The 72089-nt window shown below is 37.8% G+C and overlaps 1 protein-coding gene across 1 annotated transcript; it reads right to left on the reverse strand.

Annotated features, from left to right (window-relative positions):
- Positions 1-769: 769 nt before the first annotated feature.
- Positions 770-54265, reverse strand: LOC121431579. The gene is made up of 7 exons (XM_041629123.1): positions 54101-54265; positions 39036-39261; positions 10626-10682; positions 9831-10022; positions 9248-9403; positions 3421-3457; positions 770-1732 (listed from the first exon to the last, which is right to left on the reverse strand). The coding sequence occupies exons 2-7, from the start codon at positions 39234-39236 to the stop codon at positions 1641-1643; spliced, it is 735 nt and encodes a 244-aa protein (XP_041485057.1). The 5' UTR covers positions 39237-39261; positions 54101-54265; the 3' UTR covers positions 770-1640.
- Positions 54266-72089: the final 17824 nt, after the last annotated feature.

The raw sequence follows: 72089 nt of genomic DNA on the forward strand, positions 1-72089 counted from the left end.
TGTACATAACAGTAAATTAATGATAATTCAATTCAATTCAATTCTTTTATTTCATTTCCATTCAAAACATAATACAAAGTAATATAAAACAATACAAATCAAATACAATTTTACAGAAGGGCATTCTTACTTCGTAAAAAAAACAACAACAGTATAATATAGAGCATAAATGGAAATGGAAATGGAAATAATAACATTAATAAGCGGATACAACCACTTCATCATTTAATGGCAGAAATGATTTTAGGAAGGGTTTCCAAAATTGGCCAAGGAAGTATGATGAGTTTTCATCAAATTGATGTAATAGTATATGGAGAATAAAATATATAGAAAATTTGTATATCTACCAACATTTTCAAATCCAATGTTTTTTATATAAATTTTGTATCCATTTCAAAAAGGTCACTTTCCATAAAATATTCTAGTTTTCTCATTCGTTGGCACTTCTCAAAATATCTGACCCTTTGTCAAGAATTTATGTGGATTCCAGGGCCACGTCTTCCAAAGAGTTACGATTGATCATCGTAACACTGGAAATCCATCAGTGTCATAATTTTTTTACAGGGAATTTGCAAAATGTCCCTTGTAAACAAAGGAGAACACACCAAATTGTCAAGAAATCAATGAATTTATGGTTATACAATCATATCTACAATTTTTTAAAAAACAAACATGCATTTTATTATGTTGACTTTGCTGGCTTTCCATAGTTGCGATTGATCGGATCAGTCGCGACTCTTTGTAAGACGATCCTAACAAATACATCCGTGGTGGCAGGTCTATGGGGGGGGGGATGGAGAAAATTTTGATTTTATTGTTATAAGTAAGACAATAAAATGTATGTGTAATTTGTTTGGTCCCGTCAGTGGTGTTGAGGGGAGGGGGTGTTGGAATGACGACTTTTCTTTTTTTTTTGGTGGTGGTGGTTTCCCTTTTGCCCTATACCCCCGGGCAATCCTGGATCCAGCGCTGTATCCACAATATTATTATTGATCTCAATACTTTCGAACTCTTGTCCATTTAACTCGAGTTTCTGGCTTTGAACTACATTTGAAATATTATCCAACTGGTGAAACACCAAAAAACACATTTTTAATGCAAACACCACAACAAATAAAACCCCTAAAAAATATCGGAGATAACGGTGCTCCTTTTCAGGATCATGCCAAAGAAAGATGCATGGTGTACCGTTAAGCTCCTACGTTGATTCATTCTTTGCCCTTTGAAACCTTCGGAAGTTATCGAAACACCGGAGAATGTATGTTTTTAACGTACCGGCAACGTGTTCCGGGAGTCGTGTTAAAGTATCTCAAAAATTTTGGAGATTTCGGTCATCTTATTACCAAACATGCCCCCTAATTCACAGTCTCATCCTCTGTTTTTGATACACAAACTCCAAGCATAAGCCAGGTACATAATTATTTTCTTCATATTCCTTGGTCTATTTAACTAGTCATGGCAACAACAGAGTTAGAAGTAGCTTGTTAGTTGTGAATCAATGCAATTTTGACCGAGGACAAATTTATCCCACAGATGAGCACAAATTTGATTTTTTGAGATCGACACCGGCGAATGATTAGCGTTCCTAAGTTGCTCCGACAGCGAATTCGATGATGTTGAAGAGCGACCTCTACTGTTTATCAGGGGAGACCTTTACAGCTAAAGCTGACGACTTTCTTCTTTGCGTCGCCGCTGTACGAAGGAGGATTCAGCAACCGTTTCTGGTCATGACCTGCAACGGGAAGATAATGAAGTATACTGAATGATGAGATGCATGTGATAAGAAAGAAGGGGGGGGGGGTATGCTTATGAGCAGGGTGATTAGAGGGGTTAGGGCGGAAAAGGACAAAACACACCCCAAAAAAGAAAGGCGAGGGGCGAAAGGTACGGAGGTAACTTTAAAGGTGTTGTAACATCGTATTACTCAATGGGGAAGAAGGGAAGGATTGAGTGTCGTCAAGGAAGAGGCAAAGGAAAATACCAATACGGAGTGGAAAACAAGAGCATATGAGGCAGAACGAGAGAGAGAGAGAGATAGAGAGAGTGGGATAGGGGAATGGGACTCGAACAGGGAGAATAGGATGACGGAAAATTAAAAAAAAGTATTGGATGGAGTGAAGGGGGCGAGAAATCATGAAGATGGTGAGATTCATTCAACTGTTCGAATATCATGAATATATTGAATATTTGAATACGTGAACGACCCAAGTCCAGGACAGTGTATTTTCAGCAAATCGGGAAAAATAAATGACTTTTGTGTTTGCCCTCTGAGGATTCATCGATATGAGTCCCACACAAGAATGGCTCATAACACAAGCAACAATCTCCCAATATGGACTTGTGTCCACTAGGAAGGAAAAAGCCACACAACAATAAACATAAACATGCTCTTCTCTTGTGAAGCAACCCCCAGCCCCCCCCCCACTTTTTCCAAAACCATGTACAAAAGCGTAAACATGACAATTTGATTGTGATTTTTTTTAATTGTCAGCCCTCCCCTCCCTTTTCCAAAACCGTTCCACGGCCCCTGTTAATGGGGAATGAGGGAGGAAAGGTGGTTTCGTTAAGGAAGAGGCGAATGTAAATATCAATAAAGGGTGGGGAATAAGAGAGATGGGTGTAAGACAGAGGGAGAGAGAGAGAGGGAGAGAGAGAGGGGGGGGGGGTATGCGACTAGGAAGGGAAAACGTCACAAAACAATGAATATAAACGTGCTCATAATTATCCATGTCCCCCCCCCCCGCCCCTTTAGCCGACATATCTAATTTTTCATTAGATGGGGGAGGTACAGGGTTGATCTAACTACCAGACACTTAAAAATCATGGTGAAGCCAGACATCAGAATCGCTTATGCATGTTATGCATGTTATGGGAAGGGCTTTAGTCGAGTTCAAGAAGTACGTTCGTGAAGACACTAGCACAAACCCCCTCCAGTTCATCCCGGTGTCAAATTCCGTAAACACTCGAAAGATTTTCATCTCTTCGAAATGAGAAAATGGAATTATATATAGCTCTTGACTTGGTTCGAAAATGCTGTCTTAGTAGTGGATATTCTTGGTTGCTATGGTCATGATGGTTGGTTTGAATTGGGTTCTTGCATTTAGTCATAATTATGTGAGATCTTTTTTTTTTGCAATATTTTTTTTCTTCGCATTTCGGGGAACAACCCCATGAAGTGCTGATGTAAATGTTGACATTTTGACAACATAAATACATACTGTACTCGTATAGCAGAACATCCATTATTGATTGTATGGCATTCCGTTTTCAAAAAAAGTAGGACTTTTATGAAACTAAATTATGTATTTTGAAAACTATAGCAAAACTATAAAAATGTCTGTTTTTAGATAAAACTAAAGATGAAAAACGCAATTGTTTGAAATATTGCATACTACGAATAACTTAAATGTGAAACATTACCTCTGTTTGCTGAAGACTGATTCCTGATTGGCACGCTCTGTAGTAATGATAAGGAGAAATAAGAGTTTAGTTGCGAAAGGGGTTAGGCCACTTTTTACCATTCGAGAAAAAACACGTTTTTTTATTCTCACTTACTGCAAACTCTTATGAGATACTAAATTGTCATGATGTACTACTCTATCGTGTGAATTTAAAACTGGGTATAAAAGAAATCTACCTGTCTTCATTTTTTTTCTATACATGTCTATATATTCTTTTAGAAATTATCACTGTGGACCTAACCCCTTTTGCAACTAAACTGAAATGGACCTAACCCCTTTAAAAAAAATGGATTTATCTTTGCCATTTTAGATCGTTTTTTAATGGGAATTTCAACTTTTCTTTAGTATCATCTTATAGAGCTACTAAAAATCTATACATTGAGACCGAAAAATCAAATTTGATGAAAAATGGACCTAACCCCTTTTGCAAGTGAGCTCATCAAATAGAGAGGGAGAGAGAAATAAAGAGAGAATGGAAAGGCGAGGGTGGGAAGAGAGAGGGAAATAGGTGATAATGATAGTAAACAAGGTGAAACTCATGGACATAATTTATATTTTGATGCTAGGCGCCACACGTAAAGAGCTTCCAATCCGAGCGGCGCCAAAATGTCACATGGTTAGCAAGTCACGTGCACTCCTAGCACATCCAATCAAATTCAATCAATATTTCGAACCGCGAGTTTGCGACATACGGGGTGCATGCATGCAATGAGTCACCAAAGATTTGAGAAAGAAATCCAGGATTCTGAATTTATTCGCCTTTGTTGATAATGCAAAGTATGTTGTCAAAGCATAACATTCGATGAAATTAGTATAAGTACTTCTTTCTCAAAGCATTGATGGGACTCATTTTCATCTTTAAATACGAGTCGTGAAGGAGGATGTAACACCGAATCACGACTTTAATATCAGTTGTACTGATGAATACCCCAGTGACTGCTTAAAAATATTTATGATATGACAATCTCGGAGGGGTGGATGGTTTAAGTCGAAAGCCTTGGAATATATCGCATGATAGTTATCGGGATGCTCATGTATGGAAAAAAATGCCTTCGAGTCTTTTGATTTTAAAACGATTTATATGCGCACAACTCAGGGGCAGTTTTCTAAGGAGGATATTGAATTTCTCTCCTCCCCATACACCCGTCATTCTCAATAAAATCTAAATCATTTACATATTTCCAGGTTACACAAGTCTCCTTGGAATCTTGTTCGAACGTGTCGAAGGAAGTGTTCAGATGATTTCTAAATGAAACACCCTGGTATTAGCCCTATACTTATATTTAGTAAATATCTGTATCGTAATTCATTTACATTTAACTCTCTTCTCAAACATGTCACGTTGGGGTTTAACTTTAGAGCTAAAGTGGCAGATTACGGTTCAACTTTAATTTTACTGACTGTTGGTGTACTTGGGTATTACTTCAGTACTTTATTTGTATTTATGATTATTTGATCATAGAAACATGTTTAAAATTTTCCAGTATTTTGTGTCTCTTGTTTGAAATAATTTACATCTTTTATAACAAAGCAAAATAAATTAAAGATTTATAATTCATATCGTCTCTGTTTTTGGTAAACATTTCATGTAAGCTTTCTGTTTGTCCTTTTTATCCAATATTTGAAAAATTACTTTTTTAAAGTAAAATAGTTGGAATAGTAATTTCATATTTCGTGTGTACATTTCCTCATTGATATCATTTTTACTTTCGTTGCCTGTATCTTTTAACAATTAAACAATTATAATTTAATTTCCTAAATATTCCCAAAATAAGAAATAAATATTGCTTTATATGATCTGAAGTGCTTAAAAATTATGTTATCGTTTAGCTTCCCGCCAGTTATTGTTATCATGCTATAAACCTATTTCATCTATTTTCATCATCAGTTTAATATGCCATAGTTAAACTTTAAGTCAAGCAGTGATTGTACATGTTAATCGCGGACAAAGACAGTAACTCCAAGCAATCATGAAAATCATTAGCATTTCAAGCGATGTAGCATATGTCATTCAGCATGGTCATTCGAACATTGTGGTGTAAAACAAAATGTCCACCACCACAGGGCGATCCATATTGTTTTGGTATGCTCAGTGTGTTATTATTATTGGATTGATCTAACGGGGAGAAGTCTTAGCAGCAATATGTCGTCTAGGATTTCAGTCCAGCTTGCCTAAGAGTTCGCCACCCTCCGGGTCAAGAGCGTGGGTTTGCATTCATTAACTACCATTCTCAATTGAACATTCACACTAAAGGCTGTGCTGCAGTTTATCTCCGATATGAACGCTACCACCATGGCCGTAGGCATATTTTTTCCGTGGGGGTGGGGGCAAGACACATATTTTTCTTTTTTTTAGAAACTCGGACGGGGAGAAGTGATCGAGCTTGTCATGGCTTGTCATGGGGACGCATTTCTTAATTAAAATGGAAGGATTGCGTGCTGATTCCTTTTGGTGAATTTTAAGAAAATTATCAGAAAAAATGTAATTGTTCAAAATTTGTGGATGGGGGACGGGGGGCATCTACCCACTGCCCCCACCTTGTGTACGGGCACAGCACAGTAAATACATGCATATCATAAGTCTTACCCCATTCCCAACGAAAAAATGGAGTTGAAACGCTGCAGTCAATGAAGTAAAATCCCCAAAATAATAAATCAAACGCAGACATAGTTAATTAATTTAACATTAGCATTGTTAAAAAATACCAAGGGATAATTTTAGTCACATTTGAATTTGTTGCTCGTGTTCATTGTCTTATACAAGTTCACTTCAAGCTCACATTCGTTAGAATAGAAGCCTAAAATATTTTGAAATGAACAAAATTACTAAATCTATTTCAATCTTACATATTTTATACATCATCTATATTGCAAAACATTTATTAAGTTTGTTTTTTACATTCAAATAAACACAAGTAGTAGGTATTTTAGTTTCCATTAATAAGTTAGTAACTAGCAACTAAAATTTGAATGAGTTTGATCACTAATCAGTAATGAATCTTCCAATACTTTATCTATAATTAGATTTTTGCTCACCTTCTGAATATGATTTTCTCTTGTTTGACCATTTGATTTCATTTGACATTCTTCTGTCAATTTATGCAATATTTGATTCAATGCTATTTATGATTTCACTCACACTTAGAACTCCTTTATGTAATTAGATCCGTAATAATGAAAATCTTTGTGTAATTTAATCTACTATGTTTTGAATGATTTTTTTAAAATTCATGTACTCTTTGTAAAATATCTTTTTGTGTTCTTATATTTTGTAAACATGTATATTTCAGCCACCGGCTGCCAATTATGTATTGTTAATGAATCATTAGTATCTATCTATTTGATCCAAGGGATTTGTCCACTCGGAGTATTTCCTGGAATATAAATGGTGATTCTCATCGACAATGATCATGATGATATAAAATGGACAACAAAATTAATAACACCAACAAAGAAACAGGTAACCATTTGACATTTGTGTTGATCATTGTGGTTGACTTCATCCACACAATATAGACAGGGAAGAGGTCGAAGAAGAAAGTGATTTATATTCTGTTGTGACCAACAAGGTGTCAGTTCCAAGTGTTAACCAAGCCACAACCTGAATGGACAGTACATGTAACTAAAAACTGCATGTAACTAAGATGTGGCTGGGTAAAGGATATATCCCACCATGATCAACAGAGTTTGGATCGCGACAGTGACAATGACTGTGTATGTAAAATGACGGATTTCGAGAACCCCCCCCCGCAGTTAGCGCCGGGGACAGAGAGTGAAAAGACGCCCATCCTAATTTTGAGGCATATGTCTTCTTTTGCTGTTCCTCCAATAACCCCATTCCCCTTCGTTTTTCCTTCTTAAAGAATTGTTGGAATGGAGATATCCTTTAATGTTACGTACAAGATGAAGTTGAGAAATACATCTTGAAAGTAGCTCCTTTTCATTGCTTAAATCGTCTATAGCTGGCGGCATTACTGTCCGGTTTCATTAGTATAAAAATTACATTCTTTTTCGTGAATTCCCTAAAGACCATGCGAATGCATGTTTGCTGTTAATTCTAAAAGCCGGTTCTAAAATAAAACAACCTGATAGCCACATCCATGGTAGCAAAAAAAAGGATCGCATAGAGGGTTTGCTTTAATACTCGAGTCACATCCAAGAAAGGGCACAAGCATTACATGAATGAAGGAACTGATAACATGTAACATGGGTGATGGGAATTAATAAACACAAAATAATAATATCTTTATGTAATCTTAATATCAATCTAACTACGAAATCATGTAGGGAAAAAAATCAATCTCATGAACCAGAGGCCTTCTCTTGCTGCATGATCAAATGAGAATTGATTGAATCCTTTGAATGATAATTGACTGCAGGTTGAGGATCGGCAAACTAAACGATCTTGATTTGAGGCAATTAATTGTAACCTAGTTTATGAGACTGCACTAAATTCATTTCATATATTGGGATGAATATTCCCATGATTCTAATGAAATTAATTATCTGTGCTCTCACCGACGCCGCCAAAAAACATCTTTACCATCTTCCTGTCTCGTTAGAAATTAATTTATTACAATTATTGAACCCTTTATAACTTTCAATACTCGAGTCAAACATGATGCAAACGTACATGTTTATTGGTGCATGACATACATGTACATGATGAAGTCGAAAATCTATCCCCATGTTTCTAACCGACTATCCGACGAGAACAACGCCCAAGTCATACCAACGATGCAGACCCCAAAGCGACCGATAGTATGTCATTGGTGATAACGGGAGAACTTTGATCGATCGGCGCCGTGGAGGTGGTCGAGTGGTCTAAAGACGACCGCACACCTTACGATTCGGTCTGCGACTTAATTTTGGAATAAAACGTGGTAGAATTTGATGCTAATATTGAGACTTGGAATATCTTACTGTGTAATGTTCTAAATCATCGTACGAATACCTATAGTCAAATCTGTGACTATGCATTCATCCTTCTTAGAATACAAGCAAACTTAATATCTAGTCGTAATGACGTCATAACAGTCGTACGGTTGGCTACGATTTGAAACCAATTTTTGGCCTTTACTCCAAAATAAAGGCTTACAATCTCACAAAATGGTTCTTTCAATTAATTTTAACCTGAAATAAAATGATATGTTCCATTCACATTTTCAGAAAATGAGCAAAATGCGATTTGTTCCAAAATTGGATCGCGAACAGTCGTAAGGTGTGCGGTAGCCTTAATGCACCTGACTATACATGGAAAGTCCGGGGTTCGATTCCCGGCCGCGGCACCTATGACCGTGAGCAAGGCGTTTACAATGTAATCTACACTGCTCTTTTATCCTGTTTTCAAATAAATGAAAAGCGTGCACTTGTTTAATACCTTGGTCACATTTGTTCTACGGCGGCCGTACGGCGAGTCGAAAACAGCCGTTTTAACATTTTTTGGACCAGCTACACATAAATGGTTTGAATAAAAATGAACAAAACGACTGTTTTCGACTCGCCGTACGGCCGCCGTAGAGCAAATGTGACCAAGGTATTAACAGCAACAAAAAATGCCAGGGTTCCGTAACACAAAGATAAGCGATCAATCACTAAATAGACCGACCAATCACGATCAATTTTACATGCGGATTTGGTTCAAAATACCGACCAGGAACCAATCGGAAGTCTTCTTTCGCATTATTTTGATATTCATCGCTAAGCTTGTGTTACGGAGACAAAGCAGTCGTTATCACTGGTATGAATGTCGCAAAAACAGTGAAAGTCAATATAGCAAAGCTTACTTCGTGTTCTGTGAGAAGAATCGATTTGGGAACGAACACTTGTGGTTTGTTGCAGCAAATTCCACCACAACACGCCACCACCGACCCCGAGATTGCAGCAACGAAGTGGCAGAAAAAGACAGCTGAGATGATGCTGTTGACAATTATTGATGTTGTCTGTAAACATATAAATATGATATATTTACTTTCTGTTATATGGCGATTCCATGCGAGAAAAATCAGCCATTTTCGCAACATTTTTAACCCTACTGTCCAAACAAATGAAGAACTTCACAAAAGGGACAAAATGTTTTGTGGTATAGGCCTTGTCAAACTATGGGGAGGGGGGGGGGGGTAGCCAACAACGTTGTGAAGAAAGTTGACGATCAAGTGATCTTGAATTGAATTAACATGATTAATTCACCCCTCGGCTATAGAAACATATCAGGAAGTAAAATGTGATTTTATCTGTGTAGCATGATGATATTAGTAATTAAAAAATGAAAAAACATTTTATAATGCACCATCTATGTAATTTGATTATTCAAATGCCCACAGGGATAAGTCTAAAAAAAAAAGTTAAGGAGTAAGGAGTTCTACTCACACAATTTTTGGTGAAGCCGTAAGGGTCTCCTTTAATCATGGTCACAAGGAATGGATCATCGACGGGTCTTGATGTGAAGACACGAGGGTGGTGACACGCCCAGCTCTGGCAGATTGCGTAACTCATTCGATACATGAACCCAAAGCCTGCAACCACGGTACTCAGAATACACATCGACATGTATGTCAATATCTGTAAGCATGAAAAACATGATTATCCACGAACCATTTATAAGTTACTGATTATGTAATTAATAAATATGATTACTATTTTGATATGATTTAATCATTGACCATGAATACTCGAAAATATGAGTAATTGTCAATAATTGTAATGAACATGATGCAAAATTATCGAAAAAGAGTAAATAAAAGTATTTATATTGATGTAAATATTGAATAAGATTACACGGAAGAGCATATTATGGTACGTACAGCGCATAATGGTAAATAATATCTCAATATTGAGCCAAAACAATTCAAACTAGAATACTTAACTGGTGCGTTTATCATATGTCATGTAATAAACGCACTTTCTGTGCCAAACAAAGTGATTCACAAAGTGTAAACAATGCTAACCGTGCACCCAGCTAATTATCATATTTTAGAAAATACATCTTTACCTTCGGGTTGCTTTTAAATGTTCGAACTGTAAGATTTTGATGGAATAATGAATAAAGATAATTATATCAACGATAAATGAAGATGAATAGGATAAATAATAAAAAATCGCAGGCTAGTTCTGCGATTAGTTGAAAATATCAAGACTATAAAAAGATCCGAATTCATGACTTACAACTTTCTTTCTCTGTTTGGCTGACTTGATGCCGAGAATTCCAGTTACAAGAAAGATCTGTGGAGAAAAAATATGATAAAATATCATTTAAAATATATTTGATAATGGGAAATACATTGAAAGTGGGGAAAACGTAATCAAAATCTTTTGATTGGGACTTAAACAATGTAAAAACAAACAAGTTGAAAAAATAGGTTTTAATGAGCTACAAAAAGAAAAGAAAAAACGCTTATCAGGAGAACAACAACCAGAAAAGCTTAATAATATTTATCAATTGTCACGTCTAGGAGGGGGGGGGGGGGCAATCTAAGATTATTACTAATCGGAGGGTACTTGTATACTTTGTGCAAGGGATGTATAAATGACAATGCCCCTCCTGGTATAAGGTTGCCTTCTTTAGATTGATGCTGAGATGAGGCACAATTGAGGTAAAACGAAATTATCTTGAAATTTAAAAGGCATGGTTAAATCAAAGAGAATCATGAAGACATACATGGCTTGATACAACAATGTGGATGAAGTCTTCGTCAATAGAGTTTTACCATGGTCACATTTGTTCTACGACGGCCGCACGGCGAGTCGAAAACAGCTCTTTTAACATTTTGTACCAGCTAAATATAGGTGGTTTGAATAAAAATGAATAACACGGCTGTTTTTGACTCGCCGTACGGCCGCCGTAGAGCAAATGTGACCAAGGTATTACTGACGAAGAGACCCTTTTATAGTCAAACGTGTCACCATTCTTTTTGAGTATAGAGTAGCTGCAAATATAGATCGTTGCATTGGCCGAGACTCTTACTGTCCATTCGGGCAAAGTACAAAACCATTACATTGCAAGTCAAGTCCTTCACATTCCACTGACAATAACTGATAGGAGACCAGGGAAAACGTTATCCATCTTCCAATATATGTTCATTAATGTATTGTATCTATCGATGCGTCTTTGTTAACTATTGCGTTTCTGTGTTTCCCCAGTTTCCTCATCGGTCACCATGAGTCACTGGCGGTTTCAGGGGGAGGGGGGGGGGGGCACGTGCCCCTTTTTGAGAGTCATTTCCGGGTTTAAAATGCGAATATGCCGTTCTTACACATGTGTGTCCCCTTTGAACGTCACAGCATATATTTTTTTAATGGGAATATGCCGTTCATACATAAGTGAGGGCTTTTTTTTTTTTTTGGGGGGGGGGCTTGTCAAATTTTCCTCGGAAAAATATGCTCCCCCTCCTTTTGGAAAATCCTGAATCCGCCCCTGCCGTGAGTACATCGGTAACACTAGCCTATATAGAATTCAACCCATGACATACTGTTATACCCACCATTCTTGAAAAAAATGATGTACAATTTTGAAAAATTATTCAAGTTTGCACCCAAACAAAAAAAAAATTGTTCAAAATGCGAGTTTCGTCGTTGTTGTATTTTGCGCCGGCAATGCCCATCGGCACACTTACAGCGGTTTTAGTCAAGAAGCCTCAGCCACAGAGTGCAAGAATGCATCATCATCATCAACACATGTACAGCCATTTGTTGACCCCCCCCCCCCCCATTTTGGAGGGTAATGTCTAACAACTGTGTTAACTTGCATTTTAGTCTCCAATTCCATCATCAGATTACACCTGTTTTTATTGTTATGTTACTTTGTATTATATGTATATCTTATGATTTTATGATTGAACTATATTTGAATTTGACTAAACTGAAAAATAGTACAGGGACGATTTACTGCAAATCGTAACACGTGGTGCTATGCCAACCTACACTTATAGCGACAGCATAACTTCTTAGGATGTAAAGTTGCCATTATAAATGAGCGTCCAGTGTTGTGCAAATTTGCGCACTCTACACAGCAAAAACTGTGGTGTTAACCGGTGTACATAGAGGACCACACCAGTTATTTTACACCAGTGTTAAATTGGTGGTGTTAGTTTTACACCTATAGGTGTTATTGCAACAACTTTTGTTGTTACATTTACACTCTATAGTGTTATGTTTAATCTCTAGGGTGTAATTTTAACACCTCAGGGTGTGGTCCTCTATTATAACACCAGTTGGTGTCAGTTTTAACACCACAGTTTTTACAGTGTATTAATGGTAACAATGTTGCATTGTCTGTGCCTTTCTTCCCCCTCATAACGAGAATAGACAAGATGAACCAATGTCTGTTAAATTATTCATGGACACCTTTGAGCTCTCCGAGATGCATATACATTCGATTAATATAATTCTGTCAATCAACATTATCGAACTATTTTCTTTTGTGGCGTTCACTCCATCTTGCCTATCTCATAGAAAAATAAAATTATTCCCCTTCTCTCACATCCCCACTCAATCTCCATGGAATAAAATCAGCTTGAAGGGGCTTTCCCATTTCATTAGCTTCATAAACAAACACACACACAAAATGCCATCCCACACATTTGAGATTAAGTAGATTCTCCCGTCTTAACTTCTACAAATCAACAGCCTAACGCAATTCCGGACCCCAAATCCCCTTAAGTCGAAACGCCACTCGATTAGCCTGCCGCGCGCTGCGTGTACACGCAATCGAAAATGTGCCGATATGAATGCATCCCCGTGGAAATATTGGCCCGCTTTTGGTTGAAAATGAGAAGGGAGGAGATCTCCCGTTTATATTGCGCTAGGTTTCATGATTAAACTTAACGACGGCCTTAATTCCCTTTATTTTCTTTCATAATACTCCCAAGACATCCCAAGAGTTGTGGTCCACTTTCTTGCCTCTCGTGAAACGTGATAGGTTTTGTGTAAAGCGTGGAGAAGAACAGTATAATGCGGATAGTCCCGTATGGAATACAGCGGCGTAATCTAATTTTATCTTGTTTAGGGGCTCTTATTATCTTCTTATCCGTCTGTGGGGGAAAGGGAAGGCAAGTTTTTTTTTTCTTTGCAGGATAACAGAACCGTCGACAGTTTTTAGTTTTGCTTTGTAAAGGATGATACACAATCAGATGGCGCGCGATTGAGCCAATTTAGCGGCTTTCATCTGCTTGGGTAGGATGGAGACAAAACAAAGAAAGAAAGAAAATAAATGAATGTTTGAATGCCCCTCCTACATAGTTCCAAATTTTCCCTCGATGATAATGATAGCTGATGTACTTAAGAACACCCAAAGCTATATATTTTTTTCAAAATGGGAGATTGAAAGATATTTGCCAAACGCAGTATTCAATAGGGTAATATGAAACTAGATTAAAAAATTGCGAAATATTAGAAAATATTTAAACTTCTTTAACATGTTTAAGAGAAGGGAAGCGAGGGCAAGAATAATAATGAGAGAGAGATGGAGATAGAGAGACATAGGGGGGGGGGGGTAAACAGGTGACAAGGGGGGTGTACCCCACGATGTACCCGATTGTTTGACCTATCCCTCGAATGTTGCCTGCAAACTTCCTCGAATACCTGGGGAGCGTTTCATGAAAGGGCTTGTAAGACGTTTTATCCGACAAGTTCCATTTTATCCGACAGTTGCCATAGCAACAGTGCTTCTCAGCCAATCAACATCAAGGAAAGTTGTCAGGTCTGACAACTTGTCGGACAAAAATGTTGATGAAACACTCCCCTGGAGTCCTTTGCACCTCCCAAGCGTGACAGTCTCACGGACGGACGCTCGGTGCATGATGATTACCAATTTAACTCAAGGGCCCTCCTCTGCCCCATTACACCTCTTAACCTACTTGCAAAGATCATGACCGGGTTCCCAGGGGTAATAGAGGAGGTTGGTTTCAAGTTCAAGGGTAGATGCTTCTGCATCCGTGTGGTGCTGATATTGGAATGATTACCTAAAAATACACAATTTGAGATGAACTGTCCAGTTTTGTAGGTTATGGAAATGGAAGCAAAAGTGACCAGGGGCCCGTTTCACATAGGACTTGCAACTGTTGTAACTTTGCCATAATGGAAAATACCATGGTAACTGCACTGTAAAAAAATAAGTGCTAATTTAGCACTTACACTGTAAAATCTGTGGTGTTAAAACTGACACCAATTGGTGTTAATAGAGGACCATACCCTGAGGTGATAAAATTGCACCCTAAAGATTGAACATAACACCAAAGAGTGTAAATGTAACAACCAAAGGTGTTGTAATAACACCTATAGGTGTAAAACTAGCACCACCAATTTAACACCGGTGTAAAATAAAAGGTGTGGTCCTGTATGTACACCGGTTAACACCACAGTTTTTGCTGTGTACAGTGCTCGTATAGTGACTGCACTACGAGTGCTGATTTTCTAGTTTAAATTTGAACTAGAAAATCAGCACTGGTAATGCAGCCACTATACAAGCACTGTGAGTGTTGAATTAGCACTTCATTTCTTTTTTTTTACAGTGTTCTATATTCTAATGTTGAGGATATCAATAAAAGAGACAAAACGTTGGAATAATGCGAGTGCAGAAATATGATATTCTCAAAAGCACACTAACGCAAACTGTGTGTGTTAAATTTATTCAAAGCATTTAACATTTTGTCCTTTTCAAAATATGCGTATCATTTAAAATTGGTCCACTTTCCATGACACAATTCTGTTATTTTTATGGAAATGAATAGTAAAAGATTTTCCAAATTTGTTTTATACGACGTCAAACTATCTCGTTGCATTATCCATTTGTACATGTAAAAGAAAATGCTATTCTGGCATTACAAAACACGTTGTTCACGTCATGAGTTATAGTGTTTCTTCTGAGGTATATGGATAATATTGTGTTTTTTCAATGAGATAAGTCCGACTCATTTATTTCTGTGCTCGGACTAAATGTTGTTTTGGCTAAAATGCCAATGTGCACATCATACGTGTTTTTACGAGTAACTTGCATGGGGAGCGTTTCATCAACATTTTAATTTTGTTTCTTTCCTGGATTATGATTGGCTGAGAGCAGGGGCGGAAATCTCTCCCCAAAGGTAGGGGGACAAGGGGCTGGAAATTTGACAAGTAAAAAGAAAAAAAGGGTTATCATCCCAAAAGTAAGGTCATATCTCGTCCTAAAATACATGTTTTATTTCGATTTGGAACGATGCATTTCTTACCATCATTAAAGACCACACATAGTAGGGGGGACATCTGATATTGTGTCCCCCCTACTATTTTTAGAAGGGGGGCACGTCCCCCTGTCCCCCCCCGGGATTTCCGCTCATGCCATGGCCTGACGAATGCAGTGATGTTTTATACACCACAAGCATCCCGTGCATTTATTACACTCTAAAAAAGGTTTACCCAATATTGGGTAAAATGGGAACAAACATGTTGGTTGGGTAAAAAGATACCAAATATTTTGTAAATTTTACGCAATGTTGCGTTGAAAGTTACCCTTTAAACATGCAAATTGCCCAATACAGAGTAAAAATTACCCAGCAAACATGCTTGTTCCCTTTCTACCCAATATTGGGTAAAAGTTTACTCAAGTGTTTTTAGAATGTACGACGTCGATTCAAAAGCCATCAAAGCCAATCTCCAAATTTTTGTAATTGTCTCGTATGGCTTTCGAATAACGAACGTCTAAATTTAGTCTAAATCTCATCGGCGCAATGACGGGGATTTAGGCATTCATTATTAATCAGGAACGGGGGACGTTCCCAGGGTATAGTCATTATATCTCGTTAATCCCACCCCGACTAGTCGTGACCTAATTTAGCGGGAGAATCTGGGCCAACCCCTCGAATGATGACAGACTACAGAAGCTGTCGAGCCGAGTATCGAGCCACAACTATACGGGGAGAAAGAAACAGTGCATTATCATACAGGGATGATTTACTGCAAATCGTAATCTGTAATGATATGCATAATGCATGGGACTTGGAGCATTTAGAAGCGGTGCGTTTTAAGTTGGACATTTTGTGCGAAAATATGTTTCAACCTTCATTTTGATTACCACAAATACAACGACTAAAGGAGAAAAATAAAGAAAAGAAACGAAAAAGAAAGGAAAGAAATTGATTGGAAAGGAAAGTAAATGAAATAAATTGATATGAAAGTAAAGTAAAGAAAGAAAATGAAATGAAAGAAAAGACCAGAGAAAACAGAAAAGGAATTGATAAGAAAGGAATGAAAATGGAAGGAAAACATAGAAAAGAAAAGTGAAAAATACAAAAACACTTTGAATTCTGTACGAAAACCTATCAAAAAATTAGATATTTATTTTCTAAAAGTCTAAATTTTCGCTTGCTTGGGAACTTTCAAATGAACATTAGCTCAAATACGCCGTGATGTTCTCCATTGATTTCACATTGGTTCCCTATGCGAGCGGTGGCATGTATTTGTGTCATCGTTTCGTATTTTTCGGTTATGTACTTAACTTTCGATCTTTAATCCTTGCCCTAGCAGATGTTGAGTCTCTATGTGCATGCATTTTCGTTGATAATCAAGGTTTATTTTCATATAATTTCCAAGGTGACAGATGAGACGGCGGTAGTCATAGCCCGGTCACCCTATATGTCTTGGGCATATTTTTGATCGACCCTTTTTTCCGAGAAACTGGCAGTAAATCTGTAACTGTGCGTATCAACAGAACTATTTTTGACTCGGCATTAAAAATCATGAACTATAAAAACAGTAGTAAAGAATAGCAAAGAGGGGAAGACGGTTTCATCAAGCTATATTCTACATTGTCATGCCGCTTATATTGCTTGTACAATGAATGGCATGTAGGGTAAAGAAAGAAAATCAATTAAGTGGTTATAACTTTGGGGCACTGATTCTAAAAAAATGCTAGTGATCAAAGCGAGATGCGGAAAAAAAACCTACATTTTACGATTAGTGATAATTGCGATATAAGTTTCAAATTAAAATTTATTTATTTGCACATCTCGAAAAAAAAATAAATAAAAAATATAATACATCGAGATCAAATCAATCAAAATAAAATTCCATGATAAAAAAAACATAAAAGGGGTCTTAACATGAAAGACCCGACCCTTTTATCTTATCACAGAAATGAGTGGGTTCATATCTGTGGAAGATAGCACCAGAGAAAACACAGTGCTAAGTACACCCGATCCTTTTGTATTATCACAGAAATGAGTGGGTTCATATCTGTGATAGATAGCACCAGAGAAAACACAGTGTTAATATATTACATCCGACCCCCTTTGTCTTATCATTGAAATGAGTGGAGTAGATAGCACCGAAGAAAACATAGTGCTAGGTACACCCGATCCTTTTATCTTATAAAAATGAGTGGGTTCATATCTGTGGAAGATCGCACCATAGAAAACACACTGTTAAGTACACCCAATCATTTTGTATTATCATTGAAATGAGTGGGTTTATATCTGTCATAGATAGCACCAGAGAAAATACAGTGCAAAGTACAACCGATTCTTTTATCTTATTAAAAAAAATGAGTGGGTTCATATCTGTGGAAGATAGCACCAGAGAAAACATAGTGTTAATATATTACATCCGATCCCCTTTGTCTTATCATAGAAATGAGTGGAGTAGATATATCTTATCCACATTGTGCTGCACTCGGCCCAGGTGAGGTGAATTGGTACCCGGTAGGATTTATTCCTTGAAAGCTTGAGCGCCTATTGATATGGCGGCTTAGCTACATCCGGGGTAATAAGTATCAAGTATCAAAGCGCAGTTGAGTATATGCACATAGTAACTGCGCTATATAAATGGACATATTATCATTATTATTATTATCTTATCCTATTGTCTAATTATAGAAATAAGTTGGTTTGCATCTTTGGTAGATAGCACTGATAAAATGTGGTGTTAATATGGTACACCCGATCCTATTTTCTAATATGGAAATGAGTGAGTTTACATCTTTGGTAGATAGCACCGATAAAATGTGGTGTTAATATGGTACACCCGATCCTATTGTCTAATATGGAAATGAGTGAGTTTACACCTGTGGTTGATAGCACCTAAGAAAACAGTGCTGACACACCAAATCATTTGTATTGTTATAGAATTGAATGGGTTTATTCATGGCGGGTTTTTCATAAAGCTTTTCGTAAGATACGAATGACTTTACGCACGACTGGTGATCCTTTCTTATGCTAGATATCTCTACGTAATTAAGTTATTACATAAGAACATGTTCCAGTCGTGCGTAAAGTCGTTCGTAACTTTACGAACAGCCTTATGTAACACCCACCTGGGATGAATAACACACACAAAAGTAATAATAATTGAACAGCATTTCAGTATCCTGATAAACCATGTAGTGAGTTTATATATGTTGTAGATACTGTAGGACCAGGTAAGAGGTAATAATTTAACACCATCCTAGATATCGACGTGCAGGTTCACGAGGAACGGAACTTCCATGCCCGATGCCCGAAATAGTCGAGAACGTCGTAACGAGATACTTTCTTACAATCCATTTGATTGCTTTTAATCACGCTGAAAATATTTATTCTGTGTCTTTTTAAGTCAACCATCAATCCTAAAGTTCCAGTATCCTTTAATTTCCTTCAACCTGTTTTACTTAAAAAGAGGACACCTACCGCGTGAGGAGGTTAAGAGAACTGAATCCTTGACGAAACTCTAGTAGCTGATTCGCCTCCGAACTTCAATCGCCCAGAACGGCTATTGATCTCATTCGACAACCGTTACTCTATATACAAACGTCAGTACGAAAAGATGATCCTATATAGAATTGTCGGAAAACGAGAAAAATAAACCCTCGAACAAACTAACGAAATTGAACTCAGACATCTAATGACTACATTGCTAGTATCTCGTTACGGAATTCTCATCTATTTCGGACATTCGATTCACGTTATTTTTCCAAAGGGCAAATTGGCAACGTTGTTCTTTTGGACTGTAACAATTTCTTTATTTGAATCCTCGAAATAAACCTCAGTGGCTTTCCATCTTAAAGGGGAATGAAACCTTTGGAGCAAATATGTTGTGTCGAAACAGAAAAATCAAAGAATAAGAACAAAGAAAATTTGAGAAAAATCGGACAAATAATGAGAAATTTATGAGCATTTGAATATTACAATCACTAATGCTATGGGGATCCTCCCTTTGGCAATGCAATACCCCCCAAATGTCTCCTTTTGCTTTTTCTTAAGGTGATACAAACTCTTCATCTATGATATTGTTTCTTATCTGTATTACATACCCTCCTATAGAAAGAACACATGATCTACTGATCAATGGGATAAAAGAGGCAGTTTAAGTAATATATATTAAAGTAATGGGGAGAATTGTTCAAAGGTGACATCACACATCTTTGTCGCAATGTCAATGTGAGGATCTCCATAGTAATAATGATCGCAATATTCAAATGCTCATCACTTTCTCATTATTTGTCCGATTTTTCTCAAATTTTCGTTGATCCGTTTCTTTGATTTTTCTGTTTTCACACTAGAAATCTTGTCCAAAAAGTTTCATTGTCCTTTAAGAACATTATCGATTTAATTGGACCAAAGATTCATACATTTTTTTCTATGGTCTGTCTTTAAAAAGAAGAGAAGATGAATTAACGCTACCGTGACTAAGAACGGCTTTCTTCGACAGAATCGGTTGAAGTAGAAGACATTTTGCCCCTGTGACATACAAGTATTTGGTAGCCTAAGGCTAGTTCGATCTTGAGATTTCAAGTTTGATTAGTTTTGCTAAACTCTAGACAGCACTTAGCCCATAATCCTCTCTCGCCTGAAGCTGCGTCTCTAAACAAGAATCAATCAATGCATTCACGTTGCCGATTTAAAGAGATTGTTCCAAAATTAGTACTGATTATTATCGGAAAAGCTTTTTTGGGAAAAAATGTTCGGCGGCTGTTTTATTTTTTGGAAAAAAATATTACATTTTGCATTTCGGTTGTTTTAATATAAAAAAGAAAAAAAAATAAGTGCCAGCCAATAATTCTATCAATTTTCTTGACAAAAACATTACTGTATATACCTTTACAATCACTCAACCGCCAACTTCACCATTCTTTTATGCATTGCATTTAAGAATTTTAAAGTATTCTGTGTATTTTTTTAATAAAAGCAAACTTAACTCATTTGCACTATTGGATATCATTGGTCCATTTTAACAACGTTATATAAAATAAATCTTACGTAATACATGCACATATTATTGAAGTAAACTCGTATCTTAATTATATAGGTCACCCGATGTACAATAAGGTCAGCAAAGGGCATGCCCAACTCTAAATCCGATCTAACAAAATTAAATGAGTCTGTATTTAATGGGTTTAACCTTAAATCGAAAAATGGGTTACAGAATTACCTCTGCAATAATTGCCGCGCGGGTAGCACGGATCCGTTTGTATGTGAATGGAACCTGTTTCGTTTGCGCTTGGTGATACTTAAAATGATGGTGTTTGGGTGGATGGAGACGTGGTTCGTGGGGGCACTTTGGAGAATGGCATTCTTGGACGAGGAAAAGGGTGTGAGAATAATATGGACATCCCATTTCAATATTCATTCGCTTAAGTCCGGGAAAGGGTCCTTAAGTATATATTTCATTCTTTTATCATTAAATGACATACTTACACTGTAAACAATATTGGGTTATTTTTTTTACCACCACGAGGGTAATTATGTGTCCAACCAATTTGGGGCAGTATTTTACCCAATGCGGGAAGCAAATTGTCCAGTAAGGTTTAAGACATAAGCAGCAATTACTTCAGAATGGGCCAAGTTTTCATCACATTGGATAATAAAATGCCAACAAGAAATGCCCAATGTTAGCTGAACACTTAATTACCCTCATGGAGTAATTTTATCCAATATTTTGTAGAGTGTAGGGACATGTTTGAATGTGACGTCACAAAGTCAGAATTCAAGGAAGTCCCCATTAAACTCTTGTTATCATTTATGAGACACAAACAAACATGACATTACACAAACCAAGACAGTCAATGCAACACAATCTTGCCTTTGTGACATTTTCTTCACCTTCCCCTCGTTTTCTCCTCTTTCTTGCCAATGGGGGCGGTCGATACGGAGCTCAAGTTTGATATCCACGCTAAACTCGGTGACCACTTAGCGCGGGATCGATTTTATTTCGTTGATTAGGCACGGTGGTCGTCTGTCTTCACTCAAGCAAACAGGTAACATACTTTCACTTCTGACAAACATCAGTCATTCGAGAACAAATGGCGGGGAATGGGAGCGGGGGGGGGGGGGTAAGTTGGTTTACTTAATCTATAAAACCTCTTTCGACACACACCATCGGACGACTCATGAAAACGATGAATTAACCACGTTTCGAGATACAGCCTTTTATCATAGATCGCCCGTGTTGCGATATGATGCGGACACATTTTTTTGTCTTTTTTTTTGGGGGGGGGGGGTGCTTTGGGCAGATGCCGCCCAAAAGTTCCATGGGCGATAAAAAAACTATAAAACAAATATTATTTGTTTTATAGTTTGAACTTTTAAGTAAATGAATAAATAAAGAGAGGAGTGAGAAATGAAAAAAAAGAGGAAAATATAATTAATTTCACATGTTTGTTCAAATATGTCACGGAATTAAGAGTTATTTGACTTCATTCATTGATCGTCGAAGCGCTATAGAGTTTCAAAAAAGGTAATAGGAAGTGAAAATAGTCACTGAACTTGAATTTGAAAAGAAAGCTTCAATCATCCCCAAAAGTCTGCCCGTAAGATCAGTAAATGATTTGATTTCATCATGTGCAAGACAAAACACAAATGTATTCGGCCGTTTTCGCAGCACTATCAAAATTTGACACTGCCATGACTGCACTTATTCTATCTAAAAAAAAAAAATCATCCGCGATTTTTCTTTGAAATCATCCCATGGATTTGGGCACTAAAGTAATGTCAATCCCCAAATACCCCTCAGGTTCCATCCCGAGATGTGACATTCAATCTCGATAACGATCATTTTGTCCCGTGACACAAATATTTGCGAATCTAGCCGTGACATTTGTCGCGCATGTACTTATGATGTGTATCTTCGTGTAACGCGATGAGAAAATTGCCACTCAATAGCCCAAGCGCGGGCTCAAGATGCAAGCTTGGCACGTGATCAGAGGGATGATAACTATGTTTCACCGACGCCTAGCGTGGTCATAAATCCTTTGGTGCGACGAACGGAAAAGCCAGAAAAGGAAACAAGAGACAGACGTTATTCTTTCACGAGTGTTTATCATTCTAGCATGATATTCAATATTTGTCAGCACGTTGTGTCAAGTACGAGCAGAATGACAAAATAATAAAGTGAGGGCATTATGTTATGTCTGTCCTAGATCATCTAAACCTGTTCATTCTTCATGGTAAGATGTAATGACAAAACGTTTAACAGATTAATTCATCAAAGGAATCTTTTTCTAGTTGTGAAATTCAGAAATATGCGTCGCTTTAATCTAAACCGTGAAAGTCTAGCTTCTAGAACGACGAACATCCTATTTTATAATGTCTCCATCATGGCTCGACCGATGAACGAACAGGAGATTTCCCAGTGATGAGACAGGCGCCCAACCGCTGAACCAAGTATGCTGAGTTGATTTTCCCCTGAATAGAAATAGTGTATTCACATCTACTCTAGATATTATACAGATATTGCCTTCCTAGAGTTTGAATATAACATTTCCTCTCCCTGACGGAGTTATATTTTTCCCAAGGGATTATATTTTGCCCGAAGCGCTGAGGGAAAATATTATCCCGAGGGAAAAATATAGCTTCGGAGGGGAGTTGAAATGTTATTTATTAAAACGATAGACCAGGCAATATCTGTTATATTATATAGTATATGTGGATTCGCCATCAGAAATTGCATTCATCATCTGGCTCAAACCCGAAATTCTTGCTACAGCTCTGATCCATCTACGTCATAATCGTTTTTTTTTTTTAATACATCAAGCGCGTTCTTCATGCAATCGACGGGTTAAAATTAGCGCGTACATCAAATAAACTGCGTTGTTACGCAACTTGTATGCAGCGAGTAACGTCACCTTAGTGAATATAACGCCGCAATTGAAATTACAACGCAGAATATTCCCTGAGGTGACGTCAAAACCTAGAATATAACAAATGCGATCCTCGCAGCTATATGGTCACGTGATGGCATATTGACCTATCAATGATTCGAATCTACATAACCTATATAATTGTCTCTGCTTCAAAACTCATTTAACGACTGCAAATACGACGACGAGCCCTGAGCGACGTCAAAGTCGATCACAAGCTGAACTATTCTACAAATTCAAGACACGTCATAGCCCCAATACTCTTTACGTTCTGTCACTGGCGTTGTCATCGACACCTTCAACATCGAGAGCGAACGGCAGCTAGCCTCTGCCAGCACCGCCCTCGTAATTTATTGGCGGTATTAGGCTACAGTTACACTAAATGAACGGATTTACTTTCAGCACGCTTTACATTTGATTAAATATCTACTAGTTGTGAAATCGCTTTGTGGCATTGTCCCTTTGCGGTTTAAAATCACAAATGTTCGTAAAACTCGTCATCATCATCATCATCATTACCACCACCACCATCATCATCATCATCATCACCACCACCACCACCATCATGATCCTCATCATCATCATCACCACCACTGTCCACCACCACCATCATGATCATCATCATTACCACCACCATCATCATCATCGTCACCACCACCACCACCACCACCATCATCACCATCATCATCATCACTGTCTTGAAGAATGACACTTTGTTCTGATTCTTGAAAGAAGGTGCCTATTCTCAGATGTGAAGTCCAAATTAAAATTTTAAAATGGGAAATTCCATAATTCATAGATATAAAAATGGTATGTGTATATATTTGTACATGATTCTTTTAATTCATTTGAAAATGCAGGATTCATTAGGTTCTATTAGCAGCAATCGTTGTAATTGATATGAAAATGAAAATCCATAATTTATTGTTCGAAATAGACATGAAATGAAATACTCCGAAAATTTGCTTTGCCCAATTGATTGTGGGCCCGGCAGCCACTGTGCAGCGCCAGATCGACGAGGCTCTATCCCTTTAGTCGTTGAACTCCATACAGGGTAGCAGCAAATCTTTTAACGTCTTTTGGTCTGACGCGGCCGGGGTTTGAACCCCCGACCTCCCGGTTGTGAGACGGACGCTCTACCAACTGAGCCAACACACCGGTCAATTCGAAAACATATCGTTTTCGATTATTGACTTTTAAACACAAAATTATTCAACATAAGTTCTCATGGGACTTTCAGATTGGACATACCTCAAGACTATGTTTATTGCATTTTCAAGAATCAGAATGAACTTTTTGTTCATTGCAAATGTGAACCAATAACTTTAAAGGGGAATGAAACCTTTGGAACAATTAGGCTTGTGTTGAAACAGAAATATCAAAGAATAGGAACAGAGAAAATTTGAGAAAAAATCTGACAAATAATGAGAAAGTTTAAGCAGTTGAATATTGCAATTACTAATGCTCTGGAGATCCTCCTATCATGCCTATTGGCAATGCGACAAGCATGTGCGATGTCACATGGGAACAACTGTCCCTTTGATGGACTATAAATACCCCCAAAATGTCTCTTTTTGCTTTTTCTGAAGGTGATGAAAACTCTTTATCCATGATGTAATTTTTATAAATCTGTATTACTTGCCCTCCTTTAGAAAGAACATTATACATTTTTACTTTTGTGTGTATGGACCCCTAGGAAAAACAGCACTTGCTGATAGGGTGTTTCATCCCACGAGTGGTAAATAAATGAAAAGAAAAAAATGTCATTCAAGAAAATAATGCATTCTCTCTTTAAAAAGATGCATTGGTAAAATCTGTACGGGAGTGTGTGTCCGACCAGCAAAAAGAATGGTCAATATCAATCTAAATACTTGTTACAAGATACCCTATTAAATTTGTCTTGATTTTGACCACTATTCTTGGGCCGGACAGACATTTATTAATATTGGGTATTTAACGAATAATTATTTTATAAAGGTATCTGAGAGTGCTCGTCGTATATATTTTTAAGTGGACAGTTATGAGTTCATTCTTCCTTTTAACTTCGATATTTTTATGCATCATCTTCTTTACCCACTCCCGGCCACAATCATTACATTAATCCACATTGTTTTTTGGTGTGACCTGATCTCTATAGTTCGATATCTTCCAATGTTGTTAAGTCGAGTAATCTCCTTGCATCCAATTAACCTGGAATTGTCTGTCTCCATTACGCGTGCATGTGCGTGTACTAACATGGAGTTATCTCGTTTACGGGGACAGGCCAGAGCAGACGATCGCCCCTGTCCCACCCGCGGCAACCTGCAACGAATCTTTTAAGAAAGAGAGATAAATTAAGGCAGCTTGTCGTTGTCGCTGGCTGCCTGTCGTTGGCCTCGTGAACTCTAATGCTACCGAATCCAAACCGAATGATGATATAGTATCTACTTTATGTGTTGATACAATAGTTAATGCATACGACTGAAATATTATAATATTGCTACCAGGGGCGGAAATTTCTCCAAAAAGGTAGGAGTACAAGGGTCTGGAAAATTTGACAAGCAAAAAAAGGAAAAAACAAAAGGCTATTACCAAAAATTTAAGGTAGACGAAAATATATTTGACAAGCAAAAAAAAAAAAAGGTCATCTCGTCCCCAAACGCACGTTTTTTCCCCATTTTAAGTGATATACTTCTATAGCATCACCAAAGATCCAAAATAGTAGGGGGACATTTGATATTGTGTCCCCCTAGTATTTTGAGTAGGGGGGACACGTCCCCCCTGCCCCCCCTGGGATTTCCGCCCATGATTGCTACACAATTTGGCTTTCTGTTTATAACTACCATGGGTCCGTTGTGGAAAGAGTTACATTTAAACGCAAGTCAACAAATCAATCGCAAGTCCCAAATGTGCGCTGTTGATTGGTTGAAAATCAAGTTGTGCATTATTTTTAAGAGTTGCGATTGATTGCAACCTCGAATCTATCCATTTTCCCCTTAGAAACATATTACTTTGAAATGCGATCACTCCATTTGCATCACCCTTTATTATGTCTTGGTTAAATGTCATACGCTTAAACTCAAAATTTTATATTCTCAGATTTCGACATGAATATGAATTATATCCAGGATCTTAATATTGCCATTTTGATATAGACGCGACGAAGAGGACTTGAGTCTACGTCAGACGCTGATTACGGGGAAGAAGGGTATTTATGGAAACAAAAATGACACTTTTCATAAGCTCCAGTATATGAGAGTGAGTAGAGTAATGATTGCAAATGAAAATCATGCCGATATTGGGAGTGTTCCCGGTGACAGAATATTTCACGCACTGTTTCATTTCCTTTTTTTTCTAATTTACCTGCGAAAATTTGGCAAATTATTTTATCTTTGTACACATGGAAGCCAGCTTTCGCCGAATTCAATATAGAGCAATGTTATCCCGGCTTTTAGCCAGGAGATGTAAAGATTTTTTTTTTGAGAAACGTCATCGCACAACACTTCGGGTGATATGACATCTGCTCCGGCGACAAGTGCTCCGGATTTACTTCGTATACGGTATAGGGTTAGGGTTGCAATAGGGATTTAGGTTATGTTTAAGGTTGGGTTTAGGCAAGGAAAAGTGTTAGTTCCAGGGATAAAATTTGTCATTCCTTAGTGTACGGAATTAACAACGGCGTATTGTCGGTGGGGCAAATGTCATTGAACCAGATTTGGATCCAAATTTAAGTCCCTCTTTCGGGCATTCATGCTTTTGGATAGGACACGACGCTCCATTTGTCATGGTCCGGGAAAGCGGGGGTCACCCCCCCAAAAAAAATGGCATTGTAGACTAAATGCCTTACTCACGGGCATAGGTGCCGCGGCCGGAGATCGAACCCAGGACTTTCCTTGTATAGCCAGGCGCCTTAGACCACTCGGCTAGGGAACAATTCCACTGTTTGATGCATGATTTGCGAACACCGATAACAACACCAACACCGTTGTCAACACCAACACTATCATTGTTGCTGTCTTGACTGGGAGATAATTTTAGCAATCACTTCGTAGACGCTTCCTATAACGGAGAGAATCTTTTGTCAAAAGCCTTTTACAACAGAGAAGTCTTTGTTGAAAATCAGTGAATTAAAACAGCAGTGTCGTGCCGGGCTCTGGACAAATTAACGACATATGCAATTTTTCGTCCGTTAATTCCGAATCATAAGACGATGTGCTGTCCCTGACCATCAACTACACAGCAAAAACTTTGGTGTTAACCGGTGTACATAGAGGACCACACAAGTTATTTTACACCGGTGTTAAATTGGTGGTGTTAGTTTTACACCTATAGGTGTTATTACAACACCCATGGTTGTTATATTTACACTCTTTGGAGTTATGTTCAATCTCTAGGGTGTTATTTTAAAACCTCAGGGTGTGGTCCTTCATTACCACCAATTGGTGTCAGTTTTAACACCACAGTTTTTACAGTGTACCATCGACCTGACCTCTAGTCTACCCACCGTGATTTGACGGGCATTTTCAATAGATTCTGAACTTTGCAAAAAGCGACTGCAAAGTGGATGCTACACTGTAAAAACTGCGGTGTTAAAACTGACACCAATTGGTGTTAATAGAGGACCACACCCTGAGGTGTTAAAATTACACCCTAGAGATTAAACATAACACCAAATAGTGTAAATGTAACAACAAAAGGTGTTGTAATAACACCAATAGGTGTAAAACTAACACCACCAATTTGACGCCGGTGTAAAATAACTGGTGTGGTCCTCTATGTACACCGGTTAACACCACAGTTTTTGCTGTGTAAAATATGGCACTACCACGACAATGACTTCTTGCACCAACCGCCATATCACGAGGGATTGAGGTACATAATTATGTAGCGTATAGAAAATGCATCTGGGCGATATTAATGTGTATAGAGTAATGATATGGTAATCACTTTTCTAAATTTAGTCAGGTATATTATTATGTCTGTCGTTTATTGCGTTGGCACTAGAGGACTGTCTTGATAGGAGAGGGCACAGGTGTTGGGCGAGTAATCGACTTTATATGAGGAAAGGGAATTATTTCAGAGTAGTTGTGGATTAAAACAGTGGCTATTATAACGGGTAGTAGAATGTATATCGACAGCGGTATACATCACAATTTTCAGAAGTGGCAGCGGGTAGGGGGGAGGGGGGAGCTACTCGAATTATATCATGATACCTTTGTGCCGCACCAAAGTCGAAAATAGGGGGCTCTGGAACTAAATAATGGTCTTAAAATGAGGGTCTCCGGAACGGCTCTAGGACCAACGGTTGCCAAAAAGCAATGCTCTGGAACAGACCATGTCAAAAATTGGGTGTCTCCGGAGCGACCCGTTCGGTGCCGACAGATTGAGCAGTTAACGGAACAAAAAAGGGTCTCCGGAACGGAACGAAGCAAGCCCCCCCCCCCGTAACACTGTATAATCGAGAGGAAACGAGGTGAAAGGAGTGGGGGGGGGGTGTAAGAGAAAGAGAGAAAGAGAGATAGATAGATAGACAGACAGACAGACAGACAGACAGACAGACAGACAGACAGACAGACAGACAGACAGACAGACAGACAGACAGACAGACAGACAGATAGATAGATAGATAGATAGATAGATAGAAAGAGAAAGCGAGAGGCAGGGGGGTAGGGTTATCCCTCACATAACATTAAAAAATAAGGACAACGAGAGAAGGAAAAGCGTGAAAGAAAAAACAGGATTAACGAAACTTTACCATAAAGGTAAAATTATTTTAATTGCCAATCGATGTCATGAATATTACGGAAAATAACATAAATAAAGAATAAAATAAGAAATAATGTATATTGTAATGTAATAATAATTTCACTTCTGCATCGTCGACACTGCTCAAATCTCTCACTTATTTCCCATTATAACCACTACTTAAAAAAGAAAAGCTATCCTTGAAATGATCAACAGGATGGAATATGATGAAGGGCGGTTGCGTAGCAACCACTGTAATGGCATCACGCCCTGCTATCTGATTATGGTATAATTTATTTGTTCAAGGCTAGAACTGACCTTAATGAGTTCCATGCTTCGTTTTTAATGTCATTTACACGACATTTTGCGCTACGCGGAATGTGATTTTGTACATGGTCTATGGATCGTGGATAGTTGAGTAGCATCATAATTTCACTGTTTTTTTTTCCGAAATACTCCTCGGAAAGAAGAAAGACAGCAGACCCTGTTTATTGATGAAGTATCTGCAAAATTTATGAGTAATATTTCCAGTAAGAGTATAGGGAATGACGTGTTACAGTAATAAATGACTTGGTATACGAAATGGATATCGTGCCTTATTAATTGAAAGAAAGAATGAATGGATGAATGGATGAATTAATCATAAATTCCTTAATGCATACATGAAAGAGAGAATTGTTCATCTAGTTCTAAAAGCAAATTTCGATTAAAAAACAATAATACCAATTATGTTATTTACAACACCGAGTAATATCATTTCCAGTGTCGGTACATTTTCAAGATTGTGTCGTTTCCGTGGTCAAAATTATAGCTTCTCACCAAAACTAACAGTTACACCGACATCAACACCATTACCGTCATAACACCAACGCTAGCACCAAACACCATCACCAACACAACTACGATCACCATCACAATAAGAACTCCAATAAAAACACAATATCCGACATTGAAACTTGGAATCAATCACTTAATATATAATTGACTCTGCTGTAATTGTTGGATTTGGTGTTAACAATGAAATGTCTAGGCATCCATATCAGGTCTGTGATCGAGTGCCCCTTCCCCACCCCACCCCGTGAACAAAGAAAAGAAAAGAATTCTCGATCTGGTTTTGATCCCTTATTGACTATTTCCTCATTGATTATTTCCAGTTCATTTCGATAGGTTGGTGAGTCAGAAGAGAATTTTATCCTACATGAAACACATCATTCTTGTTATCATTTCGTCTCGTCCGTGTTATTCCAATGTAAATTTAGCATTGGGTGGGTGTAGATGCACATAAATGTTTTTTCTGCCTCTCTTGTTGAGCAACTGCTGTTGATAACATTGATAATAATTCAGGGTTTATATATTATCTTTCCTATTATTTTATTTCTTAACCTTTTCACTAGGCTCATTGCAGACTATGTAGGCAGACAATTATCACAACCTCTGATAGGGCTATCCATCCGTATATCATGTATCGAAGTTAGTCGTATATAATGATTTTTTGAAAGGTTTCGTTTTACTTTTGTTTGTATTTTTATATGGAGAATAAAGTTAATACAATGCAACACACCATTTCACTTGGGTTGCAGCATTATAAAGAATTGCAAAATATGTTTATTCCTAACTTTGTCGGATTAATTTCAGACACATTCTTAAAGCGGAAAGGGCAGAGAGTGTGGAAAGGGCCAAGGAATGGCAGTATTTTTTTTTTGAAAGTTTAAACAAAATTACGCTTGAATTAGCTCAATGAAAAAAAAATCATATCACTTTGTCAATCTTAATCACTCTTTTCTTCTCTCTTCCTGTAATTTTTTCTCTTATTTTGTTTTTCTACGTGAAAAATAACGGGGGCGGCCACCCCCGTCAAAATGAGTGCCGCCCTTACGTGCCTGTGACATGGGCATTGTAATTTGAATCGCATTTCTTCTACAGCGATCAACGACCCTCTCACTGAAAGGCGAAAGTCAGAACTATTACACCTCGAGGTATCAGGACTTTTGGGAGTTTGAAAATTTGAGAGGGGGTCGATTCCTTACCCCTCACAGACGAAACACTTGGAATCTAATCGCAACGGCGCAGGGAGCAACCAGCTTTTCGATTCTTTCTGAGAATTATTCTCTACTCCATTGAGTCTGCCACTGCAAAGAGGACTTTGAAAGTTTGAAAGGGGGACGATTCCTTACCCCTCATGCTCAAATACAAAACATTTGGAATCTTATCGCAATGGGACAGGGAGCAACCACCTTTTTGAACCTCACTGAGAATCAGTCACTACTCCATTGAGACTGCCACTGCCAGGAGAGGCCACTTGATATTGGACTGACCCTCAAGGCATCCCGTTCCATAGTACATGTTTAATGAATTCCCCGACCCTTCAATAATATACCAGTGGGTGGGGTTCTGTTCTGAGGAGAGGGGGGTGGTGGAGTTGAATGTTCGCAGGTCAGCAACAGGAATCAATATTCCGATAGAGATTCATATGTGTTCTTTGTATTGACGGCGGCAATATGTTACGAGGTAAAAGTAAAGGTCAAAGTAACCATTTGGTTGGTGAATGTGTATCTGAAAAATGAAATGCTCGATATCAACCACCCAAAATTGGTAGATTCTAACCAATAAATTGGCTGATTTTGACTATTATTTTTGGTCGGACATATTATTACCCAACACATTGGTCATTTTTACCAATCATTTTGTAAGATTGTACAGATCAGGGAGACGTTTCATGAAAAGACTCCGTGATTCTCATTGCCTAATTCGCTCTCAGCCAACCAGATGCAAGTATTTCAGTAGCTTATAACATGTCCGTGAAAATTCACTGACAAATTTCTTCATGAAACGGTCCCCCTTTCGGAGGAGAGAGAATGGGATAAAGTGGAGCTGAATGTTATCCAACACTCATGGATCGCGCACTTCAAATACATCTATCACATTGAAGTTTTTCTCGTTTTTAAGAAAACTCTTATTACCACTAATCTAAGAGATAATTTACTTTATTAAAATCTTAGTTTTAAGATTCACCCGCCCGTTAAACAGGTTGAACAGGTTAGCTCATTTAAAAACGATAAATGTATAGTTGTTGGTGTCATTTTCAGTGTGTCCATAAAGCCATCAGTAGTTTACCTCATCAATTATGACATTTATCAATTTTCTTGGCAACAAAATAATGTAGGGGTATTAAGCATTAGCCACTTTTCGAAAACGGAGATACGCATAGTCCCACCCTGGGGGATTTGCGTCCGTGATTCGCCATCGAAAAATTAATTTCGTCCTCTTATTTTCCGACTTCATATTCCTTTCTGCACATATCGGTAGGAAATGGAATGAATTGGTCATGCACTTTTGTTGAGTCCAGCAGGGATTCGGACAGCAAAGATCACAGAAAATACCGCAAATGTGTTTTCACCAGCCATTTCATTTTATGCCCCATGCGGCTCCAAGTCACCTGTATATACAGCCTTTGGGCTACTCATAAAATATTCTTATTATAAAAACTATTTTATGAAGGATTTTTTTTTACTGTAATATCTATTATGGTAATCTTTATTCAACATGTTATGGAGATTAAATCGCATGTAAATAAACAAATGGGAAGAGGGAAGGGGGTGATATGGCTAATGGTCGAATTGGCAACATGTATGAATTCAAATGTTTCTTTTTGTCTTTTTCCTGTACAATTGATAATGGAGTATTGGCTCAGAGTAGACAGTAATATTCTTTACCACTTTAAAGGTATTGTTTAACTTTGTGAGCAGCTGATTTAAAAAATTCTCAAACCAAGATGAAACATGTGTACAAGTGCATGTATTAGAACTAATAAACCCTGAAAACAACCATTATTGAGAATGAAAAGCTAAAACTACGAGGCAAACCCCGATTTTGTAAATAGGCGTCTTATAGACACCTAAATAGTACACATAAGTGTATGGGATGAAATTAAGATGGTGTTTCCGGTCACTCTATATTTTGAAGCACTAAATAATTTTTTTCGAACGCAATTTTTTCATGGGCTTCATTTTTTGTAACATATCACAGACACAGGTGACAAAATTGACTTTCTAGCTCAGATTTTTTAAAATTCAAACCAATGTTAACCAATCACTTTAAGACATATTTTTCTTAATTTGGGGTATTGCTTCACACGAAAAAAGGGTAATTACAGACTGCTCTTCAGGGTGCTGGGGACAACCACCCTTTGAGTCAAGGGGAAAAAGAAGAAGCATAGAAACAAAGACCAAAGGAGGCACTGAGTATAATAATAATTTCGCAGAGTGGCCCAAAGCGCGTTACAGCATATTATTACCCCGGTCATTGGATTCATTTCAATCAAGCACGAAACGTGCACAATTTCCACTCCCTGGGGAGCATTCCTTGCATTCATCGCAGCCACATTATGGCGCTGGCAAAATAAAACATACAATATCTTTCGCATCCTACCGGGTACCCATTTAGCACCTGGGTCGAGAGTGGCAAAGTGTGGATTAACGCCTTGCCAAAGGACGCTAGACCGCGGTGGGATTCGAACACACGACCCTCTGTTTACAAGGCGAGAGTCAGAACCACTACACCACGGCTCTTCTGAGTATATATATATATAAAATGATTAAAGGCGACCCCACACCTTACGATTGGTCTGCGACCCAATTTCAGAATAAAATATAGTAGAATTTGATGCTAATATTGAGACATGGAATATCTTATTGTGTAATGTTCTAAATCATCGTACGAATACATGTGTTCAAATCTGTGACTATGCTATCATCCTTAGAATAAAACCGAATTTAATATCTAGTCGTAATGACGTCATAGCAGTCGTACGATTGGCTACGATTTGAAACTAATTTGGCCTTTACTGCAAAATAAAAGCTTGAAATCTTCCAAAATGGTAATATTAGTATTCTTTCAATTAATTTTAACCTCAAATAAAATGGTATGTTCCATTCACATTTTCAGAAAATCAGCAAAATCCGATTTGTTCCAAAATCGGATGGCGAGCGGTCGTAAGGTGTGCGGTGGCTTTAAGTCTTTCAAGAACAGTGGCGTAACTACAGGGGGGCATGGGGGGGCACGTGCCCCCCCAATCGGCTGGCAAAAAAAAAAAAAAAACGGGGAAAAGGAGAAAAAGAGGGAAAAAGGAAGAGAAACGTAGTGGGGGAAAGAAGAAATTGTTGTTTATCGTGTTATATTATATTATATAACATAAGAAACATTTTTCACAACTTTATGAAACATTATTTGCTTAATTGTGTCTTCATTGTTCCTGGTGCTCGCATAGACTTTTTAACGGGATATATAACCTGCTGTACTAAAGCCTCCCGTTTTCAAATCAATATACAACAAAATAATATATTTCCTCGCAATTAGAGTTATTATTGTTTTAAGTAGTGATATATTCTTCTTTTTCATGACTACTGAAAGTTATTGCCCTATTTTAATAATAATAATATAGGGTATTTATATTGCGCACATATCCACCTTGTTAGGTGCTCAAGGCGCTCCTATATTACCCGGCTAAGCTAGGCGTTCATAGCACACACAGCTTTTTGATGAATTACTTCCTACCGGTACCCATTTACCTCACCTGGGTTGAGTGCAGCACATTGTGGATGAGTTTCTTGCTGAAGGAAATTAAGGTCTTAATATAAAACATTTCCTATCCGTGCTAACGTTCGCATTAGTGGATTGGTGAGATTTCTGCACTTCATGAACTCCTAAAATCAGTCCTTAAAATGTCTATTTTTCTGATCTGAATATCAAAAAATTTTAGCTCGCGCTTCGCGCTCGCATAATTTGGTTAGTGAAATACGTTGGGTCTTAGTGAATTCCTACAAACAAGCCTTGGAATGCCCCTCTTCATGTCTGAATTTCCTAGATTTTCAGCTCGCGCTTCGCGCTCGCAGTATTTACGCATTAGTGAGATGCGTATAATAATCATAATTACAATATGACTTCAAAAAGTGCTCCATGTGTTTAGATGTAATTCTAACAAAATCAGCAAGCGTTTGGCACTCGCATTAGATGACTATGGTGAGATATGTATACTCTGACTTAATTATTTCGTTACTATAGTCCTTAAAATATCCATGTTTGTGGTCAATATATACAAAAATTTCAGCTCGCGCTTCGCGCTCGCATCATTTGGTTAGTCAAATACGTAGGGTCTTAGAGAATTCCTACAAACAACCCTTAGAATGCCCCTCTTCAGGTCTATATTTCCTAAATTTTCAGCTCACGCTTTTGCGCTTGCAGTATTTGATTAGTAAGATGCGTATGATAATCATGATTATATGACTCCAAAAGGTGTTTCATGACTGTGTTTAGATGTAATTCTAAACAAAATCAGCAAAGGATGGCAATAGCATTAGATGACTATGGTGAAATATTTATACTCTTAATGGATTCTAAAATATAATCCTTAAAATTTCCTTGTTTAGGGTCAATATACAAAAATTTTAGCTCGCGCTTCGCGCTCGCATTGTTTGTTTAGCGAGACAGTTAAGTATCATGATTACAAAACAATTCGCTTACAATGTCAATTTTTAGCCCTCAATATCAAAAATTTTCAGCTCGCGCTTCGCGCTCGCATTATTTAATCAGTGAGATACATATCCGTTTGATGGCACTGCATGTCCTCAAAATATCTCTATTAGGTCATTACCTGACAACTGAGCGCGCTTCGCGCGCTCCCTAAGTGACCCGAAATTTTTGCTGGTGCCTCCCCCAATGCCGTGACCCACGGTACGCCACTGTTCAAGAATCTATAATTATAATCACTTTTTTGGGGGGAAAAAAGAATCAGCTCAGTTGTAGGTCAGTTTGTAACCCCTCCTTTTAAAGATACCGGGAACTGGCTCTCTTCTAACTAACTGCACAACACCACAGAAAATTAGAGGGAATGGAATGATGACATGAGGCTCTAATCATGGTAAACAAATTATTTATTTAGAAGGAGAAAATAATTATTGTTCAATAGGGAACGGATCCGAAGGAGATATGATAACTATTTAATGAAAATCATCATCATTGGAGAACCGGTGCTGAAATCCCGCACAGCTATACTTTTAAATATTTAATGACATGAAATGAATAACGTCACTTAACGTTTACTAAGAGTCTGTAAGTGTATGGTAAACAAATCAATGCCATGAATGTCATTTCAATACGTACTACACAAGCACGATGGGGAAAAGATTTAACAGTTCTTTGCATGTCATGGCCCTTTAATTAGTCACTGGTAATTCATTTCCCATCATGATCCCTCGTGTGCTTTTTCTTATCATTACCAAACAAAAAAGTTTATAATGTAGCTTTTAAATTTGTGACGTTTACTGCAGATGATATAATGTAGTAGTTGTATTTATGATTTATGGTATATCATGATTTAAAACTCAAACTATTAAATTTGATATTTGTCTCTTCCCAAAAGGCAGGTAAATGTAGAGGAACCGTGGTGTAGTGGTTCTGACTCTCGCCTTGTAAACAGAGGGTCGTGGGTCGAATCCCACCGCCGTCTGGCGTCCTTTGGCAAGGCGTTAATCCACACTTTGCCACTCTCGACCCATGTGCTAAATGGGTACCCGGTAGGATGTGAAAGTCATTAAAGCTTGTCCAGTACTGTGTGCGCCTTATCGGCGACTGCATGGAATACTCCTCTGGAGTGGAGGATGTGCACACATTGTGTCGGGAATGACTGATTGAATCCGATGACCGGGGTAATAATATATCTGTCAAGTGCTAAGACACAGCGTTCCGATGCATTGTGCACTATATCAAAGCGGATTATTATTAAAAGGAATACGCACAAACACACAAACTTAACGAGCACCGGATTCTTTCATAGAGGCTTTTAGAGACACCTCACAGAAGGCAAGATGGTCATTTCATTTACCAGAACTAAGTATTGAGACAGAAACAAAGTTAAAGAAATCAAATTAAATAAAAATTAAAGAAGTATTTATCATCCAGTAAGCCTATGCCACGAAGTTTGGTAAACTTTCCCTTTTCAGCCTTCTAATCGTCACGAACCCACATTGCCTACAGACATTAATGACCGACAAATATAGGTCACAATCTCTTTCAGCCCATAACTAGATTTAGCTCCGGCTCCAAGAGATTTTAAAATTAATAAAAGCATATTCCTTTATTAATTTGTTTTTCTGATCGAGCGAGAGAAGCATTTTACTGTCTTAATTTCGATCTTGTCTTTCATCGATGGGTTCCATCGCAGAGCTTGAGGCTAATCGGTCACGTAGTCCCATCCGTTTACCGACAAGGAATGTTTATTGGAAATATTCAATTTGAATTCATCCCGTTATCTTTTACAATGAATTAGCATGTACTCTGTCGGGAATTGACATTTATAGGTCATGTCCCCTCGCGAACAATTTAATGAAATATCATGGTAAGTATGTCCTATATATATATTTTTTATGCTACACTTTTAGAATTTATTAATGTCATACTCTTTTCTTGTTTTCCTCTTAAGTTTCCCTTTCTACCTAATGCTTTTCCATTTAATATCCCTTTTCCTCCTCTTCCTTTTTCTTTTTTTTTTCTTCTTCTTGTATTTCCACAGCTTCATTTTCTTCTTCTTCTTTTTTTTTCTTTTATTTTTCTCCTTATTCAACTACTACTACTACTACTACTACTACTACTACTACTACTACTACTACTACTACTACCACTACTACTACTATTACTACTACTACTACTATTTTTTACTACTACTACTACTACTTCATCTTCTTTTTCTTCGTCTTCGTAGAAGTAGTAGTGGTAGTATTGGCAGTAGTATAGTGGTGGTAAAAGTAGTAGTAGTAGTAGTAGTAGTAGTAGTAGTAGTAGTAGTAGTAGTAGTAGTAGTAGTAGTAGTAGTAGTAGTAGTAGTAGTAGTAGTAGTAGTAGTAGTAGTATAGTAGTAGTAGTAGTAGTAGTAGTAGTAGTAGTAGTAGTAGTAGTAGTAGTAGTAGTAGTAGTAGTATAGTAGTATAGTAGTATAGTAGTAGTAGTAGTAGTAGTAGTAGAAGTATCATCATGATTATTATAGAATTGTATCCCTAATCATTCTTAATTCATGAAGTTCACTACAGTGTACACTATGCTTGAGATTAAAGGTGCATTACCATCACTATTCGACATTTCCGCTTGTCTTGTGAAGATATGAAACTGTTAAAAGATAATAAAAAACCAAGACACAAAAGAATAAAAAATAAAAGTATACAGGCGAGAAAAGAGGAAAAACACCATCTAAAATAGATGAATAAATAGATAGATAAATAAATAAATAAACAAATTGTAGACGTGAACAATTGCGAATGAATGCGCTGATCGGAGGGTGGCGAGAGGGAGAATGGAGTTGCGGTTTTGGCGCCGATGGTAAGGATGGGCATGGATAATAATATTAATAATCCGCTTTTATATAGCGCTTAATCCATCGGAACGACGTTTATAAGCGCTTTACAGATATATTATTACCCCGGTCATCGGATTCAATTAGTCATCCCCGCACACAATGTGTGCACATCCTCCACTCCCTGGGGAGTATTCCAGTCAGTCGCCTGTGAGGCGCACACAATACTGGACAAGCTACAATGACTTTCACATCCTACCGGGTACCCATTTAGCACCTGGGTCGAGAGTGGCAAAGTGTGGATTAACGCCTTGCCAAAGGACGCCAGACCGCGGTGGGATTCGAACACACGACCCTCTGTTTACAAGGCGAGAGTCAGAACCACTACACCACGGCTCCTCCACATAACGAACAATAATTGTGAACTTACCCCTAGTCCAGCCCACACTGGTTCCAAGTAGAAGTAGAAAAGTGTCTTCAAAGCTATCGAAACGATACCAAGGATGATCGCTACGACGGCTCCGACGATTTGCAGGCTGCCAAGCACATAGGCTGCAGTAGACGAGTAGTGGGGATAGATACCTTTGCGTTCCGATAGCACCGAGTACTGATCGTCTGCTGCTGTTGTCATGGTAATCGGTGTTTTGGAATGTGTCCTGAAGAGCAACGAAAGGAAGGATGAACTGATAAATCAGACGACGTTGTTTGCCATTAATGTGCGAAGAAGAATTTATGAAACTGATACATATATCATGATAATCTTAGGCACGGGAAAGGGCTCTTTTATCGAGTGTCTTGACAAAGGACGGATCCTTATGTCGAAAAGGGCCCCGTTTCATAAAGAATAATAAGTACACATTTTTTCGATGACAAGCTTACTCCCAGCCAATCAAATGAAAGGATTTCAGTAGCTTTAAACGGCTGTTGCAAATTTGTTATATAAAGTATTATGAAACGGGCCCTGATGAACTTCATCAAGCTCGAAGAAGATAATCTCTGTGATCGGATTAAATCTATCCAAGTACCTCGATTGGAATGATCGAGGCACAAACGCAACGATAAATAATGTTTACATCTAATGCTTTTTCGTCGATTTGTAATTAATCTTGCCAATTCTTCTTCTTCCATGTCTACATAACTAAAAGAACAGGTAGGTAGATGAAGAGAGGGAGAAAGAGAGAGAGAGAGATGGGCAGGGGCTTAAATCTCTCCCAAAATTTCAGGTAATTTCGACGAAAATAAATTTGACTAGCAAAAAAAGAAAAAGAAAAAAAGGTTATCATCCCAAAAGTTAGGTCATCTCGTCCTAATTTACATGTTTTATTACGATTTTGAATGATTAATTTCTTATCATCATAAAAGACCAGAAATAGTAGGGGGAACATTTGATATTGTGTCCCCCTACTATTTTGAGTGGGACACGCCCCCCCCTTGGATTTCCGCCCATGGAGATGGGGGAGGGATGGCCAGTGGATACGAAGGATTCAACATTTAAGAGAGTCATGCGAGGAGTGGTAGGGGAGAGATAAAGTGAACGATGAAGGAGGGAGAATGCTGAATAAGCCTTAAAGGGGAAGTTCACCCTGAAGAAAAGTTTGTTGTAAAAATAGCAGAAAAAAATAATAAAAAATATTGGTGAAGGTTTGAGGAAAATCGGTCAATGATTAAGAAAGTTATTAGAATTCAAAGTTTTGAATTTGTGACGTCATATGCGAGCAGCATTCCTACAAAGCGAATGGTAAAAAATATATGAAATGTCATTTTCTCAGAAAATTGAAAATGGTTTTTACTGTGCCTTTTGTATATCAATAGACAAATCATTTCACACCCGATCATAAATAGAAAACAAAATAAAGTTATCAGGAACCGTACAAAATTTGAAATTCATTGATTTTTTACCATTCGCTATGTAGGAATGCTGCTCGCATATGACGTCACAAATCCAAAACTTTGAATTCTAATAACTTTCTTAATCTTTAACGGATTTTCCTCAAACCTTCACCAATATTTTTTATTATTTTTTCTGCTATTTTTACAACAAACTTTTCTTCAGGGTGAACTTCCCCTTTAACTAGATAAGCAAAACTAATGCTGCAGGATATGAAAATCAATCCATTAATGTGAGTTGATTTAGCTTCAAAGTTGTCTGAACATTTCGACCATTATTCACCTTAGAGGAGAGCTAGCACACCGGATGACAGGATGGATGGAGTGCTGTTGAAGAGAATGAATAAATGATGAGAAAGGGATAATTGTAAGCATGGAACACGACGGGTTCGAACGGGAAGTAACAGGCGCCAATCCGCAGGTGTTCAACGCCTTCTTGGCCTTACGACACCGTCACACCGCCGAAACCGACACCAGACCGATCAACGTCATTACGTTATTACTCATTGACATACCATCGATCGCTTTGGAGATGGTTACGTGGGTGTGACTGCGGTCAAGCATACACCCACTCTCAATGCAGATGCATGTACATGCTGATTGGAGTCTGATGGTCATTGCGTATACAGAATCTACCCCGTATTCACTATAGATTAAGGACACTTAGAGGCTGATTGTCACAACATACTGGATTTTCTCTGTAGTAAATTCAAGAAGACGTCTGTTTGATAGATATTCGTCATTGGCGTACAGATTGGGGAGCTCCCCCCCAAAAAAAAAAAATGAAGTGAAAAGAAGGAAAATAATGGAAAAATATGTACAAGATTAGATGGATATTAATGTTGAATTCTTTTTTTTTAATAAGAGTTTTATTTCATCAGTCATTTGTTTGCTCGCTCGCTTTGCCTTCTCGTGACTAGATAAACATTTTCTCCCGTGCGCCACCTTCTGTCCTCTCATAATTTGACTCATTATGCCATTGATCTTCTTACTTCAATAAAATGCTCAAACATGTTGAATGTATACTTTTTCAGCGAAATGACAGGTCTGTTTACACGATCTCAAATTCTATGAGAACTTTCGCTGGTTAGAATAACATTTAGATATAACTATTTTTGAAATTAAGCGAAACTTGAAAATGTCATAACTTTCTTATTTTCCATCCGCTTTTGATGAAATTTTTAGTGTTGTGCTTGTTGGATTTTTCGCTCTTTATTCAAATCCACTTTTGGTTTGGGTGAACTTGTCCTTTAATGTTGTAGCCATTATTTACCTTCGGGTGCCGTGGACCCCTGAAACCCGAACACAATGCAACTCGCGCTATTGAATAATCGTTATATCATTTTCGACACATGTACTTTATCCGTCTGCACATAATCTTGTGATAGCTAAGACAGCACGATGAACTACGTAACTTATACTGGACAGGTGGGAAGAATGATAACATTGACCGACACGAGTGGGTTGTATCTAGAACATTGCTTCCATAATATCATTATTTCCGAATAATCCAATGTCATCGAAAAATATACTCTTTTTTACAATTAATTTTCGGGAGATTGAATAGAATACAGACATGGTAACTTAAAAGGCATAAAAAATATATAGCAATTTTTTAATGGAATAAGCTTAGCTACTCATCATGATCATGATATTAATACAATTACTCTCCTCGTGCATACACTGCAAAAATTCTTGTGTTGATTTAACACCAGCCCGGAATCTATATATGTCCACATCAGAGAAGTGTTATAAAACACCAGTTTCGTTTTGGTCTAACACCAGATAGGTGTTTATACAACACCAATGAGTATTAAAACAGCATCGGTTTGATACGAAACTGGTGTTGTTTCAATACTTCTCTGGTGTGGACATATAGATTCCGGGCTGGTGTTAAATCAACACCGGAGTTTTTGCAGTGTACACATTGCCGGTGTAAATCAACCCAGTGGGTGTTTCGTAAAGAAGTTCGTAAGTTACGATCGACTTTCTTGTGGTAACTGATACCTGATTTTTCATTGATGTTGGTGTAGTTCCTAGGAAAGTATCACCATTCGTCGTAAAGTCGCTCGTCACTAATGAACAGCTTTATGAAACACCCACCAACAAACGGGCATGATCGGGTCTTGATCAAGGTGACGGATATGCCAATGAGAACATGACAATATGTTATTTCTTTGGCCAATCTGGTTAACCCCATTTCTTGCTTTCAGTAAACTATGAGCAGGATGAAACCGTCTTTATAAGCACCCTATCATAATCAAATCCCACCACTACGTGTACATACTAAATACCATTCTCCGACCACCACTAACCGTGCTAACACCCACTCCCAATCTCGCGGCGGAGGAGAGCATTATCTCCGTTCTATAGTCCTGCGGTCACACCATCGAAACCGACTCCAAAATCGATGTATCACTTAGGGAAAAGACGTAATAACTTTGATCGGTGTGGAGCCGCTTTCACAACGGTGTGACCGTCGCATTCACAAGACACAATGAGCGCGTGATCATAAACCTATTTCTGCCCTCATCAGGCGAAGAGCATCGTGACAGCGCCGTGTTTGCATCCGATTGTCACACTTTGAAAAAAAGAGCGCGGTAAGGAGGTCGAGATGAAAGAAACAGTTCGAAAAGAAAGATAGGGAACGGGAAGAATCCGTGAACATGGTGAAGGTAGTCCGCGAGGGCGTGCATGAAAGAAGAAAGGAGAAAGATGGGGAGACGGGTTTGGCAAACTTGCCCTGTTAATTTCTTTTTGTTTCGAGCGGTCTCATCTCACTAACTCCCAAACTGATCATATTAGTTGGTAGAGAAATTATACAGGAAAGAAGAAGGACAGTGGAATGGGAGGGATCGACGGATAATGAAAAAAAAATCAAGAGGGCGGGGGGGGGGAGAGGAGGAGGGGCGTCGGAAACATAGTGAGTCCTTAAATTTCTGTTCTATAGGTAACGTGGGTGAGGGAGGAAAATGAACGGAGAGGGGGTACTGCAAAATCGTATGTACGTACCGCAGGTGATATCAAAGGACGTGATGGAACACATATTTCATGTTGGTTCCAGAACTCTCTACAATTTAAAATGACCCCCCCAAAAAAAAAATAATAATAAATAAATGAAATTAAAAAAATAAATAAATAAAAATAAATAATAAAAAATAAAAAAAATAGAAAATAAAGGATAAAAGAAAATAAATGAATAAAATAAAATGAAATAAATGAATAAAAAAGAATCATATTTTCATTATCATAGCGTAATGTCCATTCACCCGTACATTCGGTTCCTCCTAGATAGAGTGCTTTGCCTCGTTCTTGCGTTCTGCAGAAATAGCGAGACAGAATTATTGACAGGTGGTCCCATTCGTGGCCCCTCGAGCAAGGAGATGACACTACTATAGACATGATAGATGAATGACGGTTTTTAAGTAATGAAAGATTCCCAGAACAGGATTGTCCGAACGAGGATGAAATCATACCCAATTCATCAAGTAAAACAAGTTCTCAAATGTCTTCTGACTTATGTCCACACTCACGAACTCGCCCATCCAACCACACAATAGCCAAACTAGACAATAAATGAGGATTGCTAAATCTCGCAAAAATAACGGAAGAGAAGATTTTTGCCATCAAAATCAGGCATTGGGGGTGTAATGTTTAGGTAAGTGATCTGAACTTGGCATCCTATCTAAAATAGATAAAGATATAAAGATATTGAGGTGAATGGGGATGACCCCCCCAAAAAAAATGTAAGTGGGGCTAGCCTACCCCCCCCCCCCCCCCCCCCCCCCCCGTTCTCCGGGATCTTCACCTGTGTCTGCATCGACCCCTATACAGGTGTAAAGACTAATGAACAGTTCGACCAGACACTGTATGGTCTTCATGAGTATCACGTCCATCCATTGATTAGACGTAGAGGCATGCAAACTCGGGGATCCAATGGAATGGCATGAAATCAGGTGTTTGATCGTCCCATTCTCCTTTAACGACACTCTGTCAATACCTTGCAAAATGAAAGGGAGATTGAAAAGGGGTACCCGGTGTGGTCAAGGATCTAGGTGTCACGATACTACTCAGCAAACACGTTGGTATTAGTTGGAGAAAATATCGGACCACACCTGTCTATTTTGACTCCGGTGTTAATTGTTTGGTGTTAGTGTAACAGAAATAGGTGTAATTACATCACCTGTGTCATTTTTCCACACCCTTGATTGTGATTTTAAACTCTAGGGTGTAATTTAAACACCTAAGGATGTGGCTCTCAAACGAAAACAACAGGTGTCAATTCAAACACCTTATGTTTTACAGTGTAGCCTCACATTACCTCACGATCTAGGCACGCAATTATCTATCCTGGCCAGTATAAAACCATTCGGAAAGCTGATCGCAGAACGTTCATTAACCACTTTGATACTGGTATATTACAACGGCTGTCTTCTTAACTGTTCAGCAAGATTGCAGATTGTGATGATTGTTGGATAATGATAATGAAAATAATCCGCTTTTATATAGCGCTTAATGCATCGGAAGGACGTGTCTAAGTGCTTACAGATATATTATTACCCCGTTCATCGGATTCGATCAGTCATTCCCGCACACAATGTGTGCACATCCTCCACTCCCTGGGGCGTATTCCAGTCAGTCGCCGATGAGGCGCACACAGTACTGGACAAGCTTTAATAACTTTCACATCCTACCGGGTAACCAGTTAGCACCTGGGTCGAGAGTGACAAAGGGGGATTAACGCCTTGCCAAAGGAAGCCAGACCGCGGTGGAATTCGAACACACGACCCTCTGTTTACAAGGCGAGAGTCAGAACCACTACACCACGGCTCCTCCACGGATATTGTGTGATAAAAAATGTTCAAGCTATTCCAAATTTTGGCCATGAAAATACCCAACGAAATTACCACAAACTGTAAAGGTTACGTTGGAGCAGTTGAAATGTAAATTCAGGTAGGTTATTATCAAAGATCAGGTGTGATTCCTTATCCGCTGTACATTCAATTCTTGACCCACCTACTATATACATCACCACCCTACACAAAGTCTGAACATGTAATATATTGGAAGGCTTAAACCACATTCAATCCAGTCACCAGAAAGGGCCTCCCTTTGAGGGTGGTGCAATTTTCATTTCGCTGCCGTTCGATGTTAAGATTTGATCAATATACAATCTTGTCTTTGAACGATTTCAGAGGCATAAGTCGACGCAATGTCTTCCCCCAAATAAACGGTAACATTGAAAAGGGACACTCTCATAATGTAACTTGCCGGCGTTGATGTAAGCTAAAGGGATTTCCCCTGAAGCCCCACCACGTGGCGCCGAAATGCAAAAGTGCATTACACGTAACGAGTATTTGTGCCAGTATTTATCGCCTAACTGTTTCACAAGCGTGACAAGCATTTCCCTACACCCGACTCGGATCGAAACGCGACGGCGCATAACATTATTGAAGAGAGGGCGAAAATAAGTAGGACAAGAGAGAGAGAGGGTGGGGGGGGGCGGAAATATAAATTGAGAGAGATGAGGGAGTGGGCTGGGTGGTACTAGAAAGATGGAGAAAGGGTGGAAGAAAGCCAGATAAGGGTTCAGCCGCTGCCGCTGGAGAAGCAGAACAGCTTTAATGAGATTTTTATTGAGTAGTGAGGGATTTCAAAGAAAGAATAACTATGAATGGTTTGATGACCGCTATGTATTTATTCATCGGAATAATGAACATTACGATACATGTCATATCACGAAATGTCTACTCTCCATCAACTTCGAAATCAAGTTCAAACGTAAACCATTTTCAACCAGTGAAAACCACGCATTTAGAGACTTGCGTTGATTTTTTTTTGACTTGCCATTTAATTGCTAAGTTCTTTGCAGCCTGGACAATATGGAAAACATCGCATCACACCCTTCGACATTTCACTTGTCCAAGTGATTATTTTCATGGTGTATTATTTCCACTGGCGTAAATCCGTGTTGATGGGTGGGGGAATGACTGAATTTTTTTGGCATTTCTTTTTTGCAATCATGTTATTAGATATGCAAGGAATTGTCATTGATATGTCCACAGTGGCGTACCGTGGGTCACGGCATTGTGGGGGCACCAGCATATTTTTTTAATCACTGAGTTAGCGCGCGAAGCACGCTCAGTTGCCAGTTATACTGACCTAATAGAGACATTTTAAGGACAATGTCATTAAACGGATATGTATCTCACTGATCAAATAATGCGAGCGCGAAGCGCAAGCTGAACTTTTTTCATATTCACACCTTAAAAGGGACATTATAATCAAATTCGTGTAATCATAATCGGTACCTGTCTTGCTAAACAATGCGAGCGCCAAGCGCGAGCTCAAATTTTCGTATATTTTGACCCCAAACAGCGAGATTTAAGGAATGTATTTTAGGAATCCATTAAGAGTATGCATATCTCACCATAGTCATCTAATGCGAGAGCCAAGTGCTTGCTGATTTTATTAGAATTACATCTGAACACATGAAACACTTTTTGTAGTCATTGCAATCATGATTATCATACGCATCTCAATATTTAAATATTGCGAGCGCGAAGCGCGAGCTGAAAATTAAGATAATTCATACCTGAAGTGGGGCATTTTAAGGTTTCTTTGTAGGAATTAACTAGGACCATACGTATTTCATTGACCAAATGATGCGAGCGCAAAGCGCGAGCTGAAATTTTTTTATATTCAGATCAGAAGAAGGGACATTTTAAGGACCGATTTTAGGAATTCATGAAGAGCAGACATATCTCACCAATCCACTAATGCGAACGTAATCACGGACAGGACATGTTTCATATATAAAAGAAGACCTGAACATGGGACAATCACCGTTTGAGTCATGTAAAAGAAGCACATGTCACTACATAAAAAAATGATAACTCAAGTGCTAGGAAATATATTTGGCTTATACTGACTTGAAACGGGATGTTTTAGTACAACAGGATTATATATCTCGTTAAACAGACAATGCGAGCACCAGGAACAATGAAGACGTAGGCCCAGGCAAATTATGTTTCATAAAGTTATGATAAAATGTTTCTTATGTAATGTAACATAACATAATCATAATATAAAATAACATGATAATGAATAATATTTTCTTCTTTTCCACTACGTTTCCTTTCTCCCTCTTTTCTCCTTTTCCCGTTTTTTATTTGGTCAGGGGGTATGTGCCCCCATGTCAACCCATATTTACGCCACTGTATGTCCATATGGCAAATACGCCTTCAATATTATTATCTTTTTTACCCCATGATGGTGTAATGGTTTTATTAGAGATTACATTCAATTTGTATGATATTCCATCTTAATCCCTTCCCAAAGACCCTAACATTGATGAATTGGAAGAAACGGGGGTTTCTCTTCAATGCTATAATAAGGACATAAATATTTCGTTCGGAAATAGTGAACTGGCTCTTTTTATGCATTTTATGATTCAATAATATTGTTTTATTTGTTAAGCGGTATTTTAGGAAGAATTTTCACCAATAAATCAATTATCTCTTGAGATTTTTTTCATTTCTTTCGTAAAAAGTGGGGGGATGTTTGTACAGGCCATCCCCCCCCCTCGAAAAGTGGGGGGGGGGTATATCCCCCATCCCCCGGGATTCACACCAGTGCTATTTCGTAATGAATTCATTAAACGTGATGAGTAAGGGTTAAAATGGCGCCATAAAATTTGTTTTCTAACTTAGGTAATACATTGGTACTATCTTCAGTAGATTTGAAATCATTCTCACCCTTGCGAGTCTTGTGTTATTAATTGAGGGAATGGTTCATCGAACCCACAAGCGCTGTCACTCGGGGAAAAAATGAAAGGTAATACAAAAAATTTTGATATGAATAGTTTATTTTGCATTATTCTTCATTTCATATGAATCTGACTTCCTATGTTCAGACCCGGCGTACATTTTTTTTTAATTTCTCAAACTGGCATTTAATGACCAATTTTCGTGGTTTCATGAAATATGGAATCTATTAAAGCAAATAAAAATGAACACACTAGATTTATGTTATTAATCAAAACAGGTAATTACGTCAGCAGATACCCATAGTTAATGTTATGTTTTCCATCGTACTTGGTTTGACTTAAGCACGGTTCAAACATTATTGATGGGAATGCATTACCCTTAGCCAACTATATACCACATCATATGACGTGCATCAAAATGTTGTGTAAGCTGTTGATATGTCGTGAACATGCATGACTTTAAACTCATTAATAAATTTGATCGTTGTTTTGCGTCGGAGCAAAAGATACTAATTACTAATGTGCTAGGCGGGAAACCTTCGATAGAATATTATTAGTATATTAATAATATTGGTGCATCTGCACATCACGAATTCAAACACTAAGCGTGTTGAATTTTACCATTATTTATTGCGCAAATCGAATCTTCTTAAAAATCATATAGGTTTTCGCTTAATAAATTGTGGGCATTTTTCAAGGGTGACGAGGGAGGAGGAGGAGAAGAAGGGGAGAGGGGGTCAGGGAGGGGGTAGAAAGAACGAATATCTGTAAAAAAATAATCTCCAGAATTTTGAATCTGGGATTTATTCTAACCTTTTCTTTGAGTCTCAACTTTTTAATTTGATTTTAAATCTCTCCCATTTTTCTACGAAGAAGTGTGTCAGACCAAAAGTAGGCCTATTTGATAATTGCCCATCGTACCAGCCGGGAAACGCAATGCGTTGCTACCCCTATACTCGAAAAATTGCCCCTTCCTCTCCACCATCTCCTTGTAAGATCACCCCCGCAATACCCTCCATCGATCCTCATCCCGACATTCAAGAGCTGATTACCCTCGCCGCCTTATTTTGGCAGTCCCGGTAGTTATGGATGGAACGTGTATGTTAGCCTGAGCGAAAAGTAGAGCGAGAATAACTGTTAATTACACCCGGGCTCTCAGGGGATAATGTAATTGCCTGCCTCGCTTGCGATCGCCAGAAAAAAAGCCATATGTCCACTCGCTCTTTCCCTTTCTCTATATGAAATAGTCCCTGATGAATTAAGGACTAGGAGTAATGCATCGACCGAACGCAACTTCTTTGCCAGTGTCCATATTTACTTCTCAAACATCGTCTTATTTCACCCATCCTTCAAAGAACGTCGCTTCTTGGGCCTAGTTCCCCCTTTCCGTGACAGGTTGATAATAAAACTAGTTCCCTTTTATATATACTTTCCTTGCTCGTACGTCTTAAAATGATCTCCTTAGATATCCTAGATACGGCGATAAAAAACTGTTGTGTTTTGATGTGGGGGAAAATTCTGTATTATTCAGAAATAGCTTCCATCGACAAAATTGAGCATGAGTATTGATTGAGTAATGATTAGATTTAGAAACGCTGTCATTTAAGACTCGGCAAGCAGACAGACTGAAAGGGCTTTAAGGCTGGTTCCACTGGCTGACGGACACAAACACGTACTCATAACGGACATAGCTGACAAGCAAAGTTTCTAGGTGGCTCCATCCGTTTTCATCCGCTCCGGACAATGGACACAATGGGCGAACAATGAAATCACAGTGGAGCATATGAAACGCGTATGCAAGGAGTACACAACGGATACATAACGTTTTTCCAACGGATGGCAAGATTCTTTTCAGTTTTACATCCTCTCTGCATCCGTAAGTGCAAAGAGTGAAATATGTTTCGGTTAACTCCATTCAAGCGTTACCATTGGTTCAAAGTTTTGGTCGTAACCTGAGAAAAACATTAAATTCCTCGACAAGCATTCACTATGTCACTGGAATACAGACTCAAGAGTTGTTTTTAGCCACCAAAGCAAGCTATTCGTCTGCTCATTGAAATGTAATGTAAAATTATGACACTCTTGAAACGGTATTCATGTAGTCATTGGATCCATCGTGTTGACTCCTCTTTTTTTAAACCTTTGATATCTTTAAATTAAAAATAGCTAGCATGCCATACACGTCTCAAAAGTACGATGACCATTTATAGGGGGGAGTATTTATCGAGGCGTACATTGCTATATGAAAACCATACGCGAGATAAATGACGTGATACCCATCCTAAATAACATCACCAGCTAGGGACTGGCTATCCAACGTTCATGGGATAATTTTTGTCAGATTTCTCCCCCACACCCAAATAACCAAACCGCTTATTTCGCAGAATTGTACGCACAAAACATCGTTTAATCCCTTCCTCTCATTCTCCATGTACCAAACTTATGCAACTTTAGTGCATGCTAGGGCTGGCGCCACGGGGATAGGCTATACGGGTGACAACCGCCTATGCATTTTTTTTTTCAGTTATCAGAATGAGGACGGGAGAAAAAAAAGAGTGGGTAAGTTAGAAAAAAATATATAATAACACTTAGGCGATAGAGAAAAACTTGGTTATACATGGAGAACTATAAAACACCCCCTTTTTTCATTGAGAAATAGTGATGTTACGTTTTGACCCTCTTTCCCTCAATATCGAAATGCCTTGCACCGCCCCTAAATCAATGCTCTCGGAGCCATCCAGTCACATCGTTTAATATCTGATACCCCCGTACTCTTCCCGCAAATATATGACCATCTCGGCACGAATATCAATACAATCATCTCCTTTCTCTATGGCTATTTACCTCTCAAATATGATATATCCTTTTCTGACTCGGGGAGACAGCCAATTGCAAGTAGTTGAAGAGCACCGGTGGAAATTTCAATGGGTTGATTTGCGACTTGGCAATATCTTCTTGATCAGCGTTACGATTAATCAAATTCTTTTGCACGACGGTGATGTTTTTTTCGGGATATTACTTTTTAGTTGGAAGGGGGGGGGGCATGTCGAGGAGACCACGTGTGACATGTAAAGGTTAAAGGGGTTTATACACGCACACTGTTAGAAAATTTATCCTTAAAATAAAAGAAGATCATGCAGCAGAGTCTCGAGAACACCTGTAATCTTACCAGATTGCGTAATCTTACAGGAAATTGGTATTTGGTGCATGGAATCTTACAAATTTCCTTGAATAAAACACCCTTTTCCCCTTTTTAAACAGACCTGTTCTATAAAATTGCAGAAAATCCATGTTTTGTGAACTTACAGAATGATTCTGTTATTGCTTTCTGCAAAATCTTCTCTTTTTTCTTAAAATTAGTTTTTTTAACAGTGCATTATGTGCCACTCTCTGTAGTTAAAAAGGGTTGAAATTAAACTTAAATCAAGCAATAATAGATCCATTTCAATAATCAATTTTATCTGATAATTTTTTTATTGAAATAATGGTGATTACATTTTTAAGTTCATTTTCACTACTTGATTTGCTTGTCTTATATGCCTCTTATACTGCAAAAACACCGGTATTGATTTAACACCAGTCCGGTATCTTTATCGGTCCACACCAGAGAGGTGTTGGAACAACACCAGATAAGAATCAAACCGATATTGGTTTAACACTAATTCGTGTTGCTTAAATGCCACATTGGTGTTAGCCTAACACCAAACTGATGTTGTTACAACACCTCTCTGGTGTGGACCGATATAGATTCCAAGCTGGTGTTAAATTAACACCGGCGTTTTCCAGCGCACTTTGTCATGTATTTTACTTTGAAATACTAGTAGCTGTGTCCTTTGGTGAGGATTTTTTTTAACACTTTAAATGTCGATTTATTATGCGTGATTTCCCTTCCCCTCGCCATGTTCATGTGGGTGGAATTGTCAGTCACTTGGTTATAAAATGGTCTATAAATACTTGAGATGCAAATGTCACGGATCGCTTCAAAGATGAGAAGATTCATCTCTTGGTATTTGAGTTCATCGTATTGCATCAGTCATCGAGGTGGTTAGGAGAAGGGGTAGGTGTTGGGGTGCAGGATGGTGTTACATCTGGTAAATGTGTTAAGTGCGGTGTTGATTTAACACCAGCCTGGAATCTATATATGTCCACACCAGAGAAGTGTTAAACAACATCGGTTTGATTCCAAACCGGTATTGTTACAATACTTCTCTGGTGTGGAAATGTAGATTCCGATCTGGTGTTAAATCAACACCAGAGTTTTTGCAGTGTAAATCTGGTAAATGTGTAAAGTGCGGTGTTGGTGCGTCATTTTTCTTTATCGGTTTGGTCGCTGCCCGTATTGTATTACGTGTAGATGGGAAATAATGAAAATATGATAACGACGACGACGACGAAGAAGTAGATGATGGTGATAATGATGATAATGATGATGATGAAGAAGGTGATGATGAATAAAAGGGGAACAAATATGATATGAAGAAGAAGAAGAAGACGTAAAAGAGAAGAAGAATGATAATACACTCTACACTCTAATTTGACTCGGAATGGCCTTCTAACGAGCGACTTGTTCAGTGATGACAAAAATAATTACGTTAAAGGGCAATCAGCGAAAGTTTCATCATACACTGTAAAAACTGTGGTATTAAAACTGACACCAGTTGGTGTTAATAGAGGACCACGCCTAAGGTGTTCAAATTACAGTGTAGAGATTGAACATAACACCAAAAGTGTAAATGTATGATCCAAAGGTGTTGCAATAACTCCTAAAGGTGTTAAACTAACACTGTCAATTTAACGGTGTACAATAACTCGTGTGTCCTCGTTGTACACCGGTTAACACCACAGTGCTTGCTGTGTAATCATTGTCGCGAGCTCTCAAATAATAAATGTCACCCATTCTTTTTTACGAATATATTGAGCCACGTGTGACGCCACCAATGGGCATGAGTAGAGATATTCGGTATTCGAAAAAGCTGACAAGTGCCCCCTTCATATTCAGATAGAATCAACATGGCCTTGAGAAGCGGCTAAAGCAACCCCAAGAGTTTTTAGGGGGTGCTGCGTGTTTTATTTACAACATATATCGACCCCCGGAAATCAGGATGACAAGCCCCTCCCCCCCCACAAAAAAAGGGTAAAAAGTTTATTGCTCCAAAATGACGATTTGGGAGTGGTATTTTTTTAGCTTGTCATTTTTTTGTTAGAACGGCAATCCCCTTGAACAAAACCGCAGCACCCCCTGTATAATAAAAATCGTTCGCATGGCCCTAAAAATCAATTGTTTTATTCAATAATCTAATCAGAATTATCCTTAGAATAAACAGTTATATTGCAAATTTTACCCATAATTATTGGATTTCTGACTAACTCCTCCACAAACGTGTGTTTGAGGATAAACTCTTTGATACTGTATATTTCGACAATGAATTCACTATTAGTCAATACACATTCTTTGATTTATCAAACTTGATACAGGTTTTGAGTTAAAATATAACCATCTCATCTCATTTGTGTAAGTTATTTAATATAGTGTTGTACCGATTCAACTCTAATTTGGATTCCCTCCATCCCTCCTTCCCTCCCTTCCTTCCTCTTTCCCGCCTTCAACAATGATTTTGCCATGTAATTTCCTTAAAAATGAAATCAAGTAAAACAAAAAAATCCGAAACACTAAACACACACCAAGCTCAGTGAGATCTACCTTGTTTAAACATGCTTTGCCAGGCTTTTAGAACGAAACCTCAAAACGCTTAAATAAGATCTTGAAAATGAAAAGAAAACACGATGGCGAATCCCAACCAAAACCAAGGAACAAAAACAAATCGTGTCGACGTACTCACCCTGAAAGACGCAAGTAAAATCCACCGTGGGGGAAAAGGCGCCAATTAAACACAGTAACAACTTGGCAAGCTGGTAGCAGGTGTCCTATATGCTCGCCGTACCTATGTCAGTAGAATATTGCAGAGCAGCGTTAGAAGTACGGCTGTTATCATCTGTTGGTCGCTATCGAGTGTGATGATCTAACGTATCGACGATGAAACGATATCATTTCGCGGCGCCTTTTTGGAGGTTGTAGAGATCGTCTGCGCGCGGAAGGCGTGCGTTCGCTCCAATGCTTGATATATAGGAGTGATTTTTTTTACTCTCAGAAGTACGTGATGGTATACCACGTAGTTGCTTATGTTATGGAAGGGTAAAAGTGTGGAAGGGGGGGGGGTGGTATGAACACGGATTAGCGGTGCCTCTACATCCCCTTTTCTTTTTCATTTCCCCCTTCCTTTCATTTGTCACTCTTTCATGGGGGGGGTTATCTTTGATATTGAAAAAAAAATCGCAATATCATAAGCAAATTGAGATTCAGAATTATTTACAAGTCAATACGCAGTTTTTCCTCTTGGATTGTACATACATACCTTTTAATCGGACAGTGTTTGGTGAACGTTTTATCATTCAAGTGCTTTGGAAAAAAAAGCAATGTACCATGATGATTTAAATACGTCATATGTTTAAATTGTACAACACTGTCAGAAATGAATAGCATATTTTCTTTAACATGTTTAAGGGAAATTCATTTAAACTTGGCCCCATTTTACTTCAGATGAATGCAGACTGCATTAAGTTCACTTCGTGTCAGCCTACCTTTCTCCTATGTTTACAATCGATTTCAAGTCAAACGATCGGAAATTGATTTGCCTTGCTCCACAGGCGATAACTGATCATGACCTGGATGTACGGATTCACTGGTATGGCGAGATCAGCGTACCATTCAAACGCTGTACGATGAAGATACATTCATCTATTTTCTCCCCACCCCTTTCTCTGTATCTCCTATTATGTTCGCCATCTTAGGCGTTTTTAAACTCTTTCTTTTTCTATCTTTATTATTTTCTGTGCCACACTCACACCAGCGAAATTCACTCCTGGGGCCAGTTTCAGCAAGTCAAAAAGCCAAGCGCAAGTCCCGGATACTCGCTTTTGATTGGTTGAAAACAAGATGTGTTTGATTTTGGGGGGTTGCAAGTGATTGCATCAATTTCTGCAACGGACCCCAGATCGAGCAAAGCTATGGCGTTAATTCACACAACATATACCATCGCGAGGTTTGGAGTCTGTTTCGTTGGCTTGACTTATTTTTAGCATCATCTTCTTCTCCATGTTCATCTCCGGCCGTTTCATCTTCTTATTACTATCAATATTTCCATCTCCATTTCTTCCTTTCTTCATTATAAAAAAAAACCTATTTTACTCATCAGAATGAAGAAAATAAAAGTAAAATAGATACTATTGACAATGTATTGTTTGTTATCCGTTATCATAGACGGCGGAAGCGCGGGGGGGGGGCGTATCCCCCCTAATTTTTTATTTTTATTTTTTTGATGATAACTTTTTTTTTGCTTGTCAAACAATTTGGTGGTTCCTCTATGGAATTTTGGTACGTGGATAACCTTTTTTTTTAATTTGTTTTTGCTTGTCAAAAAATTTAGGTGGCCCCCCTAAATCCTTTGGCTTCCGCCGCCAATGTCTGTTATAGATAATCTTTTAAAGCTAGTTTAGTGCTAGACCAAAAGCTTCGGTCTCTGTTCATTGGTTGTTCCGCTGAGCTATGTTGGCTCCATTCACCAACATAGGGAAACTTTTTGTTGATAACTTTTTTTTTGCTTGTCAAACAATTTGGTGGTTCCTCCCTGGAATTTTGGTACGTGGATAACCTTTTGGGTTTTTTCGTTTTTTTTTGCTTGTCAAAAAATTTAGATGGTCCCCCTAGAATTTTTGGCTTCCGCCGCCAATGTCCGTTATAGATAATATTTTAATGCTAGTTTAGTGCTAGACTAAAAGCTTCGGTCTCTGTTCATTGGTAGTTCTGCTGAGTTATGTTGGCTCCACTCACAAACATAGAGAAATTTTAATATGTAAACAAAAATCATGTCTCAAATCTCCTCCAAACAGACGGATTTCAGCTGTCAAGTTTAGTGCTACTTTTACAGATTACACATACACTGCAAAACACCGGTGTTAATTAAACACCAGCCTGGTATCTATACCGGAAAACGGAAAAAAACAAGAGAGGTGTTGAAACTACACCAGTTTGTGGTTAGGCTAACACCAATTTGACGTTTAAGCAACATCATTTAGTGTTCAACCATAGAATCAAAGCGATATTGCAATATCGGTTTGATTCTAAACTGGTGTTGTTTTAACACTTCTCTGGGGTTTTCCAATATAGATACCAGGCTGATGTTAAATTAACACTGACTTTTTGCAGTGTACTTACTCTCAGTTACCTACTGTTGCCGTGGGAGTTTTGGGATAGTATAACCCTTTCTCGAACTCTATGCTTTATTATCTGATCTTTTTTTTTAGGATAGATAGTCGGTTTCATCAAAGATATTCGAGGAGCGTTCCGCTAGATTTTACCCCCATTAACGGAGAAATCTCAATAAGGGGTGGGTTGATGAAAGTTCAAGCTAAAATCAGAGACTCTGATCTTGATAATTGCAACTTGAGCGCTTCTGGCGATCTAAGGGTGGAATCCACACTTAACTCGTACACAGCAAAAACTGTGGTGTTAACCATTGTACATAGAGGACCACACCAGTTATTTTACACCGGTGTTAAATTGGTGGTGTTAGTTTTACACATATAGGTGTTATTACAACAGCTCTTGTTGTTACATTTACACTCTTTGGTGTTATGTTTAACTCTTTGCTCGCCAAGGACCTAATATCTCCTCTGCCACATTAATTTTAAGGTGCAACCCAAAGAGGGGTTTTGCATGGACTTATGCTAATTAAGCTCCCAATATCTTTTGATTGGTTTATTGTAAAGAAAAGCTTTGTGTGTACACTGTACAATGCGATGCACATAGGCCTACCACTATTGTGCATGAGTGCACATGGACAATAGACTTAATTTAATGCACTCTGTGTGAACTGTGACTTGAGTCGTCCTTGGCGGTCCACTGTATGTGACTCTAGTCGTCCGTGGCGGGCAAAGAGTTAATCTCTAGGGTGTAATTTTAACACCTCAGGGTGTGGTCCTCTATTAACACCAATTGGTGTCAGTTTTAACACCGCAGTTTTTACAGTGTATCATTAATTATTTATACTACACTCTAGAAATATTGGGTAAAAGTGCTCCATGAGGATATGTGTCCAACCAACATTGTTCATTGCTTTTGGGGTAATTTTATATATCCCGTGTGATGAAAATTTTGCCCATTCTAAAGTAATTGCCGCTTATTTTGTTCAACCTTACTGGACAATATATGCTTCCCGCATAGGGTAAAATACTTCCCCAAATTGTATAATTACCCTCGTGGTTGTAACAATTTTACCCAATTTTTTTTACAGTGTAGAAGAAACATAATAAAAGATCAAGTTCATCCCGCTTCAGGTGATTTAAAGGGGGAAAAAAGTTGAGTGAAAATTCAGAATTTAATAACACTGAAAATTCATCAATATCGGATGTGAAATTGTAAATAAGAACGTATAAGTTCCGCTTATTGGCACAGTGCAGCAATAAACCTATTTGAGTCGATAAACAATTGGAAAAGCAGGGGCCCGTTGCAGAAAGAGTTGCGTTTAAATGCAACCCCCCTAAAAACAAACAATCGCCAGTCCCAAATGCGCGCTGTTGATCGGTTGAAAATCGAGTTGCGCATGATTTTTAGAGTTGCGATTGATTGCAATTCTTTCTGCAACGGGCCCCAGATCAAATATCAAAATTAGTTAGGAATAACAATAATCCGACATGCTCCAGGTGGACTCGAACATGTTTTTCTATTACATGATAAAGAGAGAATGTTTTTGTTCATATGTGGTACGAAATAATGAAATGAAACGAAAATAAATAGTGTGTGACGTCATCTGTTCCATTGACAGAAAAGTGTGATATATTTTAGTTAACTTTTATGAAGCCATTTTGTTCGATGGGTATGACATCAATAATACCACTTTCAGACAATTTCCATATTGCTATACCGGTGCATAAAAATATGTCCAGATATAGGCCTATGCAATTCATATACACTTCTTGGAAAGAAAAAAAATCTATCGATTAATTGTAAACTCTACCAAAAAGTAAAGAAAATAAATAACAGACGACTTTTAGGAAAGCAGTACGCCAATTACGTGAATAATGAATTGTATTATTGTGATTATGCTTTTGACTAAACCCCCCATATGTGTTTCAGTCAATACTAATTTTTCATTAAAATCATACATCTTTCCCTTTTTTCACTCTAATATTTTGCATGTACTTTATTTGGACATCGAAATTATCATTATTTTTTAGTTTTGATTAGGTGGGGAGTAGATTCAATTTATTCATTCGCCCCTTCCCCGTTTTTTATCCATTCTACCCTCGCCCTCATCTCGGACGTCAGACCCTTCTCCATTTCTCTAATTCACTCTTCTCCCATATCGTCATTCTTATTATCGCCTTCGATCGATTTCTCCCGTAGTTCATTAGTGAAAATATTGCATATCCTGCCCTGTTCCTCTGGGACCGTCACGGCGTGGCGCATCTTCGCTTCTCCTCATCTTCCGTCCTTCAACGGAATAAAACAGAGAGAAGATAAATTCCGGGCCGCTCTAATTTCCAAGTTTTTTCCGACGGAAACATGCACAATTCTTTGTTTTTAACGGGATTGGTTACAGTCCCAAGACAGTAGATTGCACTCTTTGGGTTTCAATGACTATCCGATCTCCATCTTTTATCAATTCCTCTTTCCATCTATCCATCCCTTTTCATTTCTTGTCTCTCGTCTCTCCTTTATAATTTTGACCATCTCTCTTAAAGGACAAGTCAACCCCAACAAAAACTTGATTTGAATAAAAAGAGAAAAACTCAACAAGCACAACACTGAAAATTTCATCAAAATCGGCTGTAAAATAAGAAAGTTATGGCATTTTAAATATTTGCTTCATTTCACAAAACAGTTTTATGCAGATGAGGAACTGATGACATCACCCACTCACTATTTCTTTTGTATTTTATTATATGAAATATAAAAAATATATTTTTTTTTCTCGTCATTGTCATGTGAAATAAAGTTTTATCCCTCCCTGCACACGTGGAATTCCAATAATTTTAACATTTTGTACTTCAGGCAAGGAGGTCCTAATCCTCAAATTCGTAAAAATTGAAATATTGTATGATTCAAACAATAAAAAACAAAAAGAAATAGTGGGTGATTGACATCATCGACTCTCTCATTTGAATGTAACTGGCTCGTTCATATAACTATTTTGTTATTGAAAATAAGCGAAAATTTGAAATGTCATAACTTTCTTATTTTACATCCGATTTTGATGAAATTTTCAGCATTGTGCTTGCATGGTTTTTCTCTATTGATTAAAATCAATATTTTTTCTGAAGTGGACTTGACCTTTAACTTCCTTATCCTCCCCATTAATTTTCAGTTACACTGTGGCAAAACCGACACCGAATCGCAAAAAAAACCTATTACCGGTCGCAGGCGCGTACGCAGGATTTTTGAAATGGGGGGGTTTCGAGCTGATTTTTTTTTTAAATCTCCCGCCCAGTCTCTAAAAAGTGATGAGCGGGGGGGGGGGGGGGGGGAGGTGATGATTTTTTTTTCTTTTTTTTTCAGCGCTGCAAATAAGACAATAACATTTAAGTGGGGATGGGTATGTAACAGTGCGGTCATGACCCGCGAGCGAGCAGAAATGTTCTCGTTTTTGCGTTGAAAACATAACCTTTTTGTCAATAGTTTGTTGGTATCATAGTCGATGCTACATGTCCTTCGGATCGTAGCACTCATGATATGGCTAACCGCGTAGCCAGGATTTCATTTTGGAGGGGGCGGTAAATGCACGCGAAGCGTGCCAACACTTACAGAGCGCGCGAAGCGCGCTCCCTAGGGGGTGGGTGCAGGGAGGGGGAGTTTCCCCTCCCGCGCAAAGCGCGAATCTTTTAGTGTTTCATAAATTAAAATGAAAAGGAGCCGTTTCTCTTGTCTCTAGTACCTCCAATTCGGTTGAATGTATTGCGATTTTGAACCTTGTTTTCAAAAGTGATTGTAAACGCACAAAAGAGGTATACAATGGAGGAAATTAAAATGATAATAACTCCGCGCGAAGCGCGGAAGCTAAAGTGATTTATCAATTTTTCTTGCCATAAAAAGGGTCCCGAGAATAGGGTATTCTCAAAGATATATTGAAACTTTCTTTGGAAAGATCAGATTTGATTACAAACAATTTAGCATCAGTGCATATTTTTAACTCGCAAAACAGAGGAGAAGATTGGTAGAGGAAGATATTCCTCCCCGCGATGAGCAATGAAACTCTGAAATTTCAAAGGGCGGACGTTTCATCAAATGTAGATATCTCTAATACCCAATCGTCTCTAATTCAATTGATTTTCTAAGATTATTGAACTTCATTACAAGGAAAATAGTGCGCATAAAGTTGAAACTTCTGTGATTTATTGAAATTATCTATCTATATAATAAAGGATGATTAATTTTTTTTTTTACTTATCCTGAAGCGCTTCATTTAGAATATAAAGAAACTTAAGTGTCATTCAAAATTTCAAACTGAGGGCGCAAAAAAGGACAGGAGATGAATGTATACAGGGAAATGACATGAAGTTTAATACAATTTTATAAAAAAATATTGTACTTTTTTATTTAATACGACACGAATTCCATACCTTCCTCTTTTTAAATTAGGAACCTGTTTGCCCCCAAATTATGGTTGTTTATAGTAATGAGCTGAAAAGCGGGAGAAGCTGACTTTATGGAGGTGACGGCAGAAACTGATATAAAGATTTTACCCGCTCGGAGCCGACCAGACCAGAAGTTGCGCGATCAATTGAAAAAAAAGATAACTTCATACATTTACTTCGGCCTAACCTTACTCAAATTCATATATGAATTTAAAGCAAGAAGAGTGAAGGAGTTTCTCTTTTGAGAAAAAAATAAAGAATAAATAGAAAAAACACAAAGCTACCTTTCTTCCCTTTCCTTCCTTCCCTTTTCCTTTTCTCCTCTCCTTTTTTCCCTTCTTTTTTTTCTTTTGGGGACGTTTTGGGGGGGCGACCGCCCCCCCCCCCGGCTACGCGCCTGGATATGGCCTTGATCAGAACACTAGAAACTTGAGAAATGTCATGAATAATTACGAGCGAGCGGAGCAAGCGAGCCGAAATGTTTGCGTTTTTCCGTCAAAACATACAATTCTTCTCAATAGCTTGTTGGTAATGATTACATATTAGTTGATGATACATGTCCTTCTACTCGTAAGTCTCATGATATGGCCTTGATCAAGAGACTAGAAACTTAAGAAATTTCATAAATGATTACGAGCGAGCGGAGTGAGCGAGCCGAAATTTTCGCGTTTTCCCGTCAAAACATACATTTCTTGTCAATAGTTTGTTAGTAAATCAAGTATTAGTCGATGCTACATGTCCTTCTATTCGTAACACTCATAATACGGCCTTGAACAGGAGACTAGATACTTATGGAATTTCATAAATTATTACGAGCGAGCGGAGCGAGCTAACCGACATTTTAGTGTTTTCCGTCACTTTGGTTTTCATATTGGTAAAACATATTTTGTAAGAAAACGTATGTCTTTGTCTTGGTTCACTTGTATTCATAAGTATACATCATGATAATCATGTATGGCCTTGTTAATGGCGATACCGTGATCATGTCGGCGACATGCGGAAATAAAAGATATAATAAAATAGAGCGAGCGAAGCGAGCGGAAATTTTTTCTGTGTTTTTCGTCGGAAACATGAGATTCTGTTCATTATTGCTGTCATATACATTATTGGGTAGGGGAACTGTCCGTAACCAGACCAAGGAGTTATCAGGCTCTTGCCCGATAACTCCTTGACCAGACCGACCTCTGGGGAGACAAGCAAAAAAAAAAAAAAAAAAAAAAAGGAAACGAAAAGGGGGGGTTTGAACCCCGAACCCCCCCCCCCCTTGCGTACGCGCCTGACCGGTCGGTTTAGAATCGGTTTCGTTGGTGTGGCTGTAACGTTACACTGGACGTACAAAGTCGACAAACTTCATCCCATGTTCTATCGATTGACCAAGCTACAATTTCCTTATGGACTTCAAGAAACAAAGCTTTTCAATTAAGAGCTTTCAGTGGTAAAGTGTCAATGATGCGAATGATTATCTATGCAGTGTCGTTTTAGCAGTGCATGTAACCTATTTGGTCTGCATGTCTTGTCTGTGCGATATCAGAGCGTATTGCACAGTCTAACCATGGAGCTATTAAAGGGATGATCCGGGCTGAAAATATTTATATCTTAATACAGTGAAACCTGTCTATAGCGACCACCCAAGGGAAACACAAAATGTGGCCTTTATAGACAGGTTCTAAAACACACAATTTGCGTCCATGGGAGTCTGCTTTAGTGGTCACTATAGGCAGAAGGCCACTATAGACAGGTGGCCACTAATACAGGATTGACTGTACATAGAGTAAAATTCACTGAGCAAAATGCTGGTAATGACATCAAAATCGGATAACAAATAATTAAGTTATTGAAGTTTAAATTTTACCAATATTTTAGGAAAACAGTCGTCATGAATTTTCATTGGTCGGGCTGATGATGTCACATCTCCACTTTCCGCTTTCTTATATTATTACATAAAATCATAATTTTGTTCATTAATTCATACTTGTGCGAATATAATGAAATAACTTGCAGCAACAAATATCTAATGCACTAAATCAGTTATTAATCCGATTTTTCTAGTTCTTGGAGGAACAAAAATGAATAAACCTACATGTATTATAATAAAATACAAAAAAAAACAAGTGGGAATGTAACATCATCAGCCAGCCTATTGAATATTCATGACGACTGTTTTCACAAAATATTGCTAAACTTTAAAATTCATTACCTTTTTTATTTGTTATCCGATTTTGATGGAATTTTCGGCATTTTGCTCAATGGACTCTACTCTATTTATTAAGCTATAAATACTTTTAGCCCGGACCATCCATTTAACACATTGCTCCATGGTCTAACGAATAATGATCATCAAATGTAATAATCATATATTGGATGACGTCCCGTCATATTGAATACCTGAATCATTCCATTCGTTTGGGGTTGATACTCGTACAACAATTCTGATATCCCACTCTGAACCAGTATAACATAAATATAGTCGAGTTCCGTTCATCATGAAAATCTCACAAAATGTGGCGACCGTTGAAATTTTGTTTTATTCATTCGCTGATTCTTCGTTTTTAGAATTTTTTTTTTTGAATAACCAGCGCCCTCTCTCCGCAAAGGATCTTTTTGAAGAACGCCTTTTTGAACACTTATCTTACCAAGTGATTGTATATCAATAAACTCACACAATTATGAAGTTTATATCGTGATTTTTTTTTAGGCATATGCGGGAAAACATACTTATATAATTTATATTTATTTCAATCAGGCATCCGACCAAAACATAATTTCATCTATTAAAATCAGTCCAATAAAAAACACATCTTATCTTGTATTTTCAATATCATAACTGTTATAGGGCACATTCTAATAATCTAGTAATAAATTAAAAAATGAGCAGAACATTTGAATTCGACCACATTCCTTGACAATTATCATCGTTCATATTATTCTACTTTATACTTGTTAACCCCGCCAGACGTCATTCCATTCAACTAATCTCCTTCACCCCTTTCCTTTGAATACTATTCAACCGTAAAATCAGATCATGACAATAGCTGATTCAAAGTTTGTTATTTATTAAACCTATTTTACCTGTTCTTCGTCACCTTTTTTTTTACTTTTTACTGGTTCTTTTACTAAGTTCTTTTTACTGGCCACTCTGCAGTCCTCTACACACTAAGAAATAGGGGATCAAATTTGAACCCTCCGGGTTGGTACAATAGCTGCACCCAAAGGGGTGCTAATGAGTGTAATTATGCTCATTTGAGGGTGCATTTAGCTATGTTAAGTACCCTATAGGGTGCGAAATTGAACAATGTGATAAAGGTTCAAATTTGAACCTTTTTTAATGTCAAGTACTATGCACCTTAACAGGTTCATATTTGCACCTATTAGGGTGCAAGCGAGCATTTCTTGGTGCATTTAATGATAAAAAGGTGCATTTTTCACCTTTTGCCACTTAGGGTGCAAGATTACACCCCTAAAGGTTGGTACAAGTGCTTCATTAGGGTTCAAACATTTCTTAGTGTGTATGCAAAACACTTGTGCATTCTTAAAATAACATTTACACTCCGTTAGTTCTCATGAAATTCGATTAAACCCATCACCCAACAAACACTATTAGCTTTGATATCAATAACCCAAATCAAGACTCCTCTTCGGAAGTTTTATTTTTTTAAGTGTGCGTCATCACTTCTTAAATAATTGAACTATCCGAACCAAGCAATACAGCACAAGGAAGACGATCAAAAAGAAGAACAAAAAACAAGAAGAGAAAAAAAGGAATCATGCAATTTTCTTTATCTGTTCCCATTCTTGATTCCCATCTCTCTCTCTCCATCTCCCTCTCCATCTTTCTCTGTATTTTTGACTCCAAATCTCTCTTTATTTTTCTCCCTCTTCCATCTGCCTTTTATCACCTCTTAATTTGCATGTCTAATGCCATCCTCACTTCTTTCTTTCTTTCTTTCTTTCCCTCTCTCTCTCTCTCTTTCTTTCTTTCTTTCTTTCTTTCTCTCTCTCTTTCTTTCTTGCGTTCTTTCTTTCTTTTTTTCTTTATTTCTTTTGTTCTTTCTTTCTTTCTTTCTTTCTTTTGTTCTTTCTTTCTTTGATGCTCTCTTTTTTCTTGCTTTCTATCTTTCTTTTGTTCTTTCTTGCTTTCTTTCTTTTTTTCTTTTTTTCTTTCTTTCTTTCTTTCTCTCTCTTTCTCTCTCTCTCTCTTTCTTTCTGTCTTTCTTTCTTTCTTTCTTTCTTTCTTTCTTTCTTTCTTTCTTGCTTTCTTTCTTTCTTGCTTTCTATCTTTCTTTTGTTCTTTCTTGCTTTCTTTCTTTTTTTCTTTCATTCTTTCATTCTTTCTTCCTTTCTCTTTCTTTCTTTCTTTCTTTCTTTCTTTCTTTCTTTCTTTCTTTCTTTCTTTCTTTCTTTCTTTCTTTCTTTCTTTCTTTCTTTCTCTCTTTCTTTCTTTCCTTCCTTCCTTTCTTTCTTTCTTCCTTCCTTCTTTCTTTCTTTCTTTCTCCCTTTTTTTCTTTCATAAATATTTCATTTTCTTGTTTTAACGTTTCTACATTTCTTTCTCCTCTCTCTCCCCTCCCTCTTCTCCCTCGTCTTTAGAAACCAGATCTCGGGCAACGACTACGGTCTCGCCCTCCTTCTCTTGTCATACAGCATGACACGATGGCCTAGTCTGATAGCAGCCGATATGCATCGAGGGACCCGTCGAGCGGGAGAATTGAAAAGCCCAAAACCGTCTAGAATTTCAAATCACGATTGCGAGAATGATTGCCTCTCGATTGTGCCTTCTATTTTACCTCTGAATTGAAATCGAATTTCATGACATGGGTCTCTTGCCCTATGCCGTGTCCAGGAATGAAAATCCGGCAATGGCAAGGTGAGAAAAATTCCATCAAATTTTTTGGAAGGATTCCTAAGTTTTGAGCACATCTAGTTTATTGTCTAGACGTGTCACCCTATCTATTCTTTGTTGGGTTATATATCAGACACACATTCGCACACGGATGTAACTTTCTAGTAAAAACATAATACAAAACTACATACTGACTTCTTTTAGAAGAATGTATAATGCCAGCTAAAGAAAACTCCCAGAGTACAAATAATCAAATGATAGTTTTATGAATAATTCATGTCTATCGGTGACAAGTTATTCGGTATAATATAATGAGTGATAGATGTGACTTGGTAGACATGGTTGAATGGTGGAGTGTCTTAACAATTTTCATGAGAATTTGAACCATTTTTTTGGGGGGTGGGGGGTAATATGTATCATCGAAGTGTTTTTTTCCGTCATTCTGACTTAATAATGTAATTTTTCATTGTAACGTAACGTTTCTTAACGACATAATTAATATCACAACCATTTCAATATACTTGCACGTAACATCTTTGGCTACCAACATTTTGTCGCACTGACTTGATAGACAGCTGCAGCATGGCATTCTGTTATTGAAGGGAGGGGGATGCTGAACCACCCCACCCCCATTTTTTTTTCTTGGGGTGCTGCGTATGTTATACACCCCTGAAAATTAGGTTGGTGACCCTAATCTTCTTCATTTTGGAGTGACAACCCTTGTGAGTGAGAGTGTGGGGGTGTGTGAGTGTGTGTCTGATGTCCCCCCCCCCATTTTTGCTCTTAAATCCAGGTTACACTTCGTAATTCCGAAACACGTAAATTGCCTATACCTCGATGTTCGTTAATCAGAAAACGTAAAAGGGTTCGTGAATCCGAAAATTTGTGGCGTTATTCCGAAGGTCCGATAATCCGAAAACGAAATAAGGTTCGATGTTCCGAAGGTTCGTTAGTCCGAAAACGAACCTTCCGAATTGCGAATCTCACTTCGTCTTCGGACTAACGAACCTTCGGAATAACGAAGCTTCGGAATTACGAATGTATGCGGTAAACCTTCACCACCTCTTTGAAAGTCGTTCCTTGGCCAAAACAATCTATCTTAAAAGCATTTTACTGGCATGGTCAATGTGTGTTTTTTATCAAATTGTTTCAGAGAATATTATCCGCGAAAGTGATTCCAGTATATGTGGTTTTATCAGATAAGTTTCCCCCAAAACTGTGATTTTTCCCGGATGTTTTAGTCAATGACAATGAAGGTATCGATGTAATATCAATATGATATGCTTTGCCTTTCCTTTCAATTCACGCTAAAATAAAGGGAAAACAGAAAAAGGGAAAGCTGGAAATGGGATAATGGACAGAGATTCAGAGATGTCAGATTACTTTGAAGGCAATAGCCACAAATGAACATTTCCCGCATTTTTTTTTCTTTGTGTAATTTTATATCTTTACAAATCTATTATCCTTGCCTTTTTCTTGTCAGTAAATGGACATCGTTATCTTTTATCTATTTATTTACCATCACCGCTTTCAATATATTCTATATTCTGTTTTATTCCGGCACTCGCCGTATGTGTATGTCTACTCTTCGTCTAATATAAATCTTATCCAAACATTTCGGCTTACCGAAAAGTTTAAACAAGCCCCCGTCAACTAGATTGACCTTCAGCTATAACACCATAAAATCGAATTTTCAGTGTCTTTTACGAGAAAAGAATCCCATGAAAAAATTCCAAAAGGGGGAAATTTACATGTATATCACCTGTTCCTGAATTAGCAAATAACTTGCATTGCATTACACACGCACACACTCAAAAACACTGAGTGAAATTTTACCAAATATTCGGTAAAAAGGGAACATTCATGTTTGTTGGTTATGTTTTTCTAAATTCATATTGGGATATTTCAACATTGCCTAACATTTACAAAATATTGGGTGTCTGTTTTACCCAACCTACATGTTATTCCCATTTTATCCAATATTGGGTACACCTATTTTTTAAGAGTGTACACTGTTAGAAAATTTATCCTTAAAATAAAAAAAAGTTCCTGCAGCAGAGTCTCGAGAACACCTGTAATCTTACCAGATTGCGTAATCTTACAGGAAATTGGTATTTGGTGTATGGAACCTTACAAATTTTCTTTTATAAAACACCATTTTCTCCTTTTTAAACAGACCTGTTCTGTTAAATTGCAGAAAGTTTCCTGTTTTATGAATTTACAGAATGATTCTGTCATTGCTTTTTGCAAAATCTTGTTTCTTTTTGTCTGTAAAATCAGGGTATTTTTAACAGTGTAGATGACTACAGAATCTTGTTTTATTAATTATGCTGTTATGTAAGATTATAATTCGTGAATAATCAGAAAAGAGATCCATGTAGGTGACTATAGAATATACAGTATCCTGTTTCATTTATGTATTGTAACAATTGCAAAAAAATGTATGAAAATGTATTATTCGTGAATAGTTACAAAAGTGCCTGAAATATATTCGAAGATTCCTCTCGAAATTGCGCTTTTTGTTTTTACGTCATACTCTCCTAAAAACACTAAAAGCTCATTTCTCATTTTCTTTATGTATTTCTTTTCACCAGTATGAACAGACGAAGGTTCTGTGTCTCGCTCTTTTCCTCTCCCTCATTTCAATTAAGTAAATATTTTTGTTTTTATCATATACAAGGAAGATGCAAATCATTGACAGTCGCGCAAGATAAACTGACGTAACAATGGGACGTAGAAAAAGGTTGGTTATGAGTCTACCTTTCAAGAAGAAAGATCAAAAGTAATACAAACTCGCAAACAAATGGAACGCCTCTGGCAGTCTCGCCTGAATTACGCGATTCAATATAGCAGCAGCGCTGACTTTTAAAACGACTATAATTCACAATCAACACTATTCATATAAAAAAATACTATGTTCATTGACCCTAAATGACATTTAACCTTAATCATGAGACCGGAGACTCGTGCAAGATGATATGTGATACTTGAGACATTTGCTGATTGGTATATATTGGTTATTTTAATACACGATTATTTGTATAGCCAGGATAAAATATTATTCAAATTTTGTCTTCTCCCTCACTCTCTTTATCCCTCTCTCCATCTCTCGTATCCCTTATGGAACTGTCAATTTTATCATAATCTTGTACTTATAAAGATTTATAATTCTGTTTATTCACATTTTGATCTAACAAACTTTCTTTGCATGTTACATGGATGTGTAAACTTTTCATTCGAAAAAAAAACTGACCACGCGATATGTTGAAAGCAAAGTGACAATCTCAAGGTCCGAGAAGGCGGACACCATCTATTTCCCGAACAGGTGAAATGCTCATGGGTGTTTTGACTATGTTACATCGAGTAATTGGATGGTTTTATTTTCGTTTGGCGTGTTTGCTGCTTTTTAACTCGAACATTCTGTGCAGCTGAAGGGTAATTTTACACTGTCTTATTTCTCGATCGACCCAGTTTAAAGATACGGTCTAAATTTGATAATTCTAAGTCACCATTAAAAAAAAGAAAAGGCCGAGGAGAGACCATGCTTTTAAAAGTTATACAGTATTGCGAAATTGTATGTGTTGAAAACAACTGTACATTAAACGCTAAATCCTACTATTATCGTATTGAATTAAGCATGATCGAATCTTGAAAAGGATCTTCGCTCTTTGTCCAGTTAATGGATATTTAACATTCAAGATCTCACAGTCTTCACTTTATACAAATATCTGATTTACACCAAACATATTTGCAATAGGACCACCCTCCCCTCTCCCTCTCTACCTAAGTCTAAAAAATAATGAATTGGGGATGCGACTCTGCTTCAAATAAAAACTAATAATAAAAAGAACAAAAATGGTCCGGTGAAAAAATAGTCCTAACCTGTTTTAAAGTACCGATCGATCCCTATAAAAATGACTATTTGCTGGTTCTTAGACACCTTCAGTAAGCTACTGGCCTTTCATGACATTCCAGGCTTACTCTCGAGGTCCTATTGAAACAAAAATTTACCCCCTCCTACTCTAGAATCTATATAGCTAACTATCGGGGATGGTTAGATGAATGAAATAATGATAATTTCTTCAATGAAAATAGATTAGTGTTAAATATGACTGAATAACGCTTTATATTGGACCGGGAATTTTCATGATCGGACAGTGTTCGCAGTGCGAACTCATAGTGCCCGCGGCAACACGTGATCACTTTAATTGAAAGCCAGGTGATTATTTTTTGGTAATGGATAGTGTCTGTAGTTCGAACTACACGAGCCCGCGGCAGCACGTGATCACTTCATTGGAAGTCACGTGATAACGGACATCTTTGTAAGATGTGAACATATCGGGAAATATTATTTGAATGATTTTCTGTATCTTTTTGTTTATTTTCAGCTTTTGTTTTATTGTACATTTCCATGTATATCTTCCTTCCCTTTGCATTATTTGTATTCTATTTTGGGTATAGTAAACGAGAGGACATGCATGTACTTAGCATAAATTTAGTATATTGGCAGGAAGATTGTATTATTTTACTTTCTGAGGAATTTATTGTTTCATTACACGTTGTAAAACGACCCAGAAACAAGTTTTTGACTGTGTATTATCCTTCATTTTTCCCTTTTCTGGGGCCCGTTGCAGAAAGAGTTGCAATCAATCGCAACTCTAAAAATCACGCGCAACTTGATTTTCAACCAATCAACAGCGCGCATTTGGGACTTGCGATTGATTTTTTGACTTGCGTTTAAACGCAACTCTTTCTGCAACGGACCCCTGGTGTGAGTCTCCTAAACGAACATACTCCATTTTATTAAAGTTTCTTACCTGCCCTCGGTAATTCCTTTCGCTAGTTATTCCTTTTCTTTCATACTTTTTAGTTTTATGTTATCTCGTATTTTCTAAAATGAAAACATCGATGTGTTCGTCTCTGCCACTTTCTTTTTAATATATCATCCCGACACAATTCGTGCGATCGAAGTATCTAATTTGCCCAAAACCAGCTGCCCCGAACCCGAGATTATGGAAAGTTTAGTTAACAAACACTTTTACATACCGCCTTAGGATTTTGAACTTTATAGCAGAGCATATTACACTGATGCAAATCGGTCGCCTGTCAGCGAGAAGTTGCATGTATATCAACGTGATCGCATTACATCAGAAAACATCCATTCTGTTCTTCCTACCTCTTTTATTTTTTTTTTATAATTCGTCAAAACCTAAATCGGCATGAACCGTTGGAACCATCTTAACATATGATATCTATTTATTCCATCGATTTCCTTCCGGCGCCACCTCAAACACACAAACACCAACTCTATAAAGGAATCAACCATCTCGGAAGACAACCCGAAACCTGACCCATCTCAAAAACACGAAGAAATTGGTGCAACGGATGTTTCTAGAGGTAGGATTCTTGTAATTTGAGATGTTAGTTCACCCGACTTTCCTAATTGATCCCGAACCCTTAACACTAACTTTTAACACTTTTAGACAAATCACCTATTTTTTCTGAAGGCGGTTTGTAAACAAAGCCTTTCCTGCGATGATACCTGAGCTGGGCTTGTCTGAAAAGCTTGAATCGCACTGGCGCCTCGGCTGAGAGGGAATGGGGCGGAGTGTGTTCAACAAAATGGAGAACCTATCTGGGTGATTCCATGATATTTGCTCCGGCGACAATTGCTCCGATGGGAGATCTGCACGTAAGACCTATAACACTGTAAAAACTGTGGTGTTAAAACTGACACCAATTGGTGTTAATAGAGGACCACAACCTGAGGTGTTAAAATAACACCCTAGAGATTGTTATGTTAGATTGAACATAACACCGAAGAGTGTAAATGTGACAACCATAGGTCTTGTTATAACAACTATAGATGTAAAACTAACATTACCAATTTAACACCGGTGTAAAATAACTGGTGTGGTCCTCTATGTACACCGGTTAACATTGACAGTTATTGCTGTGTAAGCTTCATAACAAAATAAACCCTAATCCATATCTTCATGTTATTCTGAATTAAAAACACCATTACAAGGCCAGCTCTAACCCTATGCCCTCTGAGATAACATGGATATCAAGACTAGAGCTTATGTCGCAGGAGCATTTGTCGCGTCACCATCTTTGCTTGCATGTTTGCATGAAGGTCAACGTCATCTAACCATGTTATTATCATGGATGATCGGATTTCTTCGTCTAAGTTTGATATGAACTTTTGAGCTGTTACGAACAATCAAAGAAGAAATATTCAACATGATGTAAGCGCTTTCGAAGGCTTTGCCTTTAAAACCATTCAATATGAGAATGGT

The sequence above is a fragment of the Lytechinus variegatus genome, chromosome 18 (assembly GCF_018143015.1).
Source record: "Lytechinus variegatus isolate NC3 chromosome 18, Lvar_3.0, whole genome shotgun sequence".
NCBI lineage: Eukaryota > Metazoa > Echinodermata > Echinoidea > Temnopleuroida > Toxopneustidae > Lytechinus > Lytechinus variegatus.

Coding starts and splice junctions, on each gene's coding strand:
- LOC121431579 (XM_041629123.1), bottom strand. CDS start 39,236: ATGACAACAGCAGCAGACGATCAGTACTCGGTGCTATCGGAACGCAAA. Junction 10,023..10,625: donor CCAAACAGAGAAAGAAAGTT/GTAAGTCATGAA, acceptor TCATGCTTACAG/ATATTGACATACATGTCGAT. Junction 3,458..9,247: donor TTCTTCTCACAGAACACGAA/GTAAGCTTTGCT, acceptor TCATTACTACAG/AGCGTGCCAATCAGGAATCA.